The sequence below is a fragment of the Haliotis rubra genome, unplaced genomic scaffold (assembly GCF_003918875.1).
Source record: "Haliotis rubra isolate DU_JTF1 unplaced genomic scaffold, ASM391887v1 Scf275, whole genome shotgun sequence".
NCBI lineage: Eukaryota > Metazoa > Mollusca > Gastropoda > Lepetellida > Haliotidae > Haliotis > Haliotis rubra.
In genome coordinates, this window is record NW_025766836.1 from 418,621 (window position 1) to 490,709 (window position 72,089).

The 72,089-nt window shown below is 42.1% G+C and overlaps 4 protein-coding genes and 1 long non-coding RNA gene across 6 annotated transcripts; 2 read left to right on the forward strand and 3 right to left on the reverse strand.

The window, feature by feature from the left end:
• Positions 1 to 9,944: 9,944 nt before the first annotated feature.
• LOC124280871 lies at positions 9,945 to 10,568 on the reverse strand. Its single transcript, XM_046716861.1, has one exon. The coding sequence runs from the start codon at positions 10,566 to 10,568 to the stop codon at positions 9,945 to 9,947; it is 624 nt and encodes a 207-aa protein (XP_046572817.1).
• Positions 10,569 to 14,554: 3,986 nt separating this feature from the next.
• On the reverse strand, positions 14,555 to 15,412 carry LOC124280872 (proline-rich extensin-like protein EPR1). Its single transcript, XM_046716862.1, has one exon. It carries the CDS (start codon positions 15,410 to 15,412, stop codon positions 14,555 to 14,557), a length of 858 nt encoding a protein of 285 aa, XP_046572818.1.
• A 20,643-nt stretch (positions 15,413 to 36,055) lies between these two features.
• Positions 36,056 to 48,860, forward strand: LOC124280834. The gene is made up of 5 exons (XM_046716817.1): positions 36,056 to 36,170; positions 37,077 to 37,103; positions 43,184 to 43,246; positions 44,478 to 44,603; positions 48,761 to 48,860. The coding sequence occupies exons 1-5, from the start codon at positions 36,113 to 36,115 to the stop codon at positions 48,808 to 48,810; spliced, it is 324 nt and encodes a 107-aa protein (XP_046572773.1). The 5' UTR covers positions 36,056 to 36,112; the 3' UTR covers positions 48,811 to 48,860.
• Positions 44,912 to 45,659, reverse strand: LOC124280835. 2 transcript variants are annotated; one of them, XR_006899783.1, is made up of 4 exons: positions 45,607 to 45,659; positions 45,528 to 45,551; positions 45,306 to 45,439; positions 44,912 to 45,086 (listed from the first exon to the last, which is right to left on the reverse strand). It is a non-coding gene; the product is annotated as an uncharacterized LOC124280835 (long non-coding RNA). The 2 variants fall into 2 exon arrangements; XR_006899782.1 differs by lacking the exon at positions 44,912 to 45,086 and having other exon boundaries at positions 45,217 to 45,439.
• Positions 48,861 to 59,242: 10,382 nt separating the features above from the next.
• Positions 59,243 to 60,441, forward strand: LOC124280874 (hepatitis A virus cellular receptor 1-like). Its single transcript, XM_046716863.1, has 2 exons — positions 59,243 to 59,261; positions 59,375 to 60,441. The coding sequence occupies exons 1-2, from the start codon at positions 59,243 to 59,245 to the stop codon at positions 60,439 to 60,441; spliced, it is 1,086 nt and encodes a 361-aa protein (XP_046572819.1).
• Positions 60,442 to 72,089: the final 11,648 nt, after the last annotated feature.

Sequence of the window (72,089 nt, forward strand, 5' to 3'; positions counted from 1 at the left end):
GTTGTCGTTATATCGATTCTACGATTACGTTAACACCGACGTGCCGTCTTCCATGCCGCTCGGACCTGGCCAATTCCTCTGTAGTGTGGGTATTGTCCACACAAAACGCCAGCAACAAATCTCCTTCATGGAGGCATAAGAACCCATATCTGACTGCAAAATGTTCACTTAAGAACATTATCATTATTGGAGTCTGAGAGGTCACCATGGTAACAGTCCCGGCATGTACCTCGAAGAAGCTAAACATCCCCTTCAGCCAAGACAGCGCCACCTATTGACGAAATGAGAACCTGAAATGAATACTGTACGTTCCAACTATGCTGGTAGAATGGCTTGGTGATGCAAATCGCCAGCATGGGTGTTGTTAATTGAAAACTTTACTGTCTTTTGGTGTTGATTGTGATGAAACAGCTTTCCCCCGAGAGAGACGCTCGTTTAACTTCTAGTCGATACGTGTGTTTGATATTGTTTTGTAAATGTGTTATGAAGTAGTATGGCATGGATTTGTCTACTGACGTCTACTGAGTGAATAAATGAGTAATTATGGATTTGCTCCGCTTTTAGCAATATTCCAGCAATGTCACGGCGGGAGACACCAGAAATGTGCTTCACACATTGTACCTATGTGGGGAGTTGAACCCGGTCTTCGGCGTGACGACCGAACGCTTTAACCACAGGGCTACCCCATGGCCCGTGTTGTCTACTGGGATACTAAAGCATAGCGTGGAGTCCGGCGAGCTCGTGGGTTGAGAGGCCGTGAGTTTAGTTTTACGCCGCTTTTAGCAATATTCCAGCAATGTCACGGAGGGGCACACCAGAAATAGGCTTCACACATTGTACCCATGTGGGGAATCGAACCCGGGTCTTCGGCATGACGAGCGAACGCTTTAACCACTAGGCCCGACGTGGGCAGAGAGGGTGTTGGGATGTAGGATGTTGCAGTGAGGATGTTACTGCGTTTGCTCAATAAAAGGGTGTGGATACTCCATTAGTTAGTACGTTCAGCCATGGCATGCCCAAAATGTAAAAATCTAGTTGTTTCGGAGATGCTATAGTGGTTGTTCCGTTTGCTCAGCAAATGAAGAAACTACAAACGGTCCGGAGCACTGCTGCCAGGGTGGTTAACAAAACCAGGAAGTGTGACCATACAACACAGGTCCTGCAACATCTCCATTGGTTACCAGTGAAGTACCGTATTCAGTATAGGATACTGGTACTGGTGTTCAAGTGTTTGGAATCTGGTTTTATTCACAGATTCGAGCCACGTCGCTCACTCAGACCCAAAGAGGGGCTTCAACTACAAGTAGCAAGATCACGCACAAAGACCCTTGGCGAAAGAGCCTCTGAATATGCCGGACCATGCTTGTGAAATGAACTGCCAATCCATATCAAATCTCAGACCACTCTCACCGGATTCAAATCAAAACTTAAGAGATACACTTTTTTCACTTAGCTCTTGATCAGTGAAATTCTTTTTCTCATACACAATAACGCTTTTGAGCAGCATTTTCCTGGATATCAGCGCTTTACAAGTTTTAGTATAGATAGATAGTTTGCTCTGTCACTTAGGATACGTACGTTCAACCCCGGACATGAACCAGTTTATACCAGCTTCCTTGTTTAGCTGTTGTTTGTCTTGCTTGTTGATTTACAACATACAAATGTAGAAAAAGATGTTAAATATATATTTTATATTTTTAAAACAACTCAGTCAGATGTCCCTGTTACACTGTTAAACTCATTAAATATATATTATGTCTACAGTTGCGACTTTTCATATCCCCTTATTATATTTTTAATAGTATGGTTCCAACAGAAGCATGTTTTCAGGTAGTGGTGTAACTACCAAGCAGGCAACAAGCCTTTTTCTAGATTCAAATACCAAAGATAGTCTTTCTGGGAAATGGATCAGAACGCGGAGTTATTGGCCTTTCAGGGGAAGCTATTCCTGTCTGTTTGGCATCGTTGCTGGTCATGGTGTGTGTGCGTACGTGCGTGCGTGTGCGTGTGTCTGTGCGTGTGTGCGTGCATGAATATACATCAGCAGAATTATTGGGGTATAAATAAACGCAGGATGTATTTGCGACAAGGGCGATACTTTATATCATTGATTTCATGGATTAATATAATAATTAAGTCCTTTTTATATGGCGTTAAACTAATCTGGGGCGTGCTCATACCGCGTACAAGAGTAAAAGAAAAGTAAAAACTTGGTGACAGTACAAGGTCAGTTTAAAAGTACAAACGGAACAGATGAGTCTTTAAGAGACACTTGAACTGTTCCAGCAACTGGGCGTCCTTGAGAGAGTCTGGCAGTGAGTTCCATTTAATTGCAGCTAAAGGACTTGTAACCAAAGGACTTTTTTTCTTCCACGGTGGTACTATGAGTCTCTGATGATTCTCAGACCTGAGAGAACGTGATGGAATGTACATACATACAAGGACTCACATGTATGATGGGGCCAGATTGTGAACGCACTGATATGCCAGTGTAAGGATTTCAAAATCGACCCTGGCAGCTACTGGGAACCAATGTAACGCCTTCAGTACCGGTGGTATGTGCATTCTTGAGGGAAATCTGGTGAAATCTGGTGACTATCCTCGCCGCTTGATTTTGAACTTTTTTAATCTTAGAGGAGATAACAGTATCACAAAGAGATTAAAAATGTAGCCATGTTACGTCCATAAATTCGTGATAATCATCAATACGGTGAAGGTGGGAGCGGGGATGGGGAACAAAGAGCTTCCATTTACTAGCCCACATGTACTCCCATAAGAACGTAAACCTTGCAGGCTGGTTTCAGCCTGATGGAATCGGAATAATCAACAGCGGTTGCGTTCCCTGGTTCACGTTTTATATTCAGTCATTGATTTATTTACCTAACAGAAGCTCGATTATGTTGTTAAAATGTCGATATCTGTCCTTAATAAGAAGAAAAACGCAACAAAACATAAATAAGAACCTGACATGCACCCTCCCCATGCTCCCCCTCTTCAAAACAATTCTGCTTCTTCTTCCTCAACCTTTGTCCTTCACGTAAGTCTTATACGTCTATCATTATCCCCCAGCAGATCAAACCCCATGTCATCACCTTTCACAGGAACTTCTACTTGTCCATGATGATTGCAAAAACGTCAAACATGGTGGTGCCGGTTTAGCGGTGTTGCTCAAGACTACACACGTTGTGTCAATGTCCGGAGATAGAAATCTTTATGAAGATTTGCAAAGCAACAATTTTCCGTTTGATTGGTTCGATTGTTCAAACGAATGGGTCAGGGCGAAGTGAGGGGTCGTGTTAGGACTGAACAGAGCGAGGGGAGAGTAGCATGTATTCTGTCTTGATTTCTTTGGTTAAGAAATTACAGTTCATTTGAACGATAGAGTTGCAAAGGACCAATTTCCTCCACCCTGTAGATTAGACGTTGGTGCATTGATTAGACGGTGGTGCTTTTCATTAGACATTAGGCTTAGATTAAACGTTAATGGGTTGATTAGATGATGGTTCATCGATTAGACTTCGTGCAATGATTAGACGGTGTCACGTTGATTATAGGCTGACGCTTCCCTTAGACATTGACGCAAACATGAGAAGTTCATGAAGATTAAACATAATTAGACAAAGATACAATGGTCAGACATTGGCGTATTGATAAAACATTGTTGGATTGATACAAAGTTTGATTGGGCATAATTAGACAAAGGTATAATGATTAGATATTGAGGCATTGAAAATACATTGATAAACTGATTAGACGTCGGTACATTGGAAAGACATCGATACATTGGTTAGAAACTGATGCGTCGGCAGGACACTGCGTCGATTCCATGCATATACTGAAAATCAATTAGATAGAGATGCAGTGAATTGTTATTGCATTGATCAGGTAATGCACGAATAGACGGTCGATACACTGATTCATTGATTAGACACTGACTCATTAATTAGACACTGACGCATTGATTAGACACTGACTCATTGAATAGACACTGACGCATTGGTTAGACACTGAAGCATTGATTAGACGTGGGCACATTGATTGGGCGTTGATGCAGTGATTAGACACTGACTGAGTGATTAGACACTAACGCATTGATTAGACACTGACGCATTGATTAGACGTTGACGCAGTGATTAGACATTGTCGCAGTGATTAGACACTGACTCAGTGATTAGACACAGGCGCATTGGTTAGACACTGATGTATTGATTAGACACAGACACTTCCGTATATGTACCCTATATATGTATATAACATGCATGGCACCTTAATTACTGTATAACATGGTACCCTATATGTATATCATATCTTGGTTGTATACTGGTACCACGGTAACATATCATATGTATGGTACCCTACCATATACCCATATGTATATCATATGCTTGGTCCCGTAACTACTGCATACCACGGTACCATATATGTGCATATCATATGTATGGTACCGTAACTACTATATACCATGGTACCATATATGTATATCATATGCTTGATCCCGTAACTACTGCATACCATGGTACCATATGTGCATATCATATGTATGGTACCGTAACTACTGCATACCACGGTACCATATGTGCATATCATATGTATGGAACCGTAACTACTATATACCACGGTACCATATATGTATATCATATGCTTGATCCCGTAACTACTGCATACCACGGTACCATATGTGCATATCATATGTATGGTACCGTAACTACTGTATACCATGGTACCATATGTGCATATCATATGTATGGTACCGTTAACTACCATATATATACCATGGTACACATATATGTATATCATATGCTTGGTCCCGTAACTACTGCATACCATGGTACCATATATGCATATCATATGCTTGGTCCCGTAACTACTATATACCACGGTACCATATGTGCATATCATATGTATGGTACCGTAACTACTATATACCATGGTACCATATATGTATATCATATGCTTGATCCCGTAACTACTGCATACCACGGTACCATATATGTATATCATATGCTTGGTCCCGTAACTACTATATACCATGGTACCATATATGTATATCATATGCTTGGTCCCGTAACTACTGCATACCACGGTACCATATATGTATATCATATGTATGGTACCGTAACTACTATATACCATGGTACCATATATGTATATCATATGCTTGGTCCCGTAACTACTGCATACCACGGTACCATATGTGCATATCATTTGCTTGGTCCCGTAACTACTGCATACCATGGTACCATATGTGCATATCATATGTATGGTACCGTAACTACTATATACCATGGTACCATATATGTATATCATATGCTTGGTCCGTAACTAATGCATACCATGGTACCATATATGTATATCATATGTATGGTACCGTAACTACTATATACCATGGTACCATATATGTATATCATATGCTTGATCCCGTAACTACTGCATACCACGGTACCATATGTACATATCATTTGCTTGGTCCCGTAACTACTGCATACCACGGTACCATATGTGCATATCATATGTATGGTACCGTAACTACTATATACCATGGTACCATATGTGTATATCATATGCTTGGTCCCGTAACTACTGCATACCACGGTACCATATGTGTATATCATATGCTTGGTCCCGTAACTACTGCATACCATGGTACCATATATGTATATCATATGCTTGGTCCCGTAACTACTATATACCATGGTGCCATATATGTATATCATACGTATGGTACCGTAACTACTATAGACCATGGTACCATATATGTATATCATATGCTTGGTCCCGTAACTACTGTATACCATGGTGACATATATGTATACCATGGTTTCATACCTGTGTACCATATTCCCTGACTGGTATCGCAAGATCTCTTATCTACATCAGATGGTCCAGATCATTGACATGTATACTATGGTTTCATACCTGTGTGTCACAGTTGTACAGTTGGATGTTTCCATTATTATATACAACAATCTCACACATGTATACTCTGCTCCAATTCCTCAATACTGTTGTCTCATACATGTAAACCATGGTTTTGTACCTATATACTGTATATTTGTTACCAAGGTTTCTTGTGCTGAAATAGAATGCGACAATACGACTTCAATTTTCAGCTATAAGTGTAAGATCATGTATAATGTCGGTACATTGTTTGTGTCGACATTTGCAATGGCTACACGTATTCATTTTCTCCAAGTTCCAATTGGAGTAAAAATCCTAGTTACACTGACAACAATGCCATTATCAGAAATTGGTATAAGTGGGAAAATGTATCAAGCAATCATATGTTTGTATAAAAGTGTGAAGTGCTCTATAAGGGTCAATGGAAGCCTTACAGAATGGTTCAATGTGCGATGCGGTCTAAAACAAGGATGTCTGCTCTCTCCACTGTTGTTTAATATATACATAAATGACCTAATTGTCACTCTAAATGGACTGGATATGGGTGTGACTTTGAATGATGAGAAAATATGTATTTTAGCCTATGCGGATGACCTTGAAGCGGACCTTAAAGTTCTCCTCGACTGCCTACAAAATTGGTGTGACGTCAACAAAATGACTGAATAATGACAAGTCGAAGGTTCTCCACTGTAGAAGCGTATCAATCCCGAGGACAACTTTTTTTGAATGTGGAAATGTGATTCTTGACATTGCGGACAGTTATTGCTACCTCGGACTTCTAATCACAGAACATTTGGACTATACCCGCATGGAGAAAGCAGTTGCCAGCTCTGCAACCCGGGCACTTGGACTGCTTATATCCAAACTCAAGTCACTTGGAGGCATGGGTATTAAAACATATACCAAAATGTACAACTCCATGGTTTGGTCAACCATTGAATATGGATCCGCTATATGGGGAAGTAAGACGCTAACCGCAATCAAAACTGTACAAAATAGGGCCATGAAGTTTTATGGGACTTAAGAAAACCGCACCGAACGCGGCCGTTGAGGGTGACATGGGCTGACACCTGCATGTGTGAAGACCTGGGGAGTGTGATGAGAGTATACACCAGAACCAACAGTCTACACAGAGATCGACTCACCTACAAAATCTTCCAGTGGAGGAGATCACTAGCACTGAAGAACAAGATTAACTGGATTAAAAGAGTTCGCCTTAAACTTACATCTCTAACCTTGCATGAATTATTTGATGTCACCAATGGACTTCACACCAAGCAAGTAGTACACAGGGTCAAAGATGCGATGTTTAAAGGAACAACACATAAAGGAATGGAAGCAGATATTCTAACCTGTACTCACAGCTCACAGTCTGTCAGGGAGGTAACAAACTGAGACGGTACGCTACTTTCAAGACGGAATATGGGCGTGAACAATACATCAACAAGACGATGACCAGAAAACAAAGAAGGGCTCTCTCTATGTTCAGATGTGGAGTAGCCCTCTTACACGTAGAGACAGGCCGTCTCAACAATGTCCCGCTAGAGGAAAGAGCTTGTTTTAACTGTAACAACGTTATAGAGGATGAGGTGCACGTGCTTTTTAACTGTCCCTTAAATACAAATATCACTAGGAACATGCTAAGTTTATGTTCAGTTATAAAAGACGATTTTAATTTTATGTCACCTGTTGATCAGTTAGCTTTTATAAAATCAAACCCAGATATTTTAAAATCTAGTGCCAAAACCTGCATGGATGTCTTAGAGGAGAGAACATCTCTTTTATATCACAAGTAAGGTTGACTTTTTGTTACATTATAGTGAGCATGTTTTAACTATTGTATGTATTTGTATTCTTAAAATGGTCTCTCGTAATCCAATAAGGGATAGCTCATCAAATGTATATTTTATACGTGTAAATATTTATATATGTTATACTTGTATGAGGTGAGACTTAAATAAAATATAACATCTGTCTGCCATTATCACGACACCGTCATTGCTGCTCTGACAATTGTTTGGGGGTAACTTTGTGTTGTATACAGCAATCATGTTTTCGTTGAGACAAACATGTACACACATTGTACCAAACCGCTAGGAGCTGGCTACATACATATGTTTAGTTTGTGTCATACATGAGGAGAGCACATTGGTTGTGAAGACACAGCCACATGTCATCATGTAATCATGTTGATTCATCCGTCCGACTAAAGTCACTGACGCGGGTTTACATATATTTATAGGCCGCTTCTTTCAGTGGCTTCGGTGATGGCGGTCAGTTTCCTATGCGTAAATTATGCACAAACAAGGGCTTGTAACGCAAAAAACAATGTTAAAACCCAGTCAGTGACAGCATATATTTCTTTGCCAGATTTTGGCTCTAAAAGCCACTGTGAATGTACGAGCGGTGTTTTGTTTGCTCCACAAGCCACTGTGAATGTACGAGCGGTCTTTTGTTTGCTCTACAAGCCCCTGTGAATGTACGAGCGGTCTTTTGTTTAGCTCTACAAGCCCCTGTGAATGTACGAGAGGTCTTTTGTTTGCTCTACAAGCCCCTGTGAATGTACGAGAGGTCTTTTGTTTGCTCTACAAGCCTACAAGCCCCTGTGAATGTACGAGAGGTCTTTTGTTTGCTCTACAAGCCACTGTGAATGTACGAGCGGTCTTTTGTTTGCTCTACAAGCCCCTGTGAATGTACGAGGTCTTTTGTTAGCTCTACAAGCCCCTGTGAATGTACGAGAGCGGTCTTTTGTTTGCTCCTACAAGCCCCTGTGAATGTACGAGAGGTCTTTTGTTTGCTCTACAAGCCCCTGTGAATGTACGAGAGGTCTTTTGTTGGCTTCTACAAGCCACCTGTGAATGTACGAGAGGTCTTTTTTGCTCTACAACCCACTGTGAATGTACGAGAGGTCTTTTGTTTTTACAAGCCCCTGTGAATGTACGAGAGGTCTTTTGTTGGCTCTACAAGCCCCTGTGAATGTACGAGAGGTCTTTTGTTTGCTCTACAAGCCACAAGAGGTCCCTGTGAATGTACTACAAGCCACTGTGAATGTACGAGAGGTCTTTGTTTGCTCTACAAGCCCCTGTGAATGTAATGAGAGGTCTTTTTTTGCTCTACAAGCCACTGTGAATGTATGAGAGGTCTTTTTGTTTGCTCTACAAGCCCCTGTGAATGTACGAGAGGTCTTTTGTTTGCTCTACAAGCCCCTGTGAATGTACGAGAGGTCTTTTGTTTGCTCTACAAGCCACCTGTGAGATGTACTAAGCCCCTGTGAATGTATGAGAGCGGTCTTTTGTTTGCTCTACAAGCCCCTGTGGATGTACGAGAGGTCTTTTGTTTGCTCTACAAGCCCCTGTGGATGTACGAGAGGTCTTTTGTTGCTCTACAAGCCCCTACAAGCCCTGTGAATGTACGAGAGGTCTTTTGCTTGCTCTACAAGCCCCTGTGAATGTACGAGCGGTCTTTTGTTAGCTCTACATGCGCCTGTGAATGTACGAATGGTCTTTTGTTTGCTCTTCAAGCCCCTGTGAATGTACGAGAGGTCTTTTGTTTGCTCTACAAGCCCCTGTGAATGTACGAGCGGTCAAGATGCACACCGACGAAGCAGTGATAGGCTTTTCCTTCAACGTGAATCAGTCCAAACTACACTAAGAGTGAGTAAGTGAGTGAGTATGGTTTTATGCTGCTTTCAGCAATATTTCGGCAATATCACAGCGGGGGACACCAGAAATGGGCTTCATACATTGTACCCATACACCAAGAATCTCGACGCCCACTGACAAAGAAAGATTGCCTGAAACATTTCTAAAACCAAATGCAACGTACATTGAGCTTATGTTGATTGATGGTGTGAACACGAGAGGTGATGGGAAACAATTCACGGCATGAAGCATGAGCTCCTGCCAGCATTCCTTGTAGTGTACCTCTGTAGGAATGCAAGTAATTTCTGCCTCTGTAGGAATGCAGGTCATTTCTACCTCTGCAGGAATGCAGTTCATTTCTACCTCGTAGGAATGAAGTTCATTTCCATCCTGTAGGAATGCAGGTCATTTCTCCTTTGTAGGAATGAAGGCCATTTCTACCTCTGCAGGAATACAGTTCATTTCTACCTCTGTAGGAATGCAGGTCATTTCTACCTCTGCAGGAATACAGTTCATTTCTACCTCTGTAGGAATGCAGGTCATTTCTATCTCTGCAGGAATGCAGGCCATTTCTACCTCTGTAGGAATACAGTTCATTTCTACCTCTGCAGGAATGCAGGTCATTTCTATCTCTGCAGGAATGCAGGTCATTTCTACCTCTGCAGGAATGCAGGCCATTTCTACCTCTGTAGGAATGCAGGTCATTTCTACCTCTGTAGGAATGCAGGCCATTTCTACCTCTGCAGGAATGCAGGTCATTTCTACCTCTGCAGGAATGCAGGTCATTTCTACCTCTGCAGGAATGCAGGTCATTTCTACCTCTGTAGGAATGCAGGCCATTTCTACCTCTGTAGGAATGCAGTTCATTTCTACCTCTGCAGGAATGCAGGTCATTTCTACCTCTGCAGGAATGCAGGTCATTTCTACCTCTGCAGGAATGCAGGCCATTTCTACCTCTGTAGGAATACAGTTCATTTCTACCTCTGTAGGAATGCAGGTCATTTCTATCTCTGCAGGAATGCAGGTCATTTCTATCTACCTCTGTAGGAATGCAGGTCATTTCTGTCTCTGTAGGAATGCAGGCCATTTCTACCTCTGCAGGAATGCAGGTCACCTCTGCAGGAATGCAGGTCATTTCTACCTCTGCAGGAATGCAGGGTCATTTCTACCTCTCTGTTGGAATGCAGGCCATTTCTAAGGAATGCAGGTCATTTCTACCTCTGCAGGAATGCAGCCCATTTCTCTGTAGGAACCTCCTGCAGGTCATTTCTACCTCTGTAGGAATGCCCATTTCTACCTCTGTAGGAATGCAGGTCATTCTCTGTACCTATCTCTGTAGGAATGCAGGCCATTTCTACCTCTGTAGGAATGCAGGTCATTTCTATCCACCTGCACCTCTGTAGGAATGCAGGTCATTTCTATCTCTGTAGGAATGCAGGCCATTTCTACCTCTGTAGGAATGCAGGCCATTTCTACCTCTGTAGGAATGCAGGTCATTTCTATCTCTGTAGGAATGCAGGCCATTTCTACCTCTGTAGGAATGCAGGCCATTTCTACCTCTGTAGGAATGCAGGCCATTTCTACCTCTGTAGGAATGCAGGTCATTTCTATCTCTGTAGGAATACAGTTCATTTCTACCCCTGCAGGAATGCAGGTCATTTCTACCTCTGTAGGAATGCAGGTCATTTCTACCTCTGTAGGAATGCAGGTCATTTCTACCTCTGTAGGAATACAGGTCATTTCTACCTCTGTAGAAATGCAGGTCATTCTGTCTCTGTAGGAATGCAGGTCATTTCTACCTCTGTAGGAATGCAGGTCATTCTACCTCTGTATGAATGCAGGCCATTTCTACCTCTGTAGGAATACAGGTCATTTCTACCTCTGTAGGAATACAGGTCATTTCTACCTCTGTAGGAATGCAGGTCATTTCTACCTCTGTAGGAATGCAGGTCATTTCTACCTCTGTAGGAATACAGGTCATTTCTACCTCTGTAGGAATACAGTTCATTTCTACCTCTGTAGGAATACAGGTCATTTCTACCTCTGTAGGAATACAGGTCATTTCTACCTCTGTAGGAACACAGTTCATTTCTACCTCTGTAGGAATGCAGGCCATTTCTACCTCTGTAAGAATACAGTTCATTTCTACCTCTGTAGGAATGCAGGCCATTTCTACCTCTGTAGGAATGCAAGCCATTTCTACCTCTGTAGGAATACAGTTCATTTCTACCTCTGTAGGAATACAGTTCATTTCTACCTCTGTAGGAATGCAGTTCATTTCTACCTCTGTAGGAATGCAGTTCATTTCTACCTCTGCAGGAATGCAGGTCATTTCTACCTCTGTAGGAATACAGGTCATTTCTACCTCTGTAGGAATACAGTTCATTTCTACCTCTGTAGGAATACAGTTCATTTCTACCTCAGTAGGAATGCAGGTCATTTCTACCTCTGTAGGAATGCAGGTCATTTCTACCTCTGCAAGAATGCAGGTCATTTCTACCTCTGTAGGAATACAGTTCATTTCTACCTCTGTAGGATTACAGTTCATTTCTACCTCTGTAGGAATGCAGTTCATTTCTACCTCTGCAGGAATGCAGTTCAGTTCACATTGCTATCACTCAAACTTCAAATTACGAATTTAAAAGAATTCAATTTCACACTGTGGTAATTCACTTGGGGATAAAGGCATTCTCCGGCGTTTGCGCCATATAAACTTGCAGGGTTCAAGATTTCCTTCTCCAGAAAACCACCACAATGTGAAATTCATTTCTTAAATATACATTGTCTTGTGTGTATTGGTAGGTGAGGTGAAATGGGGTTTAACGTAGCACTTAAGAATATTTCGCTCATATGACGTTCATAATACTTAAAGGTCACATGCAACCAAAAATCAAACATAATTAAAACACAATTATCACTTCTCCATGACATATAATATGCATTGCTGATTATGAAAATACAAATAAACAAAATTATAAGCGTATAATCGCAAATCAAAAGTGCAATATTTTGTACTTGGGTTTTACCTCCCTCGAAACAAGCAGCCGGGATACCGAACCCAGTCAGAGCGGGTGGGTGTGCACTCAAGTGTAACGGCTGGTTCATTAGCAGATGCCGCCTTCACGGCTCATTGTGTGTGTATATATAGAGATGTTGGGTTTTGTAAATACATGCTCATTTTTGTGTATAACATTTTGCAATCAACAGACATCATAACATGTCATGTGTTCAAGTATCACACCTGCCTGTCTGTGTAATTACATAATGTGACAGAGACCGAACTCGGGCCATAAATCAATGCGTTTTGTTTATGGTGTATAGCCTGATTGGTGTTAAGTTCAAATTGCATGTGGTCAGTGATGGCAGTTGTGTATTGAATATTGTCATTAGCAGACAGGCAGGCAGACACACAGGTGGCAATAAAACAAGACATTGAGTTTTGTCTGTGACAGCGACATATCTATATCACAGCAAGAAATTGTGTCAACGCTAAATAATGACATTGCTTTTAAGTATCGAACTGAGAAAGTGACTCGGTAAGAAGAACGTGTGTGGTGAAATAGACAAATGAAATTATATAAACAGTTTATTTACTGTCATAACATATAAAAGCTCGCGCCTGTGAGACATCAACAAAACATTATGAAAATAGCTCACACCAAAGCCTTCACCGAGTATTCACCAGACAGCCCGCTTCCAAGTTGCGCGAACCTATTTCACTGCGCACATGCTATGAGCGCAGCCCAGCTGTTGAAACCCGTATTCCCAGAAAGTCTGGGGAAAATTAGTGAAACGTTTGAACTCCGATTTCGCGCGGTTTTTTCATCGTTATTATTTTTCAACTTTATAAGTTGAATTTGCATTTTGACGCTTTGTTTCGGTAAGTCCATACCGAAAGGTATCAGAATCTGCAAAGTTGTGTTTTACGTTGCATGTGACCTTTAAGCTGGTTTTATAGTTCGGAATTAGTCTTGTACATTGGTAGCACGTGATCTGATATATACAGGCGGGATCTGGTCTTATTCAAACTGAGAGGAATTGGTTTTAAGCAATTCTGTTGGACCTGTCCTGAAGCATAATCATTGGCAAAATATGATGCGATGGGTTTTTTTGTGTTGTTGTTGCTTTTTGCTTGCTTTTTTGTTGTTTAACACCGCGCTCGGCAATAATACATATATAAATAATCGAGTCTGGACCAGACAATCCAGTGATCAACAGCATAAGCAGCCATCTACGCAATTGGGAACCGATGGCACGTGGCAACCAAGTCAGCAAGCCTGACCACCCGATCCCGTTAGTCACCACTTAGATGCAATATATATTTGTATGTTGGTAGGTTGCAGACTGAGCCAAAATACGAACTAAATGAAAACAGTACATTGCATGATACTGTTATATACATACATTGTTTTTATTACAACATCCAATGATGCGCAAATTGCCCGTGGAAAAGATATTTGCCTCACAACGGTTTTTGTCTAACATTGAATCTTTTGACCAGTTTACAGGCTCAGATCAGCAACTGATATTCTGATCAATTAGTTGTTCTGTTGGCAGCCGGTTAATACCACCACTGCTTCAGTTCATGAAATTTTCATTTGTTTCACAAAACCATGCAGACGGAGGTAATCAACGCAACCCTCTACCTTGGGTGTGATTCCCGTTCTCATTTGGCAATAAACCAATAAATAATATTTGTTTCATGAACCTGTCCCTGATCCTTCACGTTTGTATCCCAACAAACCATGGCCTTATTTGTAATGTTTTATCTAAATAACATTGACCCTCACCCTGTTCACGATATCCACATATGTCACGTATTTTAAGTCCCATACTAACCTTATTGGTGCCCTTGGGAGTACATTTGTATATGACCTTGAACTATTCGCGAATCCAGTGTTATGTTATGACTCTTAACATATAAAACTAACGAGTGAATATAATGCTAATGACCTTGACCGTAACCCTGCATTTGACCTTGACCGTGACCTTTCCTTGACCTTGTACCAGTTCAGTCACACAAGAACCTCCATGATCAGTTTCTGACTTTCACCCTCTGAAGCAGGCCTTCTCTGTTCCCCCTTCCCTGGGGATGCCTCCCGTTTCCGGAACACACTGTCAGCAGACTGAGACCGGCGTGTCCTCGGGGGCAGGGGCGGTGGGTTGGCACTCTCTCTGGGCACAGCCATGACCCATGACTTTGGTGGTCTTTCTGGTGGTTTGTCAGTCGGTTGTCTGGGTGGTCTACCCCTTGGAGGGAGAGCTGGCGGCTCATCACTACATTCAGCAGGTTGCGCGTCATTCGTGGGGGATTTTCCTTCGGGGGAAATATTATGACTGGTCGATTGAAGCTTTAGGGGTTTTGGTGGACGTGGCGGTGGTTTGTCTGGGGAGACCTTTGGAGGAGGTTTCGGGGGACGGCTGCAGAGTGGGGTTGAAGAGGTTTCGGGATGGAATGATTGTTCATACGTGGATTTACTTATTGTCAAATGCGATGGGCGTGATGGTGCTGATAGAGAAGATGTGCGAGGACGACGCTCCCACAGAGTACCCTCCGATTCATTCTTGATGCTGGCAATAGGTTCCGCTGGACAAGGGTGTGCTCTGATTGGAGAAGACGTACGCTGAAAGGGTAATCTCTTCGTTGGCGATGTGTTAGGCATTGCTGACTGTTCTTCCTTGTGACCAGGTTCTTGGCAAACGGCCAGCCCCGTTGGATCAGGCGGTGCTAAACGAGAGGGCGTTTGATGAGGACTGTGCGCAGGTGTGTTTGTCTCCCAGCTGTAGTCACGTGACGCTGTATTAGTGGAGAGTTCCGTTACACGTGATGTTGCAGCTGGAGAAGATGTACGTTGATGAGAATGTTCTTTCATCGTTCCTCCTAATGAACATACAGAATTGGGATGTTTGGCGACAGTTTGCCATTGTAGTGATCTATTGGGAGGTCCTGACTCCTTTGGGAAATGTTCACGTACTGTTCGAGTAAGGTTCGATGATCGTTCTGATGTAAAGTCTGATTCGCGTGGAGGTTTCGACCACCATTGGCTACCTTCACTTGCGTAATTACGTGACTGTTCTAAACCCGTATCATTTGGTCCATCCTGATTGTCAACGGCGATTCTAAAGGAAACACCTCGTTGAATATGCGATTGTTTCTTGACGGGATCGCATTCATTCGGACGTCTGCGACTCCTAGATCGTTCTTCGGGAATGTAGCTTGGCAATAATTCTATGGGAATATCAGTGTCATTAGCATGTCTTGTTTCATTAACAAACTGATCGTGTGTCCAACTCGGGGAGTGAGCAAGTGATTCCTGCACACCATGCCTATATCCAGACGTTGAGGTAGACCCAGGAACACCCTCCGGAGGGTGTTGAAGGTCAAGGTGTTGTTGGATCAGACCACAGGGTCTGCTTTCTTTCTGCACAACGTGCGGCATGACATCGGCGACGGTGAGAGAGGAGGTGTCTTGTTGACGATGCCCATGGCTCGTGTTTGTCCTTTGACGTCGTTGTGAGGACGTTTGTGGTGCTGGAGGTGGTCGGCCTGTATGACGTATCTGTTGTCGCCCTCGACACCGTCGATCTCCGTCACTGACGACATCTGTAGCAGAATAAGAAAGCCTTAAGTGAGTGATCGTTGATGAAATAATATCACTACCTGGCAACATGGACTTGAAAGATTTGTTTGTTTGTTTCAATTTGTTTGATGCCGCACTCAGCAATATCACAGCTATATGGCGGTGGTATGTAAATAATCGAGTCTGGGACAGACAATCCTGTGATCAGCCTCATGCGCATCGATCTACGCAATTGGGATACGATGACATGTGTCAACCAAGTAAGTGAGCCTGACCACCCGATCCTGTTAGTCGCCTCTTACAAGCATTGGAGCCCGGAGAGCGTCATATACTAAATGATGTTAAAAGATGGAAATTATTGTTACTCTGCCTGGCCTTGGTACTAACAGGATAAAACAAGGTATTGACGGCTCGATGATAGTATAATGTGTCTAAGTGAGGTATCCATGTTTAAAGTATATTGCGGCGAAGTCATTAAGTAGACTGAACACACAGACACACACACGCACGCACGCACATATTTACGCTCAAACGGTGAAATGTGATTAATGCACGATATTTTGAACAGGTAAGTGACATAAAAATCAGTATATCGCCCGTTTGAGGCTTCGCAGCCGAGGTTGATAGATTAACCCTCCAATCGTCTATGATAGGGCATTATACGTCAAGCAAATACTGAAGACATTAATATTTAGCAACAGATTCTGTTTCTCTTACAAGAATGAGTGAGTGAGTTTAGTTTTACTCCGCACTCAGCAATATTCCAGCTATATGGCAGTGGTCTGTAGATAATCGTGTCTAGACCAGGCAATCCAGTGATCAACAGCATGAGCATCGATCTTCGCAATTGGGAACCGATGACATGTGGGTAAACCAAGTCAGCGAACCTGACCACCCGATTCCGTTAGTCGCATCTTACGACAAGCATGGGCTACTGAAGATCAATTCTAACCCGGATCTTAACGGGTCTTGATGCACAAAGATGGAAAGCACTACAAGAATGAACTGGACCTGGAGCGTGAATTTGACGCGGAAGTTTATAATATAAGTGTGTCCAGCACAATAGAATGAACACTAACTTTTCTATTATTTGAGAAGCTAGAAACTATTACTTAGATTAAAAAATGACATCACATTTTGTTTTAAAAAGTAATGCGCTCTGAATGCGGGACAAAGGGCATGCTAAAGGTCGATGTTTGAATTTTCAGCGTGTGTGCATCAGGCGACCTAGTGGTTGACGTCATGAGCACCGATCTACGCATTTAGAACACAATTGTATGTATAAACCAAGTCAGAGAGCCTTGCCTCACAGTCCCGTCAGTCGTGTGGAGCTACAGTCCGTTTGGCTCAAAAGCGGACCGATGAATTGCAATCTAACTCGAAAACCAATAACATAAAATACTCAATGAAACGCTGATCATAATCAAAACATCATACCCACTCTGTGAGGTTTTTGCAGAATTTTTGTCCTACAAATAAAAAAGTTGTTTAACAATCTATCATTAAAATATTGACACAGTTCACTATTTGTTACGAGGGGGAGTGCAGAGAAAGGGACAGCCAGGTGTTCGAGAACGGATGGAGACGGCACAGCACAGGTTAATGAATAAATATCTTTGTCTGTGAACGTGCTTCTCGAACACCTGGCTGTCCCTTTCTCTGCACTCCTCCCTCGTAACAAACAGTGAACTGTGTCAATATTTTAATGATAGTTTGTTAAACAACTTTTTTGTTTTTAGGACAAACATTCTGCTAAAACCTCACAGAGTGGGTATGATGTTTTGATTATGATCAGCGTTTCATTGAGTATGTTATGTTTATTAGTTTTCGAGTTAGATTGCAATTCATCGGTCCGCTTTTGAGCCAAACGGACTGTAGTCATCATGCATTGCCTGACTCTGTCACAGAATAAATATCTACATACAAAGTTAATGCATACCTTACCTTCATATCTAGGTAGTGTGCGCGGCTGTCTCCGTGCTAAAAACTCAGTGTCGGATACTGTTTGTCCGGGTTTTACCACTGCTTGAAATTGGTCTCTATTTCTACTACTCGGATCACAGGATCCGGACCGTCGTGGAATAGTTTTAGTCTCACACCCATTCGGTATTCTTGGGTTTCTTCTTTCCTCGGGTGTGTCGTCATCATCGACATCATCCGAAAACGACACCTTCGCCTTCTTCAACAATCCGCAACATCTACAATGTATGTACTCCGGTCTCCCAGGGTGCTGTCGGGTGTCACACGAACTGCTTCTGAATCGATCACGTGATTTAGGAATAAACATCCGATCTGTCGAACTCTTCCCATCACTCGAGGAGCTCTCATGCCGTCGGCGATGCTCGGCGATAATCGGGGAACGTAGTTTCGACATGACAACATCGTCGAACTCCGATTCGGAATCCGACAGCAAGTTTCGGTGAAGGGTTTGCAAAGTTGAACACAAGTTCGTCATTATGATATAAATAAAACACACGACACAAAACAATATACTTAAACCTGAAAGAACAAACAACTTGTAGCACTACTTCCAAAATAGTTCAAATCCTGAATCGGTCAACACACAAATCATGTCTCAGATACACACATCCAATGGGCGTAGATTGGTTCCGATCCATTCCATAACAGTGTCCCGCAACCAAACAACAACACTTCATGATCCGACAATGATAGGCAAATTCCTTGAACTCAACACCCATCATTTGACAAATACACGTCCATTACAAAACAGCACGTCCTTCTTTCCTTCGCAGGTGAGGTCAGAGATGTATTTCGTTTGCCAAGTCAACCACAAATCTTAACAACGGGCTGAGTGATCGGCTTGGCTCCCATCAACCGTGTACCCTATTTCAATCAAAGGTGATTAGGCCGATCGCGTTTAAATGGTAGGAATAGGTATCGGAAGCGATTTGGAATAAATCAGACTGGATTAGTTCGGATTAGCAATAAGCGCTGTATTCAGGGCACCGTATGTATGAATGCCCTGATGCTTGGCTCGAATTACTGTTAAGCCGATTTGAAATGTTGTTTGTAACGTCTATTATGAGGTGGAATAGAACTTCTGTTGTCAAATGGCACTCAGTCTGCCTCGGCGTTCGTCGTTACATTCGGAACAGCTTGCCATCCGTTCCTGGACTCTTTGTATGAAGCTCGCATGACACTGTTTAATATATTAATGAGTTGGCCTGGCGGTCAGGTATACTGTCGTACCTAGTGGTAGTAGTAGTAGTAGTAGTAGTAGTAGTAGTTGTGACAGTGGTAGTAGTAGTAGCAGTAGTAGAAGTAGTAGTAGTAGTTGTGACAGTGCGAGTGGTAGTGGTAGTAGTAGTAGTAGTAGATAGAAGAAGTAGTAGTAGTAGTAGTAGTAGTTGTGACAGTGGTAGTAGTAGTAGTAGTGGTGGTGGTAGTAGTAGTGACAGTAGTAATAGTAGTGACAGTAGTAGTAGTGACAGTAGTAGTAGTAGTGACAGTAGTAGTAGCGACAGTAGTAGTAGTAGTGACAGTAGTAGTAGTGACAGCAGTAGTAGTAGTGACAGTAGTAGTAGCGACAGTAGCAGTAGTGACAGTAGTAGTAGTAGTGACAGTAGTAGTAGTGACAGTAGTAGTAGTAGTGACAGTAGTAGTAGTGACAGTAGTAGTAGTGACAGTAGTAGTAGTGACAGTGGTAGTAGTAGTAGTGACAGCAGTAGTAGTGACAGTAGTAGTAGTAGTAGTGACAGTAGTAGTAGCGACAGTAGTAGTAGTAGTGACAGTAGTAGTAGTAGTGACAGTAGTAGTAGTAGTGACAGTAGTAGTAGTGACAGTAGTAGTAGTAGTAGTAGTGACAGTAGTAGTAGCGACAGTAGTAGTAGTAGTGACAGTAGTAGCAGTAGTGACAGTAGTAGTAGTGACAGCAGTAGTAGTAGTGACAGCAGTAGTAGCGACAGTAGTAGTAGTGACAGTAGTAGTAGTGACAGTAGTAGTAGCAACAGTAGCAGTAGTGACAGTAGTAGTAGTAGTGACAGTAGTAGTGACTGTAGTAGTGAGTAGTGATTGTAGTAGTAGTAGTGATAGTGCAGTAGTAGTAGTGAGTAGTGGTAGTAGTGACAGTAGTAGTAGTAGTGACAGTGGTAGTAGTGACAGTAGTAGTAGTGGACAGTAGTAGTAGTGAGTAGTGATGAGTAGTAGTAGCAAGTAGTGATTAGCAGTAGTAGTTGCAGTAGTAGTAGTAGTGACAGTAGTAGTGACAGTAGTAGTAGTGACAGTAGTAGTAGTGACAGTGCAGTAGTAGTGCTGTAGTAGTAGTGAGTAGTAGTAGTAGTGACAGTAGTAGTAGTGATAGTAGTAGTAGTGACAGTAGTAGTAGTGGAGTGGTAGTAGTGACAGTAGTAGTAGTAGTGATGGTAGTAGTAGTAGTAGTGGTAGTAGTTGCTGCTGTAGTAGTAGTGATAGTGGTAGTAGTTGCTGTAGTAGTAGTGATAGTGGTAGCAGTAGTAGTAGTGATAGTGGTAGTTGACGGTGTAGTAGTAGTAGTAGTAGCTGTAGTAGTAGTGACAGTGGTGGTAGTAGTGCTGTAAGTAGTAGTGATAGTGGTAGTAGTAGTAGTAGTAGTAGTAGTGTAGTAGTAGTAGTGACAGTAGTAGTAGTGATAGTAGTAGTAGTGACGGTAGTAGTAGTGAGTAGTAGTGATAGTAGTAGTGACTGCTGTAGTAGTAGTGATAGTGGTAGTAGCTGCTGTAGTAGTAGTAGTGAGTAGTAGTAGTTGCTGTAGTAGTAGTGATAGTGGTAGTAGCTGGTGTAGTAGTAGTGATAGTGGTAGTAGTTGCTGTAGTAGTAGTGATAGTGGTAGTAGTTGCTGTAGTAGTAGTGATAGTGGTAGTTGTTGCTGTAGTAGTAGTGATAGTGGTAGTAGCTGCTGTAGTAGTAGTGATAGTGGTAGTAGTAGTAGCGGTAGTAGTGAGTAGTGACAGTAGTTGTTGCTGTAGTAGTAGTGATAGTGGTAGTAGTTGCTGTAGTAGTAGTGATAGTGGTAGTAGCTGCTGTAGTGTAGTGATAGTGGTAGTAGTTGCTGTAGTAGTAGTGATAGTGGTAGTTGTTGCTGTAGTAGTGATAGTGGTAGTAGCTGCTGTAGGAGTAGTGATAGTGGTAGTAGTTGCTGTAGTAGTAGTGATAGTGGTAGTAGTAGTGAGTGTAGTAGTAGTAGCTGGTGTAGTAGTAGTGACAGTGGTAGTAGTGGTGACTGTAGTAGTAGTGATAGTGGTAGTAGCTGCTGTACCAGTAGTGTAGTGGTAGTTGACTGCTGTAGTAGTGATAGTGGTAGTAGTTGCTGTAGTAGTAGTGATAGTGGTAGTAGCTGCTGTAGTAGTAGTGACAGTGGTAGTTAGTGGTAGTAGTAGTAGTAGTAGTAGTGGTAGTTGTTGCTGTAGTAGTAGTGATAGTGGTAGTAGTTGCTGTAGTAGTAGTAGTGGTAGTAGTGGTGCTGTAGTAGTAGTGATAGTGGTAGTAGTTGCTGCTGTGAGTAGTAGTGATAGTGGTAGTAGACTGTAGTAGTAGTGACAGTAGTAGTAGCTGCTATGTGTAGTAGTAGTGACAGTGGTAGTAGTTGCTGTGAGTGATAGTAGTAGTAGTGACAGTGGTAGTAGCTGCTGTAGTAGTGAGTGAGTAGTAGTAGTAATTGCTGTAGTAGTAGTGATAGTGGTAGTAGTTGCTGACAGTAGTAGTGGTGAGTGGTAGTTAGCTGTAGTAGTGAGTGAGTAGTAGTAGTAGTTGCTGTAGTAGTAGTGATAGTGGTAGTAGTTGCTGTAGTGAGTGATAGTGGTAGTAGTGTAGTGTAGTAGTAGTAGGAGTAGTGTAGTAGTAGTGCTGCTAGTAGTAGTGATAGTGTAGTAGTAGTTGCAGTAGTAGTAGTGATAGTGGTAGTAGTAGCTGAGTAGTAGTAGTAGTGATAGTGGTAGTAGTGACAGTAGTAGTAGTGGTAGTAGTTGCTGTAGTAGTAGCAGTGACAGTAGTAGTAGTGATGTGTAGTAGTGAGTAGTGGTAGTAGTAGTAGTGATAGTAGTAGTAGTGGTAGTAGTGACAGTAGTGTTGCAGTAGTGACAAGTAGTAGTGACAGTAGTAGTAGTGAGTGTAGTAGTAGTAGTGACAGTGGTAGTAGTTGCTGTAGTAGTAGTGACAGTAGTAGTAGTGACAGCAGTAGTAGTAGTGACAGTGGTAGTAGTGACAGTAGTAGTAGTGACAGTAGTAGTAGTGACAGTAGTAGTAGTGACAGTAGTAGTAGTGACAGTAGTAGTAGTGACAGTGGTAGTAGTGACAGTAGTAGTAGTGACAGTGTAGTGACAGTAGACAGTAGTAGTAGTGACAGTAGTAGTGACAGTAGTAGTAGCAGTGACAGTAGTAGTAGTGACAGTAGTAGTGTAGTAGTAGTAGTGACAGTAGTAGTAGTGACAGTAGTAGTAGTGACAGCAGTAGTAGTGACAGTAGTAGTAGTGACAGTAGTAGTAGTGACAGTAGTAGTGACAGTAGTAGTAGTGACAGTGAGTAGTGACAGCAGTAGTAGTGACAGTAGTAGTAGTGACAGTGGTAGTAGTGACAGTAGTAGTAGTGACAGTAGCGGTAGTGACAGTAGCAGTAGTGACAGTAGCAGTAGTGACAGTAGTAGTAGTGACAGTAGTTGTAGTAGTGACAGTAGTAGTAGTGACAGCAGTAGTAGTGACAGTAGTAGTAGTGACAGTAGTAGTAGTGACAGCAGTAGTGACAGTAGCAGTAGTGACAGTAGCAGTAGCGACAGTAGCAGTAGCGACAGTAGCAGTAGCGACATTAGTAGTAGTGACAATAGTAGTAGTGGCAGTAGTAGTAGTAGTGACAGTAGTAGTGACAGTAGTGAGTGGGTGAGTGAGTGAGTTAAAATGTTACATCGCATCGGCAATATTACAGCCATATAGTGATGAGAACGAGATAATCAATTTAAAATATCTGTCGACAAAGGACAGTAAAACCAACTAGATTATTATCATAGATATATATTTAAAACTAGTAATCAAATCTAAAATGCTTTAACGATAGAGGACGATACAATATAAAAAAAACAGGCTACAGATCGCTAACAACTGAAGGTAGATCTCCATACAAGGGACCATGGGGACTTACAGTACCTTTGCTACCTGCATAGACCCTAGCTGGATTTACACCATCCCTTCAGCCGCTCGCGATTGTAGGAAATATTTAGCTTTTAACTTTAAAAGAACAAAATACTACGTTTTAAAAATATGGTAAGTTAAATTTAGCTTTGAAAGTTTTGGGACTTACAGACAGTAGTAGTAGTAGTAGTAGTAGTAGTAGTAGTAGTAGTAGTAGTAGTAGTAGTAGTAGTAGTTGTGACAGTAGTAGTAGTAGTGACAGTGGTAGTGACAGTAGTAGTAGTAGTAGTAGTAGTCGTTGTGGTAGTGGTAGTAGTAGTGACAATAGTGGTAGTGACAGTAGTACCAGTAGTGACAGTAGTAGTAGTAGTAGTAGTAGTAGTAGTAGTAGCAGTAGTAGTAGTAGAAGTAGTAGTAGTAGTAGTAGTAGTAGTAGTAGTAGTAGTAGTAGACGACTAATGTACATCATCAACATTTTAGCGTCGTATATGTAAGTATATTCACGACACAGTCACCGGACTTTCCTTGTCTAATCCCCTTCACGGTAAGCTCCAGGCAACGTAACAAGTTCCTCGGTCTAACTTGGTATGACAGGGGCTCAAACCACCGACATTTTCCTTTCCGGGGATACATTCTACCCTCTGTACCAAGGAGGCCATTGCTTGTCTTAAGAGGTGTTAGCAGGGTCAGGCTCGGAGATATGATTGACTGAGTATCACGTAAGTTCGACGGCGTGGGCTGTTATTCATAAGAGCAATCATAAAACATCATCAATATTTTATCAATCAATTATTTACAGGCATATTCTTCAATAATGCTGAGTGGTGTTAAAGGTGTTTTCGACAATATTTTTGTCTATACTATATATATTGGGGCATATGTACTCACTTTAGCTTCCTGTTGATACAATAAAAGACTTATTATCCCTTACGACTTGCCTGAAATCGATAATTGAAACTTCGAGGCGAACAGCTTCCAAACAGATAACATTTGCCATATATGGAATGTAAACGATTGCTCCGTACATCGAAAACTGTCGCACGCGGCGTTGTCGGTGTTTGTCTAACCGGCCTCAATCACAAGTTGCGTAGGATATTCTAAAAGAGCGTTCCAAGAGACATAACTCTATGGGCTTCGCTTGAAATAAAGTTCGGTCGGTAGAGGGCGCGAAAGTCAATTTAATGCAACGTTGTATTAATTCATTCGAACTTTTTATTTTCATATTGTAATCTTAATACGTATTTGTTTCGGAATGACTTATATGGTAGCTTCGCTGGGGGCTGATACTTAGTCTAGTATTAATGAGAGAAATGCAATATTGATTTTTAGAGAAGGGTGGCGTGATAGTGTGTCTTTAAACAAAACCGAACGTAAAAGCTAGAAACGTATACACATTAATTCCCTTATTTTCCCTACTTTGTAATATTTTAACCACAGGCATCCACATACGAGCAATCTGTATATATATTTCTAGGCGTATCGTATGGAATGTTGTTAATGAGAGAAATACAATATTGATTTTTAGAGAAGTGTGGCGTGGAATGTTGGAAGGCACATTCTTACTAAGCGCTTTAGTGTTGTCCTTGACATTAAACATTCTAAATATTCAAAAGAATGCACCATCGCGTGATTCTCTGATTTTAATCATGTTTAAATGCCACAAGCTTGCGTTCTTGACGTTTGACAAAATACAACTTAAAAGAATAAAGAATGTGTGATCGCGTGAATACCATATCTCGTGTTCACGCGATGTCGCGTTTTGTACATATAGCTCGACAATGTCCCTAACCCTTACCATAGTATCAGTTAATGTCAGCGTATAGCATTGTTTTGGGCCTTCGGGGTCTTCAGTGAGATGTCAGTACACTACCCCTAATGGATTTCATCGCATCTGTATACGTATAAGACCTGCATCTGTATATACGGGCTTTATTCTCAGATCAGGCTAATGGGCCTTGATAAAATTGAAATCTTATTTAAAATACGTTAAACCTTCCTTGTCTTAGGTTAAATCGAAGAAACCACTACCACGAGAAAGGAAGTGGAGAATAATAACAGTCAATATGTCTATTGTGCCGTTTGTGTGTTTTCAGACAGGATCCGGGTTAGAATTGGTCCTCAGCAACCCATGCTTGTCATAAGAGGTGACCAACGGTATCGGGTGGTCAGGCTCGCTGACTTGGTTGACATATGTAATCGTATACCAATTGCGTAGATCTATGCTCATATTGTTGATAACTGGATTGTCTGGTCCAGACTCAGTTGTTTACAGACCACCGACATATAGCTGGAATATTGCTGAGTGCGGCGTAAAACAACAAACAGGGAAACAAACAAATATTCAAACAATGTTCCCGTGGGCGACATCTTAAATCGTCTCTCTGTACCCATTTTGGGAATCAAATCCGGCCTTCGGGGTGTGCCGCAATAATCATAGGTCTACCATACCGCACGTCAATCCCTTCCAGTCGCCTTGGGGGAGGTGGGGTAGCCTAGTGGTTAAATTGTTCGCTCTTCACGCCGAAGACCCGGGTTCGATTCCCCTCATGGGTACATTGAGTGAAGCCCATTTCTGGTGTCCCCCGCCGTGATATTGCTGGAATATCGTAAAACTCACTCCAGTTGCCTGGAATCATATATAATCGAGGCTGTTACCAATAGTGTAAACATAACAGAGCAAACTTAACACATTGCAGCCATATTGCCAGGTTTACAATAAATGACATTACACCTAGTCTACGCAGAAATCAAGGACAGACTGAAACTCCTATCCCACCGCGTGAATCTATTGTCAACACATGTCGACTCTCATTGGGATTGGCGAGTTATAGCATGACCTCGATTCAGCAATCCTATGCAAAGGTTTAGACGCTCATTAGTGTATAGATACACGTTGAACACGAAGGATGAAACTGCTGTTGCTTGCCGTCTGCGTCGGTGTTGTGGTCTGTGTACAGGGTAAGACGTTGATGCCGTTGCCGGACTGACTGACTGACTGAGTTTGGTTTTACGCCGCTGTTAGCAATATTCCAGCAACATCACGGCGGGGGGACACCAGAAATGGGCGTCACACATTGTACACATGTGGGGATTCGAACCCGGGTCTTCGGCGTGACGAGCCAACGCTTTAACCACTAGGCTACCCCACCGCCCCTTTGTCGGAGACTCTCGATGCTGTTTTAGCCCGATTTTTTGTCATTGCTCATACGTGTTTGACTTTCTGTTGAACGGTTACTGTCGCATTCAACAATAGGGGACTGAGTGAGTGAGTGACTTGGGTTTAACGCCGATTTGAACAATATTTCAGTTATACCACGGCCTGTCAGCTAAATGTAGGAGAAAGTGTTGAAGTGCTGAAGTGCTGAAGGCCTCAGAGGTTTGTGTTACTTTGAGTAGTGTTGGTAGTGGGGAGAAAATCCCGTGAAGGTGCTGCCTATGTTAAATCAATGGGGAAAAGGCTTGTGGTATACTTTCGTCCACGTTTCTATGCACTCTGAACCACGTTCCGGTGTCATTCTTCTCCTCCACACATAGAAGTATTGAAAAGTCTGTCTACTCCTTAAAAAAAAAAAAATCCTATAGAAAGTTAACAGAGCCTTAAAATCTGTAGGGCACCGGTGAGTTTCGGCAAACAAAATAGAGAGAAATACAAACAAATGCGAAAACAATACAAAATCAAATGGAAGGAACAAAGAAGTAGCGTTCCTGTCCCGATTTCTTTTCTGATACTTGCTAAAAGCGGCGTAAAACCAAACTCAGTCAGTCAGTCAGTCTTTTCTGATACTATTTTGCCCCGTTTCCTCTACAAATTTGGAATTCCTACCAGGATTGCCCAGAAAAGGAAGACGATCGAGAAATCGAGTTGCTGTTCCCCAGAGACCAAGCGGGTATAGCTTCTGTCTAGTCCAAAAAAACAGAAACATACACGCAAACATACATCCATATTATTTTCTAGTCCATGTAGAAGGGGTGCCCGAGGTGGACCGTGCAAACGGGTTCGGTTGTTTCTGTCTTCTTACCGGCCTGTGTGCTGGCCGGTGTGCAGTGTTGCCAGGTCGTCCACACGACCTTCCAGACAAGAACGGCAGCTAGCGAAAGGTAGGTCCACTTTTGGGCCGATTCCAGCATCTGCCCCACCTTTTGGATATCCAGTCGGGTCTCTTCTTGCTCCTTCTCTACGCTTTCTATATCCTGGTGGAGGTCGTCGGCGTCCAGCCTAGACAAGATGTCGACCAACACAGTCGTTGTTTGCTCTGCGCGAGACAACAACATAGTCGTGGTTTGCTCCGCACGGACCTCGATCCTCCCAAGGCGGTCGTTGAAGTCCTGGATGGTGGAGCGACGTCGGATTTTGAGCTATCTCGCTGGCAGGCAAGAGGGTGTTGGTCGATGGCTCAGCAGCAGGCAATACGGTTGAGTTGGAGTGCTCTCGCCATAGTTCGTATAGCCTTTGGGACCGGATACCAAATCGATTATTGGCCTGTGTCCTACATATTTTAAAACTCTCTTAACTTTCTACAGTTTTTTCGAGGAGTAGACAGACTTTTCGATGCTTCTATGTGTGGAGGAGAAAAATGATATCGGAAAGTGGTTCAAAGTACATAGAAACGTGGGCGAAGTGCACCACAAGCTTTCCCCCATTGATTTAACATAGGCTGCACCTCCACATGGTTTTCTCCTTACTACCTATAATATTCTTTGGAAGAACCTACGAGCACGTATATGGGACTTACCTCATCGGGAAGGAACGGGATTTGAACTTCCCAATCATACGTTTCTGAACCAAAGAAGATCCGGGTTAGAATTGGTCTGCCGCACCCCATGCTTGTCGTCAGAGGCGACTAACGGGATCGGGTGGTCAGGCTCGCTGAGTTAGTTGACACATGTCATCGTATCCCAGCTGCGTAGGTCGACGCTCATCAGGTTATTCACTGGATTGTCTGGTCCAGACAACCATCATATAGCTGGAATATATATTGCTGAGTGCGGTGTTAAAAAACAAACAAAAAGCAGCAACTTACAATCATATGTTTATGGTGATCCAGAGGCTCAAAGGATCTCACTTCTCCACAGCTAATTGAGGCACCTTAGACGACTGGGCCCCTGGAAAAAAAATTTCAGATCTTCAATAATTTTATTTGTTTTGTTCGTGTATTCCTTTACAGATTTGAGTCCTGTCTGTTTAACATGCTGTGGCGCTCCCCCCTGCTGTAACTACTGCGGCATGAATCCAGGTACGTTGTATCATGGGTACCAGTCAGTACTGTAGGGTCTTTATGCGACGACCCCCCCTGCTGTAACTACTGCGGCATGGATCCAGGTACGTTGTATCATGGGTACCAGTCAGTACTGTAGGGTCTTTATGCGGCGACCCCCTTGTTGTAACTACTGCGGCATGGATCCAGGTACGTTGTATCATGGGTACCAGTCAGTACTGTAGGGTCTTTATGCGACGATCCCCCTGCTGTAACTACTGCGGCATGGATCCAGGTACGTTGCATCGTGGGTACCAGTCAGTACTGTAGGGTCTTTAAGAACGGTCCTCCTTGTTGTAACTACTGCGGCATGGATCCAGGTACGTTGTATCACGTATAAATTGCCGGCTTGAATGTCAGTCGCTCACTTGTTTCCTGAACACAGCAGCTATGGCTGCTCCAATATTACGATGTTTCTTTTGCCATTCAGTATATGCAAAGTAACATTTTCCCAACAATAGAAGGAAACATGTGTTTTGACGTCAATGACGCAATAAGGAGCGACGTTGGTCTGAGATGACGCAATGTATGACTTGACATGGAAGTTGAAGCGGAGTTGAACCCAACTAACTCACTCATTGCATAAAGGAAATCTTTCGGTTTTTTTTGTCAGATCTGTTCAAGCAGGTGGGCGCAGTCCGCCGTGACGTCACCAACCCACTCCTCGGGAAAGGTGTCGTGACGTTCTGTCCGGAATGCTGCGGGCCACCTCCCTGCTGCAGTACCTGCGGTATAGACTTCAGCAAGCTTAAAGGTGAGTTCATCTGTCCCAAAGTCCTTCACAAGATTGAGTGAATATGGTTTGACGCACTTTTAGCAATCTTCCAGCAATTTTACGGCGTCGGACATAAGAAATGGGTTTAAAACATTTTATTCATGTGGTGAGGTGAGGTGAAATTGGGTTTAACGTCGTGCTGGAGAATATTTCGCTCATATGTCGACGTGCATGCGTGTGCATGCGTGTGTATGTGTATGTACGGCTGCTTGTACTAGCCCAGACTTTAACGTCTTTTGGTATGACGCGGTCGGGGATCGAACCCGCGACCTTCCGCTCTCCGGGCGGACGCTCTAACCACTACACCACGGAGGCGGCCTTACTCATGTGGGGACTCGAACCCTGGTCTTCGACGTGATGAGCGAACGCCTTATCCACTAGGCTATCACATCTCCGTCCTTCACAAGACGGAGCAGTACTCGTGCTGTCCGTGTAGGTCGTGAGAGCCGAAATACTCGGGCGGTTCAAGCGCTGTGTCACCATGACGATGACGTGGAGAGTTGCTCATTCTGTCGACCACCAGTTTTCATAATGACGATTCATTTATCTAGGCCGGTTGAAAACAGCATGCTTATTTCTTATGTATTTTTAAAGGTTGTTATTTTTTTTAACCTAATACACCTTTTCTCTAGTGAGTTACGAAAAAAGGAAAAATTCCTTAGAACGACTATCCGGGTTAGAATTGGTCTTCAGCAATCCATGCTCGTCGTAAAAGGCGACTAACGGAATCGGGTGGTCAGGCTTGCTGACATGGTTGACACATGTCATCGTATCCCAATTGCGCAGTTGATCACTGGATTGTCTGGCACAGACTCAATAATTTACAGACCGCCGCCATATAGCAGGAATATTGCCGAGTGTGGCGTTAAACCAAGCCAAACCTAAGAATGACAGGGGCTGTTCAGAAAGTCGAAATAAATTTGATGTGAAAATGTCGCTGGAGCTTTTAGGGTCTGGCTTAATTAAGGTACAGGCGCTTCTTAGGAAGCAACGAATTCAACTAAGCTCGCGATTAAGCACAACATTCACTTACTGTGCACTTAGAATATACATACTTAATATATATTTGAGACATAATATACTCATGCCAATAATGGTTGTCACCCCTTCAATTATTTTATTGGAGAGGGGGTGTGGGGTGGGGTGGGGGTTGGGGTGGGGAGGGTGACAACCATTATTGGCATGAGTATATTAATTGAAATTGATTGACTTTTTGCATCTGGGGCAGTTCCAGGCACTGCAGAAGAATGGCCGTTTTCATTAACATGACGCGACACCTTTCTTTCAATAGTGGGGCGGTGCGGTAGCCTAATAGGTAAGGTGTCCGCTCGTCACGCCGAAGACCCGGGTTCGATTCCCTACATGGGTACAATGTGTGAATTAATTTGACGTCGTTTATTTTCTTCTATCTGTCTGATTTCTTTCCAGATTTCCTCGGAACCGCACCGGATTCATAAAGCGATATGTGAAAATAAAAACGACTAACAGACTTGGATGTTTTATGTGATGAATAGAGACGTTAGTTTTTAGATGGATGTACAGAAAAATGCTTTGTGTATTTTGTTTGTACTGTTAGGATCCACCAATCACGCGTGTGTGTTTTGGGATGGTTAATATTCTGTATCAGAAAAAAACAGTGTATATACAGAGCCTTTATCATACAATGTCATTCTTATTTTACAATTTTAAAAAGACGCGATTTCAGTGTTGCCACAAATCATGAAACTTCACTTCGTGGAATGTACACAGATATCTATGACGTCACAAAAATGTACGTACTAATACGTTACGTCACAAACTCGGTGCCTCAATTCACTGCTTTAGGTGATCTAGTTAGAAGATAAAGCTACTCTGTTTTCAATTTGCGGTCCTTTATCGTTGATTTAAGACCGCTAAATGTAATTTAAAAACCGAACGCGTTAGCGTGACGTTTTAAATTAAACATTTAGCGGTCTTAAATCAACTATAAAGGACCGCAAAATTGAAAACAGAGTAGCTTTATCTTCATTCTAGCACGACTGATAAGCGTTTTAAAACCGAACTGTTTGGCGCGCAAGAACACAAGGCGCAAAGGGGCCTTTTTCCGGGAAATCGCTTCGAGTCGTCCCGTTGAGGGACAGGTTGTGTAATGAACAAATTAAGACATTTCTATCAACATAAATGCTATATTTCAGGAACCAGTATGCTTGTTTCTGTAACAAGTAGCATGCATTAATATAAAAAAAAAAAGTTTATACTGTGAGCAAGTAAAATTATTTAATTTTTCTCAAGCGAATTATTGATCTCCCCTACTGTGTGACAATCGACTCACCCAAATGCAAGCCGTGAAGTCGGTAAGTTTAGTCGCCGTTAACTTTATTCACGGAAATAATTGTTGATAATCACCCAACTATTCCCAATTTGGAAAAGACCTGACATGCCACGTTTTATGTGGGATACATGGACAGTGGAAGTGGAAGGACTGGGCATTACGGCCGGGACGGAAGCGGTCAGGGTAGGACGTGTGGGCCGACGTGTGTTGTCGACGTCAACACACGTAAATCTGGACCCGCTTTGAATATACTGCCGCTTTTGCGCTGCTGACGGATTTTCCAGCTTCGTAGTTTCTTCACTGGGATTAGGGTCAAGAAATTCTTTTTCAAACCATTCGCTTTTTACTTCAAAAACACCAAAGATGCTGCCGAGATAGAAATTGCCGATGTCTGACATGTTTGTTTACAAACAATAGGGTCAACGAGTTCGTTGTATTCATACGCGGTGAATCGGTCACTTTAATTAGCGGTCCTTAAACTGTCATTTAAGTACGGTTTTGATGAGCTCTCAGCCAATCAGAATCGAGTATCACACATTGTCGTGCTAGAATTCTCAGTAAGTGTTTATGTTAAAGCACGTATTCTTGTCAACAAATGTTAGCTTACGTTTGAAAAATAATAGCAAACTCGTGTGGAACTTCAGAAACCTTTACTCAACCTTTTGAACAACAAATACACTTTAATGTTCGCGTGACATTTGTTTACACTGTGAAAGTAGTCCCTAAAATTTGCATATGACCTCCTTAATTTGCATCAATATCCGTATATGACCCCAACGGTTACCGAAAATATCCGTTGGCTTCACCCTGCCGAGAGAGCGTATTCTCGGGACGTGGACAGTCTGTCTCGTGTAAAAACAGTCCAGAAAAAAGTGTCCACTTCGTGTTAATTGGTTACTGAGCTAATTAACGCCAGACAATAGACAGAGTGTGTGATTGCAAGACTTCGGGCAATACTAGATTGTGAAATTATAAGGAAACGAAACAAGTTGTGTCGGCAAACACAATGACGCTGATGTCCCTACGGTTCAATCTGTTCCTGGTGGCCTCGTATCTGTCTTGGAGGTTGGAGCATCTCGCCTTCGTGGGAGGAAGACGATGGCAAAAGGTTGCATTCACTCTTCACTTGCTCCTACAATGACAATGCATTATGTAACCTCTGAAACAGTCGCGAATGTTCATACCAAACAGGGAGAGCGTGCAATTTTAATAGCTGAGAGCTGATGACACAACCTTGTAGGATTCCATACAAAAGAAATCCCAGTCTAGAAGCATAGATCTATCCACGGTGGCGGGTGGGGTACTGTCAGGCCATGGAACATTCAGCCTCAAGGACGAGTGGTTTAAACATATTTTTATTTCGTCAAAGCAGAAACCTGGATAGGCTAACACGCCTAGTGGCACACTGTTCAAATAGCTGGATACATAATTGAAATATTTTGACAGACAGACAGACAAAAGTTTATTTCAGTCTCTCTACTTTTACATCTTTTCATGAAAGGAATATACACGCATAAAACAGCACCACTCCTCTAAGGAGTTATGGGAGACTATAAAACGGTTTAAAATGCAGTAAAAAGATAAAAAGTTTATACATATAGCGTCTGACGACGCTTCAATAGAATTCCTTGTCAGGTTTTGGCTGCAACGAAATAAATATCACTGAAGTGAAGAAAGGTGGTCAGTTTATCTATATCTGGCATATTAATAAAACCAGGACATTTACCATTACACATATTCAGGAGGTAAGATCTGATATCATTATATATAGGACAGTGAAGAATGACGTGTGCCTCGTCTTCAACAACATCATTACAGTACGGTTTTCACGTGGAATCTTCTCATATCTCCCGGTTTCAATCCTGATAAGAGCAACGCCACAGCGAAACTTGGATAGTGCAGATCTATAAGATTTAGGCATTTGTCTCAGTAGGTATGTTTCAGCAGTATACACTGACTTGAACTTGTTATAGAGCCTTAGCTTGCTACTCCCTTGACGTCGCCGTTCTGACGTGTTATCAACTTTCCACTGACTGATACAATCATTAATAAGACGTTCCTGGACCATAGAACAGAGGCTACGTTTCTGTATATGACTGTTACATAGCAATACCTCTTGAAAACCCAGGGAAGTTAATTTCTTAGATACTCATCGGTTCAAGTTGTTTGCAGATTGCGCATTTTGTTCGGCCCAAACAAAATTATACTATTCAGCCTATTTTGCATATTGTTAAGTCTACACCATTGTCTAGTAACACTCGTCCATTGTCTCACTATGGACGGAATCCAACCTGTGTCCCCATTAACGGCAACATTTGATGCATATTTACCCAGTCCGAGAGAGAATCTTTGAGCTCGATGATGAACGGCAGCAACAGCTGATACGTGATGTGTCCCCCATATCGGACTACCATAATCAAGTGTTGACCACACCATACTATCATAAAGTTTGCTGTAGGTCTTGAAAGGCATACCTCCCATAGATTTCGATTTCGCTATGAGGAGACCCAGTGCTCTGCTGGCGGATTTCGCTGCATTCTTAGCCATTGCGTTATAGTCCATGTGCTCTGTCACCAGGAGGCCGAGGTACATGTAGCCTGAGACGACTTCAAGTGGTCCACTGGACAGGGAGAATTAAGGTAGCTGTTGTACGTGGGATAGAGTTAGGACGGAAGTGAACTACCTTGGATTTGTGCAGGTTTATACTCAGTCTGTTTGACATGCACCATCCATCTAGTAAATATAACAGTTGGTTCAGCCTTTCTTCAGTCTCCGCGATCCGACATAAGTCGTCACCGTAAGCTAGGCATGGCACGGTGTAGTCATCAGCTGTCACGCCGTATCCACTTTTACCAAGGAGAACAATCAGATCATTAATAAATAGATTAAATAAAATGGGAGAGAGTAAACAGCCCTGTTTTAGTCCTCTTGAGACTGGGAACCATGGTGAGTGTAATCCATTGATGCGTACTTAGATTATTCCACAGTATATGCCTGTCTATGTGATCATAAGCTTTTTTTAAAGTCAATGAACGCGACATAAGTTGATTTTCTTCTTGACTTACGTGTCTCTATAATATACGTTAATGACTGCATATGATCTCTTCCTCCGAAATCCGTTCTGAGCGTCGTGGAGAATGTCGTCAGTCTCTGCCCACTATTGCAGCCTGTTATTCAGCACCCCGCAGTAAAGCTTGTACATAGCAGTGGTTAGGGTGATACCTCTGTATGATGTCGGGTCCCGGGGATCTAGAGTGGAACTTTTAGGTATTGGTTGAATAATGTCCTTTGTCCATAGAGGTGGGATTTTACCGCTTGAAAAACAGCAATTAAATAGAGTATGCAGACACTTCCTTAAACTGTCTGATTTCAAGAGTTCAACTGGAATATCGTCCACTCCAGCTGCTTGACCAGTATTTGCCTTATGAATAGCTGTAATAATCTCAAACAGGGAGATCTGATCCTCAAAGAGTGGAATATAATCTGTAGTCGGCTCTACTGAGGCTACATGAGAGTCTTGATTGTCACCATTAAGAAGTTTTGAGAAATCCTCCGACCATTTGCATAGTACATCATTTTCTTCATACGATGCCACCCCCTCTGAGTTCACTACCTCAAAAGGAATCGACTTCTGTCGCTCATTACTCACTCCAGAACGCCCTATTTCTTTCCGGGGCGGTGGGGGTAGCCTAGTGGGTAAAGCGCTCGCTCGTCACTCCGAAGGCCCGGGTTCGATTCCCCACATGGGTACAATATGTGAAGCCCATTTCTGGTGTCCCCCGCCGTGATATTGCTGGAATATTGCTAAAAGCGGCGCAAAATCAAACTCACTCACTCACTCCCTATTTCTTTCCAAAAATCTTTCTTATTTAGTTCACACATACGTTCCAAGTTGGACAAGGAGTTTCTTAAATGACAACAAAAGAATACTACTGAAACAAAATAACAGATAAATGATTGAATAATGCATATGTTCGTTATGGTGTAGGTTATGCCTAGCAACGAAATGAGCTGCCGCAGAAAATCAAGTTATATAAAACTTGTCTTACATTGAATATATATGTCGAGGTTATAATCACTGGAAGCGGTTACTTTTAGAAATGAATTGGTGTACTGAGTTGAGAATGTCACTATTTGTAGAGTTATCCAATGCGCCGTTACCGTATAAAGTAGTCTCGACATCGTATCCTTGAACATATAAATACACAGTTGTTCTTAAAATTTGATAGTTACGACATGTAAAAAGGTAGTGAATAACGTCTTCGTTATAATGACAACATGAACACCTGGATGTTTCCGGTGTATGTCGATTATATCTGTCTGCGTTTAGATCACTACAGCGAGCTTGAGGCGACAATTTGACAAAATCTAGGACGAGTTCACTGGTCCTGCATCATGTCATGCACATCTGTAACGGTGTAAACACTCTAAGTTGTCATGCGATATGATCATCAGTAACCATGTGCTGCCTCTGACGAATCGTCCCGGACATGACCAGTGATAAATAGTCAGCGACATCGTCGATGATTACAGAACATGATGAAGTCGTCTACGTTGTTGATGCTGCTGTTCGCCTGCATTGTTCCTATAACAGGTTAGTAGAGGTTCCACAACATCGCAGGGTGCTTACTTCCATAATCGTTGTGCTGTTGAATTTATTTTTAAAAAGGATTACATAGCAAAGTACAAAGTGAGTGAGTTTAGTTTTACGCCGCACTCAGCAATATTCCAGCCATATTGCGGCGGTCACTAAATGATCGAGTCTGGACCAGACAATCAAGTGATCAACAGCATCGTTCTACATGTGTCAACCAAGTCAGCGAGCCTGACAACCCGATCCCGTTAGTCGCCTTTTACGACAAGCATGGGTTACTGAAGATCAATTCTAACCCGGATTTTCACGGGTTGTAAAGTACAAAGGTTCCTTATAGTGAACTGTCATGACTTTTTAAAGTTTTATTGCAAATGTATATATTATTCCTCAATTATATGATGCTGGTGATGTATAGACCTGTATAACTGTATTTTATAAACCCATATGCATTTACAAATCTGAATTATGCCTACAATGTTTAGCCGTTGTTGTGTTTTATCCTTTTCTTTTTGGACAGTATTGTTTCATTTATCTTAAAAAATTGAAATCAAGTCCACATTATAAAATTTTCACGGTTGAATGTACGTTTTTAAACAAAATAAACAAAACAATAGAACTCCGCGATCGCGGAGTCACAAACAATCGCACTTAATTACTACACTACACTACAAATTTATAAGAAACAACAAAATATGTCAATAAGTTTAAAAAATTTATTAAAAGGTGAATTGATGTTATGAAAAATATCCGTCATTGGTACAACTTTGAAATAGTTTTCCATTGTGATGGAAAAATGAACATCACAAGTGCTGACGATGCTTGAGGGGGAGATCTTCAGATGTCGTTGACCGTGGTTGAGAACTCCCTGCCAAGTTTTATAATATCTTTTATGTTTCTTGTTTTCAGGACTGTTACCAATCAAGAGCAAACCAAGTGAGTATATGTATATATTTAGGGAGCATTCTGAACGTTCTGGACTCTACTCCACTCAAGCAGCATTTAATATTCACCCATTCATTTTTAAACTGGTTTCGTCCATGTAAAAACATCCGTCATGTTTACACGAGGGAAGGACATTCCTATTTTGGAAGAAACTTTATCGAAACTTTGTCAATACAAATACCGATCGAAGATTGTTTAATGTTATCACAAGAAACATCCTCCTTTGCCAAAGAAAATTTCGCGCTTTGGCCAACGATGCACTGGTTGCTAAGGCATTGCACCTATAATCAGATGTCAAATTACAGCGGACAGCGATATGTATTCAGTGTGCGAAATAGCCACTGGCCCGCTAGCCCGTGGCTATACTAGTAAAAATCCAGTCGGGACAGTAAATCTCCACAGTCACTGGCCCGACTGCGTAGTGAATTTTCATAGGGCCATTTTGGAAAATCTATCACTCTCTCCGACTTGTGAAGTTGTAAAACGCTTTTAAATCATGCAAGTTTGTGGCCTGATAAAAATGTCCATCATATTAGCAGCTTAATGATGAAACCTGTGTCATGCCGACAATATCTTATTCTCATCTATTTTTGTAATCCTTTGCTTTGTTTCTACATTCAAATTTTGTGGGCTAGTAACTTTCAGGCATAGCTAGCCCGACGCGCTAGCAAAATTTGGACACTATTTCGCACACTGTATGTATTGCAATATATTGTGAACTTAAGTGTTTGACAGTAGGTGACACCAGGGAGGCTATAAGACTCTATGTTGTAGATTATCCCTAGTGACACTAATTGTACATGTCGATCCTATTTCTACATCATAAGTCCCTAAAATATATGTTATGGTTCTTATAACAGCAATCTCAAACTAAGTTGGATACTCAGGGATTCTATTTTATTGTAAATTTATAGTTTACAGTATGTCGTTTTTTCATTTAATAACGAAGTGAAACATCCTGTTGTGAATGAAAGTCTGTGTAGATTTTAATTAAACCATAAAGATAATAAAAAAAACCTCATATACGTACTTTACCCAATGTACTGGTTGTGGAAAAACAAAATTGGAATATGTATTGTTTGAAATGCGTATTAATGCCATGCAATTATATATGTACACACAGACAGACAGACACACACACAGAGACACAACACACACACGCGCGCGCACGCGCACGCGTGTGCGTGTGCGTGGAATGTTTCTGGGAGCGGAGGCATCTCCAGCTGTGTTAAAAAGGGGAGATTATCTGATTAGTTTCCTTGATACTGGTATTTAGCCTTTCCATATACATTGTATTCCCGTCTGGGCCGCAGAATATATTTACGAATCAGATGAGGTGAAATGGGGTTTAACGTCGTACTTGAGAATATTTCGCTCATATGATGACGTACATGCGTGTGTATATATGGCTGCTTGTACTAGCCCAGACTTCAGCTGGTTTTATAGTGCTAGCCCACTGAGATACCATGCCACAGTGAAGCATGAATACCCGACTCAGACACATTATACGGACTCCGAGCCGACCAGCCCTTGTTGTACCCATTAATGCCGAGCGCCAAGCAGGGAACAACAAGTCCCATATTTTAACGTCTTTTGGTATGACGCGGTCGGGGATTGAACCCGCGACCTTCCGCTCTCCGGGCGGACGCCCATACCACGACACCACGGAGGCGGACCCCATGAATTAAACATACTGCATGAGCATTTCTAGGAGGGGCAATAAATCCTTAACCCTGCCAGGAAGGAAAAGCTGCATTTTTGTTTACAAAACAACGAAAGTCAAGCGAAACCTCACAGGATAATCTCAGCTTATTTCAACAGCTGCTTTCTATAAATTTACAACTGATTATTATTTTTTTCTAAATGGCAGATAAAAACGTGTCGGCAAGGTAAATATATATAGAATGGGATTTTATGTGTTTAACGCTAGGTTTTTATACCACTCACAGTCCTATCCAAGGTATAAACACTGTACAAAGCCACACATACCCGTCTTGACACTGTTACAACTAATAATGTATGTGGTTTCTTCATGATAACTATTAAGTGTCACTGATTCTACAAAACGTGTCCTTCGTGCATCTGTTCTGATTGTTTCTCAATTGCTGATTAAACATTTCTGTTATGTAAATATTTGATGTTTTAAGATTTTTTAAATTCAATTATTTTGCGTCCTATCATTTTTCCATGGTACATTTTCCGTTAAATGAATTCTGCGATTGACAGTGTGTTCGAGAAATCCCAGTTAATCAAACAGCGCGCTTACAAAACGTCCGAAGTTTGAATACACTGCGTTTCAGTAAACAACAAAAATATCATTTTAACCTCTTGAACTAATCTACCGTTAACGCGGGTACATAATTCAAGACAGTTTTGTAAGTGTTAAATGAATGCTAAATGTTGTATGATCCCCAGGGAGTTGAGATTGACGATACGATGTGCCGTTTGAGATTGACATCTAGCGATCGAGGGGAAAAGCAAAGCGCCTTTGACCTGCTGAGCTCGATATTTGCGATATACAAATATTAGCATCATGATCATCAAAATCGGGAACTTTAATTTAAAAAACGATCTTTTAGGGTAGATGAAAGAAGAACCTAACGGTATCCATACAATCAACCAATCAGAAGCCTGCAGGGCACTCGGTAGCCAATTAATACACGCATGGAGTATGCAACTGCTGTGAAAACTGCATTGGATGCTAAACAACAAAGGCCCATTTCTGGTGTCCCCCGTCATGATATTGCTGGAACATTGCTAAAAGCGGCGTAAAACCACACTCACTCACTCACCCGCTCACTAATCAACAAATAAACTTTTATTCGCAATAAACTGTTGCCAAAGAGTGGGGCGGTAGGGTAGCCCAGTGCTTAAAGCGTTTGCTCGTTACGCCGAAGAACAAGGTTTGATTCCCCACAAACGAGGAGCCCATGTCTGATGTCCTCCGCCGAGATATTGTTGGAATATTGCTAAAACATTCACTCACACGCTCACTGTTGTCAGAGTGATCCCTCGGGCTGATTTATGTCCCGCTGGTAGGATTTCTCGCCGATTGCCGCGTGATACTACGAGGTGTTGAGCTGTGCAAGGGTGTTAACACGAGGTTGTCGACAGATGGCACGATTTTGTTATGAACAAAATTCTACGTGACACAAATGTCAAACGAAAAAAACCACTTAAACCAGGTCCAGTATGGGCGATATAAATCGACGAGAGCTTTTATCAGGCAATCAAAACTTGGCACATAATAAGTAAGATGTTTATGATAACTAGACAACTGTGACTGACTGACTGACTGAGTTTGGTTTTACGCCGCCTTTAGCATTATTCAAGCAACATCACGGCGGGGGACACCAGAAATGGGCTTCACACATTGTACCCATGTGGGAATTCGAACCCGGGTTTTCGGCGTGACGAGCCAACGCTTTAAACACTAAGCTACCCCACCGCCCCATGACAACTGTGAAGACTTGATGGCCACTTCAGTTGGTATGTGAACAGTGTGCGAAATAGTCACTGGCCCGCTAGCCCGTAGCTAGTAAAAATCCAATCGGGTGGTAAATGTCTGGATCGACGGGCTACTGAATATTCGTTGGGTCATTTTGTAAATGTATCACTCTCAGCTTAATGATGAAACCCGTGTCTACATTCAAATTTTCGGGCTATTGAATTATGTTCCTGGCTAGTAACTTCCAGGCATAGCTAGCCTGAGTGGCGATGAAAACATTGGAAACGATTTTTCACACTGCATGTGTATGGTGTTGACCTTTATGTATCTCATATGAGAGGCCATGAGAACGTGTTCATGCTATCGATAACTGGGTTCCACGCCTTGGCTTCATGTGAAGAATAGAAGACGATCTTTGCCGATTCTGACCAATAATCTCCACTAATGTAGTAGCGGAAGACATGTTTAAACTAAAATTAATTGTTTCTTTATTTAATAGTGTGACTATCATGTCCATTTCTATTCAACAAAGAGTAACACAGATGGTTCAGTCGGTTCAGGGGCTTCAACCGGTATAAGCAATAGACATTCAGTCGCGTATGATTCATGAACAACACCATCTGCAGCACTGAATCTGGTGCTTGACCAGTGTTGGGCAAATGTTGGACCACTGTTGGGTCAATCTTGATTCAGTGTTGGGCCAGTGTCGGATCACTTTTAAACCAATCTTTTGTCAGTGTTGGGCCAGTATCGGCCGGACCACTGTTGGGCCAATCTTGAGTCAGTGTGGGGCCAGTGTCGAACCACTGTTGGGCCAATCTTGAGTCAGTGTTGGGCCAGGGTAGGACCACTATTGGGCCAATCTTGAGTCACTGTTGGGCCATGATAGGACCACTGTTGGGCCAATCTTGAGTCAGTGTTGGGCCAGTGTCGAACTTCTGTTGGGCCAATCTTGAGTCAGTGTTGGGCAAGTGTCGAACCACCGTTGGGCCAATCTTGAGTCAGTGTAGGGCCAGGGTAGGAGCACTGTTGGGCCAATCTTGAGTTAGTGTAGGGCCAGGGTAGGACCACTGTTGGGCCAATCTTGAGTCACTGTTGGGCCAGTGTAGAACCACTGTTGAACCAATCTTGAGTCAGTGTTGGGCCAGGGTAGGAGCACTGTTGAACCAATCTTTAGTCAGTTTTGGGCCAGGGTAGGACCACTGTTGAACCAATCTTAAGTCAGTGTAGGGCCAGGGTAGGACCACTGTTGGGCCAATCTTGAGTCAGTGTTGGGCCAGGGTAGGACCACTGTTGGGCCAATCTTGAGTCAGTGTTGGGCCAGGGTAGGACCACTGTTGAACCAATCTTGAGTCAGTGTTGGGCCAGGGTAGGACCACTTTTGAACCAATCTTGAGTCAGTGTTGGGCCAGGGTAGGACCACTTTTGAACCAATCTTGAGTCAGTGTAGGGCCAGGCTAGGACCACTGTTGAACCAATCTTGAGTCAGTGTTGGGCCAGGTTAGGACCACTGTTGGGCCAATCTTGAGTCAGTGTTGGGCCATGGTAGAAACACTGTTGAACCAATCTTAAGTCAGTGTTGGGCCAGGATAGAAACACTGTTGAACCATTGTTGAGTCAGTGTAGGGCCAGGGTAGGACCACTGTTGGGCCAATCTTGAGTCAGTGTTGGGCCAGGGTAGGAGCACTGTTGGGCAAATCTTGAGTCAGTGTTGGGCCAGGCTAGGACCACTGTTGGACCAATCTTGACTCAGTGTTGGTCCAGGGTAGAACCACTGTTGAACCAATCTTAAGTCAGTGTTGGGCCAGGGTAGAAACACTGTTGAACCATTGTTGAGTCAGTGTTGGGCCAGGGTAGGACCACTGTTGAACCAATTTTGAGTCAGTGTTGGGCCAGGGTAGGGCCACTGTTGAACCAATCTTGAGTCAGTGTTGGGCCAGGGTAGGACCACTGTTGAACCAATCTTGAGTCAGTGTAGGGCCAGGGTAGGACCACTGTTGAACCAATCTTGAGTCAGTGTAGGGCCAGGGTAGGACCACTGTTGAACCAATCTTGAGTCAGTGTAGGGTCAGGGTAGGACCACTGTTGGGCCAATCTTGAGTCAGTGTTGGGCCAGGGTAGGACCACTGTTGAACCAATCTTAAGTCAGTGTTGGGCCAGGGTAGAAACACTGTTGAACCATTGTCGAGTCAGTGTTGGGCCAGGATAGGACCACTGTTGAACCAATCTTAAGTCAGTGTTGGGCCAGGGTAGAAACACTGTTGAACCATTGTCGAGTCAGTGTTGGGCCAGGATAGGACCACTGTTGAACCAATTTTGAGTCAGTGTTGGTCCAGGGTAGGACCACTGTTGAACCAATCTTGAGTCAGTGTTGGGCCAGGTAAGGACCACTGTTGGGCCAATCTCGATTCACTGTTGGACCAATCTTGAGTCACTGTTGGACCCACTCATAAGGGTTTTTTTTCTTTTTTTTTGCGAAAGCAGATGACACCTCATAAGGTAAACAGCTCATTCAACCAATCTCCAATTTATTTTCAACATTCAAAACAGCAGGTGCATGTCCAACGTTAGTCAACCGTGTCCTTTCGCTGCCCCATATTGAAATTAGTCATTATTTTCCCAGGTCGCTTCTGTCCGATGTGCTGCGGTCCCCCGCCATGCTGTAACTACTGTGGGTTTTATAAAGGTGAGAACCATTTACACAATACATGTATTTGAAGTTGGGCTGGCTATCACTGCTAGCATGGTGTGTGGCACATAGCACATGCAGCTTTTATATCACCTGAGTGCACAGACTGCAGAAGCAGCATGTGCCAGAGCCTAAGATGTACCTGCTGGCAGCCAGCTCAACTGTATGGCAAGCTGTTAGGGACAAAATTGTGAATTTGTGAAATGTGCTGGGGGTGCTGTGCTACAATTCAACCTGTGACATATAGATCATATAGATTGGTTATCGTTCACTAAATATCGATCGATTATCGATAAATATCGAAAACGTTATTCTGAGCAAAAATGGCAAGAATGTCTGAAAGAAATTAATATGTTTCACACCACAGGTGAGTTGTGACATGTTTTTGCATGGATTGCTAACAAGACAGCGTCCTGAACATAATTTAGAAGCACACCGTGAATAACGTCCTGTACTTGTGTGTTGTGTGAGAAGATAAAAACGTTTTTTTCCATCACAGAAATTAACGTACGATAATACGATGACACACTTTGAATATTGATAATCATAATTAATTTTTCCTGCTTATATATTTCATTTTAACCTGCCAAATTTGAAGACTATACATGGATGACTTCACATTGCCCTAGATCCGAAAAAAATTGCTTTCTGTCGCCAATTGTATCCAAGATAATTGTTCACCAGATGTCTTAAAGAATATCAGGGGCGGTTGGGTAGCCAAGTGGTCAAAGCGTTCGCTCGTCACGCTGAAGACACGGGTTCGATTCCCCTACATGGGTACAATGTGTGAAGCCCGTTTCTGGTGTCTCCCGTCGTGATATTGAGGGAATATTGCTAAAAGCGGCCTAAAACTAAACTCACTCACTGAAAAATATCAGAGAAAACGAACGTTATGTCAAAAATGAAACATACAACTTTATGGATGACAACTTCTATGCTCTATGCAATAAACAAGAAGTTGTCATTCATAAAGACGTACGTTTCATTTTTGACTCACCAAGTTTAGAATGCTGATCAAACGATTGTAATGTCTTGAAGCAAAGTCCGAATAGATATTGTCTTTCACAAACAATCCAACCAAACTGAATACATGTAGTAAGAATACAAAACACACCAGGTCTTGGCTGAGGATTGCTGTTTTAGAATATGTTGTTTATTTTGGTTTTACCTACATCTTTAGGGCAACACTTCACCGTTAAATGTTCTTGTTCTACTGTTTCCCCAACAGGGTTAACTGAGAAGAGGGATTCCCAGAAGCTTAGGGCAGTCCGACCTGGACGGGGTGACAAGTTCATTGGCCGTCCTTGCTACAACTGTTATGTGTGTGGGCCAAAGCCATGCTGCATTCAATGCCGTACGTGTCTCCCTGGTGGAAGCTAACGCACACGTTACACAGAGCGCCTATGCGATTTTGTTATTTCATTCACAAACCCCTTCCTTACAGGTTCTTTTCTGAACTTTCGGACGGTCGAACACCTCCTTCCATCAACGCTTAAAAACCTCATCCATCTCCCTACATCAACCAACTCCCGCCCATCAACCTATATCTACCCCCATCGACATCTGCTCATCTACCTACATCTACCCTCTACCACATCCGCCCATCTACCTACATCTACCCACTACCACTTCTGTGCATCTACCCACTACCACATCCGCCCATCTATCTACATCTACCCACTACCACATTCGCCCATCTACCTACATCTACCCACTACCACATCCGCCCATCTGCCTACACCTACCCACTACCACATCCGCCCATCTATCTACATGTGCCCACTACCACATCCGCCCATCTCTCTACATCTACACACTACCACATCCGTCCATCTGCCTTCTCCACCCTCTACATCTACCCACTCTACCACATCCGCCCATCTATCTACATCTACCCACTACCACATCTCGCCCATCTACCTACATCTACCCACTACCACATCCGCCCATCTGCCTACACCTACCCACTACCACATCCGCCCATCTATCTACATGTGCCCACTACCACATCCGCCCATCTCTCTACATCTACACACTACCACATCCGTCCATCTACCTACATCTCAAACTACAACATCCGCCCATCTACCCACTTCCACAAACGCCCATCTATCTACATCTACCCACTACCACATCCGTCCATCTACCTACTTCTACCCACTACCATAATGCACATCTACCTACATCTACCTCTCATACCATCTGCCTACATCTATACTACCACATCCGCCCATCTACCTACATCCACTACCACATCCGCCCATCTACCCACATCTACCCACTACCACATCCGCCCATCTACCTTCATCTACCTACATCTACCCACTCACCATATCCGCCCATCTACCTTCATCTACCCACTACCACATCCGCCCATCTACCTACATCTTCCCACTACCACATCCGCCCATTTGCCTACACCTACCCACTACCACATCCGCCATCTGCCTACATCTACCCACTACCATATCCGCCCATCTACCTTCATCTACCCACTACCACAAACGCCCATCTATCTACATCTTCCCACTACCACATCCGCCCATCTACCTTCATCTACCCACTACCACAAACGCCCATCTACCTTCATCTACCCACTGCCACACACGCCCATCTATCTACATCTTCCCACTACCACATCCGCCCATCTACCTCCATCTACCCACTACCACAAACGCCCATCTATCTACATCTTCCCAATACCACATATGCCCATCTACCTTCATCTACCCACTACCACAAACGCCCATCTATCTACATCTTCCCACTACCACATCCGCCCATCTACCTACATCTACCCACTACAACATTCTCCCTGCCTACCCTTTGTCTCTAGTTCATTGTTAGTTGTGTGCCATCATTCTACCCGTCCTCGATAATCTCCAGGGTATATGTTCTGATAAATCTCCACTAGTAGCCAGGACCCGGTTGTATCAACACGTACTTATGTAATCATCAATTAAACACTAATCATTGATTAAATTCTTAATGTTTGATTAGTTAATGAAGTGTTTAAATACGGTTGTATAAACCCTTATTTAAACACCCATTAACTAAGTATGCCTCTAATAAAGGTCCCGTCATTAAACCATGATTAACTTAGGGGAATCCCCTAATTATTATCCATGATGCATTGCAGGTAAACACTCATCTATAGTCTGCATAATGGCTGCCGTCAGAAATCGCAGTAAAAACTTTGAAAGTTGTGAAATACAGGCCTAGTTGAAGATTATATCAGTGTGTTAAACAGCAAACTCCATTACTAATGACAAAAAGAAGCAGATATGGGACAAAATAATGTCTGAGCTCAATAGCATTGGGGTAAGCAATAGAACGTCCAAAGAAATCAATACAAAATGGAACAACATGTTTCAAAATGCAAATAAAAAGTGTTTTCAGACAGAATATGGTCTACTACACTAAATGTTTCAATTTCTTATGTAAATATTATTCAAACAATCAAAAACTTTCAAAAAACATGGAATGTATACCCTATATCCACGTATGATATGATATTGAACAAAACTAAATGTAGATACTGAAGTCAGTTTCATGAAAAAGTATCTGAACTATACGCAAAATACCCATCATAATACTGACAGTGTAATCGGAAAGATAGGGTGATTGTGTTTACTCTTGTTCAGCCGACCTTCACCTCAAAGAAATTGCCTAATATGTGCAACAAGGTTGAGGTATGACATCACTACCGCTGACCGATTTCTTACAAAATGGCGACAAGGGTACACAGGATTTGGCGAGGACTCTTCCCTTGATTCAGGGATCATTTGTACATAAATATGTGATGTAAGTAATCAGAATTATTCTGACCTCTGTGTATTGTTATATGTTTTTATAGTTTTCATTGGATAAATAAGAGAAGAAGCCAGAAATGCTGATAATTACCGTTGTCGTTCTGCGTTATTTTGCATCAGTCATGGCGTCACGCTGCACGGAAACCTTGATAAATTCTTATGAATTATCAAATCATTGCATTGTATCTGTTTTAATTTCCTGTTTCTTGGCACGATACTCTTTCCATGCATATTCTAAAGATATTGAGCCATTGCAAGCAAAGAATGGACGGCTGGGTGTCGGACAATTCCAGAAAATGCTACGCAGTGTAAAATCGGATTTTTTCTTTGTTTACAAGTGCAATCTTTCGAGTACAATGTTCGTTTTCACCCCAATATCTTTCGTTTCATTTCATCTAGACAGTTGGTATTGGTGACAAAGACCATTTGTAATTTGATTCCAAAATGTATAGGGAATTCAGTGATGTATTTCTCGCAGCTGAATATGAAATATACGTGATGTATAGTAATTGGTGTCTCAATACCGGCCTTCGCGAAACGTGATTTTGTAAACAGTATCCAATATGGCGGAAAACGCACTTCGGCGTTTGTGTAAGTGTATTTTCGAAAACATCCCAACGATTCTAGGTTCATCGGCAACGTTTCAGAATTATCATTAGTGATTTTATGAAAAACTGATATCAGTGATCATTACTATGCTATTTTTGAAATTCTATATTCCCAGTAATTGTCAAATTTTCACATTTCAAAACTTACAGCAAATAACTCTGTGAATCGCGATTACATATTGTGTCAAAAATGGCGACACGACGAAGTCTATTTTGAAAGGTTATTTTAAGCACTTTAGTTTTGTCTGATTTAATAGTGGATGGTATCAAGAAACAGGGAATTTCCCCGCAGAATTCAAAACTGTGAAGTATATTTGTATATAAATATGTGATATATTTAGAATTTTATTGAACTTCAAAGTGAGTGTTAAAGAGGAAGGACATATATATCCCTGTGGCACCCGGTGGGGGTTAATTAATCCGTTCACGAAAATGTTTCTCTTTTCTCCGACGTCGAAGTTGATGGTACATTATGTTGTCTGCCATGTTGATACAGCTAATGATGAGTTAATGATACCCCCAAGCCTTCATTAGCTTAATGATGGATTAATGAAGGGATTCCTTTATTAAGGATTTCATGCAACTGAAGATAATCAGTGATTAACTAATCATAGTTTAATTAACGATTAAAGCTTTATTAAAGTTTGATACAACCGGGTCCAGTCGGATAAGCCGTTATAACCGAGCTTGTCAGTTTCAACAATGATAGCGGCCGCGAAAGTTTGCTCGCTGTGCGACTCAGATTTAGGGGGAAAATCATACAGACAAATTGACAGGTCTGAAACCATCATGAAATATATGCAAGAAACCCTTCTACCTCTGCAAAAATTGTGTTGCCAATCGGTTAGATAAAAGAAGGGAAAGTGAGTTATGATGGAAGCTTTGTGACTGGTACGCTCAACTTCCCAGCGTAGACACCTGATTGGATAAAAAGCCAGCAAAGGGAGGTAATGCAATTATCGGGCCGAGCCGTAGATGCATCCAGTGTCCCAGTGGAGATTTATCCTAACGTATATCCTGGAGATTATCGAGGATGCGTTCTACCTGCATTATCAATACAAATAACAATTGAAACATTCTTCTTGTTTCAGCTGATGGTGTTTTGTCTTCAGCAGGAGGAAGACAGTTCCCAGGCGCTTGAGTGCGTATGTACCCAAGATCATCAGATGAAATAAACATGATTAGTGTGAACCTCCTGATATGTGTCTTATTTATTTAGCACTTAGTGAATGAGTGACCTCCACTGATTGTTCTTTCCCCTCCCCTTGATGTAAAGAAAGTACACATTTGGTGCTTTGGATCATTTAAAAAACCTGTGTAAACAACCCTTCATAAATAGTTCGAAAAGTGTTTTGACTGTGACTTGTAATGATGTGTATTGCCAAACACCTCCGACATCATCACGACATCACCAGCACATCACGACATCATCACGACATCACCAGCACATCACGTTCCTCGGACGAAGTAAACCATATAGTCGATGTTGACGAGGTAAGGATACGCCCCAAAATGGTTCATGTGCCAGCCGACATTACCTGGTCGTCTCATTTCTGACTAACTCGGATTTTTCCGGGACAAGCCGAATAGCGACTCGTGCCCCCACTGAAAGAATAATAATATTCTTCTCTATTCATGAACATAGAAGTACTTCAGCCAAGAACGAAAACTCTATTTCGGTTTAATTCCAACCATTCGTGACATACTCGTGATATTCCGGATCAAGTCGAATAGCGACTCGTGCCCGTCTAGAATTATTTCATATTGGCGTGTGAATATCAGAACTACTTCAAACAAGAGCAATAACTTCCGTTGCGGAAAGGGACGAATGGGGCACGAGTCGGTATTCGGTGTGTCCCGGAAGAACACGAGTGGGTCACGAATGTATGAAATCCTTCCAGAAGGGGACGAGTCGGTATTCGGTGTGTCCCGGAAGAACACGAGTGGGTCACGAATGTATGAAATCCTTCCAGAAGGGCACGTGGTGTCACGAATGTATGAAATCCTTCCAGAAGGGCACGAGTCGGTATTCGGTATGTCCCGGAAGAACACGGTGGGTGTCCTTCCAGAAGAAGTCGGTAGTCGGGTCCCGGAAGAACACGAGTGGGTCACGAATGTATGAAATCCTTCCAGAAGGGCACGAGTCGGTATTCGGTGTGTCCCGGAAGAACACGAGTGGGTCACGAATGTATGAAATCCTTCCAGAAGGGCACGAGTCGGTATTCGGCTAGTCCCGAAATAAAATGAGCGGGTCATGAATGAGTAATTGACATTGCTGAAGCTCTCCAGAATAGCTGTTTTTACAAGAATTTTGTAAAATAATGATGATTTATTGAAAACATATTCTTAATTACAACCAACTGCTCACCTTGTATTTCCAAATGTGTATTTCTAAATAAGGTTGAAGAATCGCAAATGGGAATGTTTTCTTTAATAGGCAATAAATAGAATATTTTTTCAAGTTGTTATAAGTTCCAAAATAAAGGTACACAGGAATTACTTAAAAATATATGTCTCAAACTGAAAAAATTCTTGGAGAGCCCTATCATGATTTAATCAACGCGGCGTTTGGCAGTTGTCTAAATTTGCATGCAACCTTGCTACCATACCCCTGGTGGAGTTTTTTAACATAAATACACACCAAACTCTTTCAGAGGCAAACACAAAATCGATCGTTAGACCGTGTACGAAATATACGTCATGTGGAAAAGCGCACGTAAAATCTCCAAAGAACGCCCACAAGATCGTCATAGAAAACACTCAATGGGAATGCCGTTATGTGAGGTGAGGTGAAATGGGGTTGTGGTCGTACGTGAGGGAATATTTCGCTCATATGACGACGTGCATGCGTGTGTATGTGTATGTGCGGCTGCTTGTACTTAGCCCAGACTGAAGCTGGTTTTATAGTGCTAGCTCGGTTATCTCCCATTTGACAGACACCCATTTGACAGGCACCCAATTGACAGACACTGAACTAGAAGGTTAAGTAGGGTAACACCTACGGGTATAATGGAACAGTCCACTTTCTAGTGATTAGAGCAGGGTGAGCCTGAAACAGGTTCGTTACTGAGAAGTTTGTTTGCGGGTAAGTAGAACTTTGTAGTCATTAAATGATAAATGATTTCTCTTCTCAAAATTGATTTTACTATCAATTACTAACAGGTTTGTCACTGACAGTTTTGAATGTGTTTATTGATAGAAAAGTCCCCTCCCAATAATAGCATATGTACAACAGAAGTTAACTGAGAAAACGTTTTGTTGGAGAGATATAGATATGTACATATTTGAAAACATTCTGATTTGCAGTAAATGAGACACCTGCATTGCCATGTAAGATACGATTAATACCAATCAGTGTTCTAATTTCAACAATACTTTCTAAAGATTGTAACAGTTTATGTCTTTGAGTAGTATACAATGGACATTCAAGGAAGTAATGAAAAACATTCTCACATCCATGGCCACATTGACACGATGCGTCATATTTTAAATATTTATTCTAAATAAATCGTAATTAAGTGCACTCGTCATATATCTTAATATTGTGTGCAAAACATATAACTTCTATATTCCATATAAAAAATATTTAGGTTCACATTTGTATTTATTTGATTCATATGATACAACAGTGTCGCAATTTCTAATAGCTAAGCTAATGTTTTCAATATGATGATGCCGACTCCCGTTAGACTAGAAGGTTAAACCTAAATGTTTATGAAAATAAACTGTTTTATATCGCAGCAAAAAAAATTCAAACTACTGTCTTTTCGTCCATCTTTCAAATAATAATATAGCTTCAGTTTGTTCCTGTGTTTTTATTTGGACTATTCCATTATACTGTGTAGGTAACAGGTAGTAGATAATCTGTTCACTGGACCGTAAATGTTGTTGTTTTAAGGTGTCTGCGAACTGGCTGTCTGCGTTATGGGAGGACACCGCTAGCTCAGACACATTATACTAACTCCGAGCCGATCAGTCCTTCTTGTACCCATTAATGCCAAGCGCCAGACAGGGACCAACAAGTACCATATTTTAACGTCTTTTGGTATGACGGGGCCAAGGATCGAACACGCTCTAACCACTACACCACGGAGGCGGTCCGGAGCCGTTACGAAACAAAGGCACTTGCGTGTATTTAAATCCCTTACACATTACCCTATCTTTATTAAAACTTTAAATTACTCAACACATTTCTGTTAGTCAGTTGTAATGTCAAAATGACGATAAATATTTGTCATGATTTTTTAGACAACCACAAGCTGCTATAACCGATTTAAATACTAGAAGTTATATTTATCAAAATATCCCAATCCTTATTGTTTTGTCTTAATTTTGCACATAACCGTGCAACTGTTCTCTACTTTTACTGGCACTCCAAACAGTTTGTTGTGTTTCCCAAAAGGGAAATAGCGAATTTGAATTTTCACTGTTTTCTCATTTTACCCGACCTATATTTTATAAAAAAAACAGCAACTTATAATCCCTACATATTTTCAGGGACCAGTGATTTCTTAGAAAAAATCTGTAATCCAAAACATTCTGAACTTTGTGTTGTGTGGTTAGTTATGTGAAGACATATGGTAACAATAACTTGTATCGGGCACCTGTTTGCAAAAACGTAGATCGATGCGCATGATGTAGATTACTGGATTGTCTGGTCCAGACTCGATTGTTTGCAGACCGCCACCATGTAGCTGGAATATTGCTGAGTGCGGCATCAAACAACAACCAACCAGCCAACCAACTGGAGGCACAAGAATTGGTGTGAAACCAACAAAAAGACATTTTATACAATGGGGAACATTCCTGGAGTTACGCCCCCTTGCCCGCTGTAGTGTAAAATTAACTAATTTTACAAATCAATGAAAAGTATAACAAAGTAACAATTATGGCAGTACACAATATTTCAGCTTTATGGCGGCGGTCTGTAAATAATCGAGTCTGGACCAGACAATCCAGTGATCAACAGCATGAGCATCGATCTACAATTTGGATACGATAGCATGTGTCAACCAAGTCAGCGAGCCTGACCACCCGATCCCGTTAGTCGCCTCTTACGACAAGCATGGGCTGCTGAATTCTTATCTGCATCTTCGCGGTATTTATTGACGACTGATGGGTCTGGTGATCTGGAACACTGATATCTTTGACCAATGTGTGGAAGCGGGATTTAAAACTTTTTAATTTTGTAACAGCTGCGTGAAATAATATAAAACTGAGCCGCAAGGCTTTAATGTGAGCCACAAGGCTTTGATGCTAGGACTGGATGACTGATCATAAAGCTTGAACACTCCATCTGTCACTGAGTAATAAAATCTGTGTTCTCATGCAACAAAATCATACACAATATACTTATGACGAATCGACCGGGAGGGGGAATCTGTGATTAGCTGAGAAACAAGATGAGGACAGCTCTGTTGTTGATGCTGTTATTTTCCTCAATTATTCCTATAACAGGCAAGTAAAATTTCATCTTCCACGTGTAGCAAGATTCTATCTTTCTTAAGACTTACACTGCTAAATTAACTCCAAGTAAACATCTGTTCCGAACTTTTAGGGTGCTTCAGTATAGCCCTGTATAATTTTACTAAAACCAATTTTAGTTTTGCAAGGGGCGAAGGTAGCCTAGTGGTTAAAGCGTTCGCTCGTCACGCCGAAGCCCCGGGTTCGATTCCCCACATGGGTACAAGGTGTGAAGCCCTTTTTTATTTCCCCCGCCGTGATTTTGCTGGAATATTGGTAAAAGCGGCGTAAAACCATACTCTCTCACTCACTTAATTTTACAAATTTGAGTTATATGTTCAAAATTCACTAATGATTTGCAATTTAGTGCAGTTTGCTATTTGAAGATACATTTCTTTCATCTTACATTCTAAAATGAGGTTCAAAATGACAAACAACATTGTTCCTTCAGAAAATACACAATATAATGTGTATTCATTTATGAAACAAAATTAAATGATAGTACAAGTACTTTATACAATATGGTTGTGGTTGGACAGATTTTTTTATTCTGTCAGTCAGACTCGGCCATTTGTTTGAAATCTAATCGTTGTAACCGAAACTGAATACAAGTCAACTGTGTGGCCAACATCATCGACCAGTGACCAGAAACATTGATCCATTGTCGTGACAAATAGCGATCCTCCTCGGTTGTGAATTAACTTAAATTGTCAATGTTTTCAGGACGAATCCAATCTGCTAAGCCAGAACCAAGTAAGTATACATTTTGAAACTAGTTTCGCTCACGTGTCCGTGACGTGACAATTCTAGCAGTCATAAGTTTTGTGTAATCAATTGTATAACCAAATCAGTTTTTAGTGTACCTTCACAAATAGCACATCTATCGCACGATGAATGTTGGGCAATAGGCGTACCTGCGTAAATTACGCACGTATTTATGTCAAAACTCAATTTCTATTAAGTCTATTGCGTACAAGTACGCTTGAAATTTTGTAAATACTCAATAAATGTGATCTTACATGCGTCCACAAAAAAGATATAATAACAAAGGTATATTGAGAGGTTATATTTCAGCACATGCAGTGCTTGTGATCGTTTCTAATTTTACAGATCAAATATAAATGACAAACACTTAAACAAACATTTAAACTTTATTATAATAATACCATTAATAGAAAATGGCAAAATACCCAATTGAGTTTGAGTGAGGTTAGTACAATTTATTTGGTTACTCAAAGAAAGATAGGATACCCACTTGAGATGACCACAAGCGAGTACACAACTCAAAGACCCCAAAACCTATCTGTAGCTGTGCAGTTAACACGGTTATAAAAATCAAACGGGTTTAGTAAATGGTCTTTGAAGGCAGGAGACAGTGCTGCAATGGCATTGCATCACCATTCTTTGCAGACCATAGTGATGACATCGGGTACAATCATACTCCAACATGATGCAACATCAGCTACAGATTTAATCGGATGCCACTGAAATTAGTCCATGACGTTCTAAGGGTGTACCAAGTATCTAATCTGGTAAATCAGCTTGAATGTCCCTTATCCAAGGAACTCTCATGCTTCCTCACAGAGCCATGTCTTTGTCCAGGAGTTCCAGCTGGTGGGGGCGGTGGGGTAGCCTAGTGGTTAAAGCGTTTGCTCGTCAGGCCGAAGACCCGGGTTTGATTCCCCACATGGGTACAATGTGTGAAGCTCATTTTTGGGTGTCCCCCGCCGTGATATTGCTGAAATATTGCTATAAGTGGCGTAAAACTATACTCACTCACTCACTCCAGCTTGTGGAAGTGTGATATGTTTTGTCAATCCGTCATATTATCAAGTGAGGCGACAACCTTGGCACGTCTTGGGGGTTGCATGGAGACAGATAACCTCACATCACACTTGGAACAATGTGAAGCTGTTGAAACTCTGAATTACTTCAAATCCATGAGCTGGCACAATAACTCGCAGAGTATCAAGATGTGTTTACGAAAGATGACTTGCGAACAAGGAACAAGAACCCCATACTTGTTGAATTACTTGACAGTTACAGAGGTACAGATAAGCTGCGTATCTGCGTACATTACGCACGTATTTATGTAAAAACTCAATTCCTATTAAGTCTATTGCGTATAAGTACGCTTGGAATTGATAACTGCAACAACCAAATTGCTTACCTTATGATGGCAAGAGTTCTATGTAACATGGACGGTAGCGAAGGTCAAGATCACTCATCAAGCTGTCACGAGCTTATCCCGACAGATCTGCAGTACCCTTGATATTTCATAAACGTCTTCCTCAGAGGTTAGACTATGTACAAATAATCATCAGAACTAAGGTAACAATATATACTACAATTCGGCAACCGTTATTAAATTCTATAACGAAAAATGAGTACAATAATGCCGTACAGGACATATTCCGATTGCCCTGTCGCTTAAGCACCGTAATTTCGAGTTGAGAAGTGTTAAAAAAATGTTGTCCTCTGAATGTTCTGAAAAAGAGGTCAGAGGAGACCATCGCATGCTGTGATGTATGGCTCCCTTTACACTGAGCCGCGACCGTTCCGAAAATGACCGGGACGCTCAACGGTTGGCAAACTTCAAGAAAACATAACATGTTTCTGTGTAACTGCCCCGGCGATCATTCTGCCTTCCTTGTACGACCAAAATGCACGTTTCCGGCATTTTCGTGGCGATCTGCGAACATCCTGTGCGTCCTTAAAGCGACACTTCTGCCTTCCTTCTGCCTTCCTTCTTCCTCCCCTGTACGACCATACGCAACCAACGGCAACCAACTGCGACCATTCAGCAATGCTTCTGCCTTCTTGCTGACCCTTGAACATTCTTTCAGAAATCTTTGGCGTTCCTTGTGCATTCTTTCAGTGATCTGTGGGGTCTGTCCAGCATCCCGTATATCCTGGGTATATAAATACGTGGCTTTGTCATTTTATCATCAATTTTATTCAAGCAGACAAAGCGAAACCATCTCATTGCGACACAATTAGGCATGAACAATGAACTGCTTATGTATACAGCTTTTTCGTATTCGTAGGTACAGTTTCAGACATCTCTGAATCAGTGTTTGATTCATGTACAATTTCATGACCAACATTAGAGGGCCGCTCATCAGAAGTTGTAGCCTCTCCATCATTATGATCAGCAGAAACATTTTCCTGTTGATCACTGTTTTCAGTAGTTTTAGAGGCACCTTTGCGGGTTTTGGCCCTTCGTCTAGTTGAGTACTTCTTTGGCTGCATGGTGAGACGGCAGTTCGCAAACTCTATGAAAATCAGCAGTACCAGGCCTCTTTATAGGTAGTCTGAAAACATAATGCAGTCAGCCCAACATTAACAGAAAGGAAGGCAGAGAGAAAGCAGGATGAAGGAAGAGAGAAGGCAGAAGGAACGCAGAGAGAAGGCACAGCCATTGCCACGGGCGCTCAAGGGATGCCGCTGTCACCGGATGAAGGCCAAAGATCGCACAAGGAAGGCGCAAAGAAGGCAGAGGCATCACTCCGGTTGACGGAGCTATTACATGGCGTCCTTTCACCTCGGCGACCGCTCTGCGTTTGTTTTGAACAACTTCAATATAGTCCCATGTATATAGTTCCATGGCGTTCTGTGTCGTCCATGGCGATGCCTGTACCTTCTTTGTACGACCTCTGTATGACCTACGCAATCATTCTGCCCTCTCCATGCCTTCTTCGAGCATTCAGAGGCTTTCTAAATATTTTAGAAAACACAAAGAAGGTAGAACGATCGCCGTCCTGTGTAAAGTGGGTATAAGGACCCTATAAATATTCTGTTTGAAGAATATACGTACATTTAGCACTTTTTCTTTGGTGATAGGGGGCGCCGGGGTAGCCTAGTGGTCAAAGCGTTCTATCTTCACGCCGAAGACCCGGGTTCGATTCCCCACATGGGTACAATGTGTGAAGCCCATTTCTGGTGTTCCCCGCCGTGATATTGCTGGAATATAACTAAAAGCGGCGTAAACCTCACTCACTCACTCTTTGGTGATATGGGCCCTTTGATATCAAATATGTCACATTAACATGTCCAAGGCAGCATTTGTACAGTACAAGGTTCTAGTTCTATCTGTTTCTTCCTTCTATAGAGACATATACGATAGAAAGGAGCAGCTCCAGCGCAGGGGAGGTTCTTCTGAAGCAGAGATCATTCTGGATGAGTTCAGCTAGAAGGTGCCTAAGATGTTTTGTGTGTGGGCGAAGGCCTTGCTGCCCATGCGGACGGAGGCACCGTAAGTGTCATCCAGCTGGAACATCCGTTAAAGACTTCAGTGAATACATAGGCAGTTATTGCCTATGGAAATCCTCCCCAAAACGACCTTTTCTAAATTGCCCACAATGATTATCACACTTTAAGACTCAACACTTCCTTATCACCATGGGTAATATGTTTTGGATAGGTAAATTAAGGGGACTGTGGTAATGTATATAATGTACGTTGACAGATGGATGTGTTAGTTGATGTATGATGTGTGGTAGTGGGTAGAGATGGCCAGATAAGCACGGGAGGGAGCTTGTCACAGCAGGTAGATGTAGGTAGATGATGAGGTTGTGATGGTGGGTAGAAGTAGGTAGATGGGGAAGTTGTAGTGGTGGGTAGACGTAGGTAGATGGGGGAGTTGTGGTGGTGGGTAGACGTAGGTAGGGGGACAATTTGCAGTGGTGGGTAGATGTAGGTAGAGGGCCAAGTTGTGGTGATGGGTAGATGTAGGTAGAGGCGAAAGTTGTGGTGGTGGGTAGATGTAAGTAGAGGCGAAAGTTGTGGTGGTGGGTAGATGTAGGTAGAGGGAAAGTTGTAGTGGTGGTGGGTAGATGTAGGTAGAGGCGAAAGTTGTGGTGGTGGGTAGATGTAGGTAGAGGGGCAAGTTGTGGTGGTGGGTAGATGTAGGTAGAGGGGCAAGTTGTGGTGGTGGGTAGATGTAGGTAGAGGGAGCAACTTGTAGTGGTGGGTAGATGTAGGTAGAGGGGAAAGTTGTGGTGGTGGGTAGATGTAGGTAGATGGGGAAAGTTGTGGTGGTGGGTAGATGTAGGTAGAGGGACAGTTGTGCTGTGGTGGGTAGATGTAGGTAGAGGCGAAAGTTGTGGTGGTGAGTAGATGTAGGTAGAGGACAAGTTGTGGTGGTGGATGTAGGTAGAGGCGAAAGTTGTGGTGGTGGGTAGATGTAGGTAGATGGGGAAGTTGTGGTGGTGGGTAGATGTAGGTAGATGGGGAAGTTGTGGTGGTGGGTAGATGTAGGTAGATGGGGAAGTTGTGGTGGTGGGTAGATGTAGGTTGAGGAGCAACTTGTAGTGACGGGTAGATGTAGGTAGATTGGCAAGTGTGTGGTGGTGGGTGGATGTAGGTAGAGGGGCAAGTTGTGGTGGTGGGTAGATGTAGGTAGAGGGGCAAGTTGTGGTGGTGGGTAGATGTAGGTAGAGGAGCAACTTGTAGTGGTCTGTAGATGTAGGTAGAGGGGCAAGTTGTGGTGGTGGGTAGATGTAGGTAGAGGGGCAAGTTGTGGTGGTGGGTAGATGTAGGTAGAGGGACAACTTGTAGTGGTGGGTAGATGTAGGTAGAGGGGCAAGTTGTGGTGGTGGGTAGATGTAGGTAGAGGGGCAAGTTGTGGTGGTGGGTAAATGTAGGTAGAGGGACAACTTGTAGTAGTGGGTAGATGTAGGTAGATGGGAAAGTTGTAGTGGTCGGTAGATGTAGGTAGAGGGGGAAGTTGTAATGGTGGGTAGATGTAGGTTGAGGAGAAAGTTGTAGTGGTGGGTAGATGTAGGTAGATGGGAGGTGGTGGTGGGCAGTCGAGGGAGATGGTGATGGCTATGATTGGATGTAATTGGATATTAGTGGCTTTTTTAATTGATAGTTGTGTTTAATTAAAGTTTTCCACGTTCATGAACATTTCCTCAATGATTACCTCTTAATATTTGTGAAGACTTTTTTTGCTTTCAGACTGAGATCTGCAAGAAACATCCGCTAAATATTCGCTGCCCAGAGGGGTCCACTGTATCTGTACAAAACATCATCAGATGAAATAAACATGGTCAGCGTATACCACATGGAGTTGCCATTTTCTTAAAGTACTAGTGAGTACATATGTGATGCAACATACGACTTGGGGCTAGACTGATTGCCCTGCCCTTGGGCACTTACACTCCTCATTTATTTACATCTAACAAACACAACATCTGCAACATCTATCGACAACAACCACTCCATCTACCCACCCCCAGCAACCTCCTCATCTACCTACCTCCAAAACCTCCTCATCTACCTACATCTACCTACCTCCACAACCTCCTCATCTACCTACATCTACCTACCTCCACACTCTACCTACCTCCACAACCTCCTCATCTACCTACATCTACCTACCTCCACAACCTTCTTATCTACCTACATCTACTACCTACCTCCACAACCTCCTCATCTACCTACATCTACCACCTGCCTCCACAACCTCACCACACCTCCTGCACTACCTAACCATCTACCTACCTCCACAACATCTACCTCATCTACCTCCCTCACCACATACCTACATCTACCTACTACCTACCTTCCAACCTACATCTACTCTACCTCATACAACCTCATATACCTACCTACATCTACCTACCTCCACAACCTCACCCTACTCTCCCTCATCTACCTCTCCACAACCTCACCTACCACCAACCTACTTCATCCTACCTACATCTACCTCCTACCTACCTACAACCTCACCACATCTACTCTACCTCCACAACCTCCCTATCTACCTACATCTACCTCCACAACCTCCACAACCTCCTACTTCCACATCTACCTCCACTACCTACATCTACCTACCTCCACAACCTCCTCATCTACCTACATCTACCTACCTCCACAACCTCACCACATCTACCTACATCTACCTACCTCCACAACCTCCTCATCTACCTACATCTACCTACCTCCACAACCTCACCACCTACCTACACTACCTTCCTCCACAACCTCACCACTACCTACATCTACCACACCTCCACCTCCTCACCACCTACCTACATCTACCTACCTCCACAACCTCACCACCTACCTACATCTACCTACCTCCACAACCTCACCATCTACCTACATCTACCTACCTCCACAACCTCACCACCTACCTACATCTACCTACCTCCACAACCTCACCATCTACCTACATCTACCTACCTCCACAACCTCCTCATCTACCTACATCTACCTACCTCCACAACCTCACCACCTACCTACATCTACTACCCACCTCCACAACCTCCCATCATCCCCAAAATGTTCAAAGTCAATTTAAACTTGCCAGGATTTTCAAACGTAGCATTCTTGTCATTTCAATTTTGGCTAACATTTCTTACAATCGCCAGCAGCTGAAGGGATGGTGTAAATCCAACTAGGGTCCATGCAGGTAGCCAAGGTACTGTAAGTCCCCATGGTCCCTAAGTATGGTGATCTACCTTCTGGTGTTGGCCTGTTTTTATATTGTATTGTCCAAATAGTGCTATTAGTTTTAACTCTCCACACTAGTTTTAGTTGTAATTGTGATATTCTAGTTGTTTTACTGTCCTTCGTCGACAGGTTTTTATAATGTACATATATTCCATTTCAATGTCAAATGTTCTCATTTCACTTTTTATTGTATAAATTGTTTTCGTCACGATATGGCTGAAATATTGCCGATGTGACGTTAAATAATAACTCACTCACTCACTATAATGTATTTTTAGTGTAAAGATTACAAAAATATTGTTTTGAGATGATCCTGACTCGAAATGCTTCACAGCACAATAAATCATGAAAAGGCCGGACGCTTCGGTGTACCTCACCGGTCTGCTCTGCCGATCGCTACGCAACCATCGCATGCAATCGATTAAAATTTAATGTAAACATAATCATAGATGATTGGCCTATCGATCACCACTCATGACACCTACCAATTCTTTATTGTTATTTCTGCAAGTCGATTGAAGACCGATTTTGACCCTCAACTAAACGATCTGGTCACAAAGGCTCACTCCCACTTACCCAACTCACTGGGGGGATTAAAAGAGATTAACAGTTACGGGTCAGTGATTGTGCAGGGTGAATTTGTTACCCCTGCTTTGGCTGTGACATAAGTTATCCCAGCACTCCAATCAGGGCCGATCAGAGCAACCTCATGACCACCGGTGAACATATTTCACAAGAAAAACTGATAATATAAACAAATATATTTGATCTTCGTGAACTATATTCATATCATTTGCTACAAACTGAATTTAAATGGAGGGAACTATGCCAACGACAAGTATTATAAAGTATGGAGATTTGCTCGTTTCTCCATTGCACTATGGCAAACATTCAAGTAAACACTCTTGGCGACAACATCGATCTCTTCAAGGTCTATGTGACTACGTACTGGGTGGAGGATGATCATGGCCGTGAAATGTGGAACCATTTCAGAACCGAAGGTCCAAAAACAACAAATCATGTAGAGGGGTGGCATCGTAAAGTGGCATCGTGTTGGGTCGAAAGCCACCCCAACATTTATAAGGCCATTGACTGGTAGAGGCATTTGTTCTTCAGCAACGAAACGGTGCCAGACCACCACCTAGGAAGAGAAGATACCTTGAATTGAACCATCAATGGGTAGGTACAAAGGAAAATTAACAACAGTTACTTGTGCCAGAACTAATGTCATACATTGACACTGTATCAGACCCGTGAAGGTCCGGGTTAGAATATTGTCCCTCAGTTACCCATGCTTGTAAGAGGCGACTAACGGGATCGGGTGGTCAGACTTGGTAGACACATGTTATCGGTTCCCAATTGCGCAGATCGATGCACATGCTGTTGATTACTGGATTGTCTGGTCCAGACTCGATTATTTGCAGATCACCGCCACCATATAGCTGGAAAATTGCTGAGTGCGGCGTAAAACGCAACTCACTCACTCACTCACTCACTGTATCACGCTCAACTATTTTGACCCTGAACTAAACGATCTGGTCAAAAAAGGATGACGATAGGTCCGCACAAAACGGGGTGTGGTCGAAGCAAGCCCTCTGATTTTTAATGCTTGGAAATCTGCACATTTTTTATAAATTCGCGGGAATTGTGACTTTCATCGACTGCTTAACTTGGAAATTAAGATTTTTTTCTAGCAATGGCTTCTCAAAAGAAAGCATCAGCTGTAAATGTCTCGTTAACAAGCGGCCGCACCTCCGTCTTGTGCGGGCCAACGTCATCAATTAGTTGATGTTTCTCACAAGTTTTTCTCACAATTTCACACCAAATCACCTGCCAACTGTGCCAGACTCAAAACATGTTTTCGACAGGAAATTGGAAAAACAATCGATGAAAAACCTTCCATTCATTATCAGCGGGTGCATCTGCCTCCACTTCCTCATCTAGGTGATGGCGCTGCCTGATGGTTAAAGCATCTTCTCGTCACGCTGAAGACCCGGGTTCAATTCCACACATGGGTACAATGTGTGAAGCCCATTTCTGGTGTCCCCCGCCGTGATGTTGCTGGAATATTGCTAAAAGCAGCGTGAAACCGTACTCAATCACTCTATTTCCTCATCAAAAAGCTATCCTTGAAATGATAACAGACTGGAACTGTGTCAGCGTCTACAAGAGAGTGTCCAATCGGCAAGAACACTGACAACTGGGTCCCTGTAACTGAACCAGTCGCCTCTACCCAGAACTGGTTCCTCAACAGCCAAATTGTCAGAATTTTGAGTACTTTCTCTCGAAACGTTAGACAGGCCAGGAGAACGAAGTTACAGCCAGCTTATGGCTGAAATCATCCTCAGAAGAAATGTGCTAGATTGGCACGAGTAACAACCCTGGGAGGAAAGATAAGTAGAATGTCTTTTTCAATATATTCAGTACTTTCTAAAATGCTAGGCTCATGATAAACAACAGAACCAGGCAGTCATTTTCCCTAGTCACATCAGTACCAATAAGCAAGTCAGAACCTTTGATAAGGAGGAGGTTCTTCAATCCCCACTTTAGCCAAACCGTTTAAACTCTCTGGCCTGTGGCAGAGGTACTATGCTGGCCACATGGAACTCTGGGTGGGAGAGTGCAGTTGTGGAGCAGTATCGTAATCAGAACAGTGTTAATGTGTTACCCTGCCCCGGAAGATCCCCTGATTTGGATGGAGTGGAGCGACGTGTAGTACATCATCCGGATCTTCCAAATACGCAGCAAGAACTCAGCCAGTTCCTTCCTCAGATATTGAGCTCTCTCATCGACACATGAGGTGCCAGTGGTCTACATGAGGTGTCAGACATGCATGAGTGCCAGTGGTCTACATGAGGTGTCAGACATGCATGAGTGCACAGGATGACACCCTGAAACCAACCCCCCACGCCCACCTCCACCCTCACCCCCGGCTCTGCCAATGCAAAACTTTACCTTCAATGTGGTCTTTAGTCATTTTCAAAAAGGGGTTCGAACCCCCTCAAACACACACACACACACAACCCACACACAACCACCTGAATCCGCCAATGACACACCCGATAAGTACTGACCATGTGAACACTACCAACGACCGCTCATCGAAAAATTGATAAGAGTCATTTTTCAGATTTTCCTATTCAGGTTGTCCTCGCAGATAAGCATAACATGGTTGTCTGTTTTTTTGTTGTTGTTCTTTTGTTGTTGTTGTGTTTTGTTTATTTGTTGTTTTTTCTTTTGTTTTGGTTTTTTTTTAGTTAGAAACTTGGTTGACACATGTCATATCCAATGTAAAATGATGCAACTTGCTACTTTATGGTGATGACTAATATATCATGAACATAAGCTTCATGGAGTCTTCAAGAATTATTCAGTCATGACTTTTCAGTAAGTGAAGTGATATGTATAAGAGTTAAACACCTTTCCGGGCCCTGACATCTTCTATGATATGGTGACGTGGGGATGGGTTGGGTTGGGTTGGGGTCGTTTGGGGTTAGGGTTAGGGTTAGTGTAAGTACGCATCCGAGCGGATACGAACTCACTAATGCTAAAAAAACGGGGGTTACGGGCGGAAATCTTTCCGCCATTGGGGAGTGCGGCGATGGACTTTTATTGCGTATGCAATAGAAAAACGAGCCTGGTTGGTATGACCTGAGCTACTGCATTCACATGTCTACGTCATCTGCAGGATGTCTACATCATCTTAGGGACCGTTCATAATTTATGACTGTGTGTGTGATGATTTTAAATGGGGGTGGGGTGGGGGTGTCACCCATTTTGTTCTGGGGGAGGTAGAAACACCATGCTTAGAAACACCGTCCAGATCACCTTGATCTCGATCCCAATGAATATGAAAAACCATTACATGTGCGACGACAACCACGTATGATACTGACCAAAGGACAAGATGAAATTAACCTTTTAAATACCTTAATACCTTATGCTACGCTTGGATGAACACAGAAAATTGAACCTCCACACTAGCCTAACCAAGGGACACGCTTTGGGGGAGATTGCAGTAAGAAAAGTATGCAGTGTAAATTAGTACTGCTGAAATAGATTACTCTTAAGATTCGATCGATGTTTTGATGGCTGATATTGAGTGTTGAGTGTTGAGTATAGAACAATTGATAAAATGGTTAGATATAGTGTATTTATTGAAATTGTATATCTCATCAAAATATGACAACCAACTTTAAAAAGATTCACATGTTTATTCACAATACTATATATACAACACAAAGTTGAATCTGCCACACATATAGTTTTTAGGAATATAGTGTTAGATTTATTATTTCAAGTTGTTTTGTGTTCATTAGTTGTTACATTAGGTGTATGTGCTTGGATTAATTTTCCAAGCAGTTGATCTTCAGAAACCCATGCTTGTCGTAAGAGGCGACAAACTTGATCGGGTGGTCAGGCTCGCTGACTTGGTTGACACATGTCATCAGTTCCCAATTGCGTAGATCGATGCACATTCTGTTGATCACTGGATTGTCTGGTCCAGACTCGATTGTTTACAGACCGTCGCCATATAACTGGAATATTGGTGAGTGCGGCGTAAAACTAAACTCACTCACTCATTGATCACAATGGATTAAAAGCGTTTTAGTGACTTTACTTTGTTTGTTTAGTTAACATATGATGGGCGGTTTCTTTATTATCGTTGAAGTTTTTTAGCTACCATATGATAACATTAATCTGTTTATGTTTATTTTGTTCTTTAATTTGCATTCTCTGCTTTTATTGTAGATTATCTTAATTCCTATACATAGAATCTGTTCTGAGATAAAATTATACATGCTAGTGGGTCATTCTATGGAAAAGGGCAATTATAGCTTTTGCTCTTAAGAAATTTTATTTGTATTTTTTTATGTCTTCATGTCAACTACTTTGGTTTGTATGATTGGTATATTGCATCAGCAGAGAACTTTGAACAAGAATTTTCCATAAAATGTATTGTTACGTTTCAACTTTAAATCAAAATGTCATTACCGCAACGGCGGCAAAAATACAAATTTTGGAAAATGTAGTCATAAACCTTGCTTAAAAACAGCTACTAAATGGAGAGTGTTGTTAGGCATCTCATATGTGGTTGTTTAAAAGTATATTTGTGTAGTGGTCATTCTTCTAAATTGTGTTTTTTGAGTTTTTAGAATGAATGTAAACACAATAACTACGGCAACAATTATAGCTCTTATCTCAAACAGTTATCAGAAAAGGATAAAACCTTGAATTCCTTTGACCCTCCCATAAGTTAAAATGCTTCAAAGAAATAATTGGTTGTATAATCATAAATAATTCGTAAAAGGTGTTTGAGTACCTACGTGAGGCGGCTAGCTTGCGTGATCAGAACCTTTCTCCAGGAACAATTCAACTGGATTTCTTGATTTTACATGATGAATATTTCAATGTTTGATAACCATATTACTTACGGTAACATTGATTAGCTAATAGCGCATTGCCGGGAGAGCCACATTCTTACGATCACTCAACCATGCTCATTGCCAGTTGAGCCACACCATTTTCAAGTCTGTTTTTCTTAAATGTGGCTTTCCCGGGCTGTAACCGTATAAATGATTTATTCTTCCTTGCAAAGATTATAACCCTCTTGGGCTGTGTATGAACGTGCACCGAGGTATACATGCTAATTTGTTCAAGGTTACGTGAACCAATCAGAGACTGACATTCTTATATGAGGTAGGATAATGTATATTAGACTTAGACTTCTTATTTTTATTTCAGGGTGATTGATTTTTGTACTTGTAAAGTTGTATTTGTAGAGTTTTAGTTGTATTTGTAGTTGTATTTGTAGTTGTATTTGTAGTTGTATTTGTTGTTGTATTTGTAGTTGTATTTGTTGTTGTATTTGTTGTTGTACTTGTAGAGTTGTAGTTTTGTAGTTGTGTAGTTGTAGTTGTATTTGTAGTTGTATTTGTACTTGTAGAGTTGTAGTTGTAGTTGTAGAGTTGTAGCTGTATTTGTATTTGTCTTTGTAGTTGTGTTTGTGTTTGTACTTGTACTTGTAGAGTTGTAGTTGTAGTACCTGTAACAAGTAGCATACATATATAAAAAAAAGTACAGTTTATACTGCAAAAACATCAAAGATGCTGCCGATGTCCGACATGTTTGTTTACAACAAAAGGGTCAACGAGTTCATTGTATTCATACGCAGTGAATCGGTCACTTTAATTAGCGGTCTTAAACTGCCATTTAAGTACGGTTTTGACGAGCTCTCAGCCAATCAGAATCGAGTATCACACAATGTCGTGCTAGAATTGTAGTTGCATTTGTAGTTGTACTTGTACTTGTACTTGCAGTTGTATTTGGAGCTGCAGTTGTAGTCGCCTCTTACGACAAGCGTGGGTTACTGAAGACCAGTTGAAACCCGGTTCATCGCCTGTGTCAGATTTTTCAATGGCTGTTTGTTTGTCACTATGTCCAGTAACACCCTATCTCTGTCCCATCCTGCTAATAAAATCAAGTTGTGAAAAACTTACACACAGTCGCCATGTTTGTGCTATTTTAAACATGAAGAGGGAGTGATTGTTACAGGACTTGTGAAAAACTTACACACAGTCGCCATGTTTGTGCTATTTTAAACATGAAGAGGGAGTGATTGTTACTAGGGCTCTGACGGATACTCGAGTACCCGGCAACGAAGTCAATAAACATTACTATTCTGATCAAAGTATTTCTGCACAAAACGTAACAAACTCATAATTAGTGTTAAAATATACCACTAACCACTAATATGAAAACATCTCGTTAGTCTATGGGATAGGTCTATTACGTCAGTGGGTAAAATAGGTTTGTAATCGCAGTCACGCCTGATTGATCCAAAGTTGTCTGATAATTGGCGTGTCTGACAAATGGGATGTCTAACTTATGAGAGCAAAAGCATACATGGAATAAATTTGCAGGTGTTTAATGCAGCGAACAGGCAATTGGAGATCCCCTTCTTCACCTCGGTTAAATATGTGTTTAGCAATAATAAATCCTAAATTAAAAAACCCAACTTGCTTATATATAAAGGATGTATAGGAGGACTGCAACAGTCACAATGGATTGACGTGAGAGTGACGATGAGAGCTATCGGGATAGGTTTGTATGTTGAGGTACAATATCTTCTTATAAGTTTTCATTACTATCAATGCATCCCACTAATATATGATAACATTCATGATAACAGCACTCCATGTCCTGCTCGTTAAACAACACAATAAAAATACAATTATTATAATAGACTCACTCAGCGGGCCCTCCCTAAAACCTCGGGCGAAGAAAAGCCGTGACGGGCAGACGGGAATTACAAAAAATTGATCACAACATATTAAAACGAAACGTGCGAACCTGGGTAGGTACACCTCTCAAGTGTGGGGTTGCCCACGATAGAATTTATTCAACTATGAATACTATGACGACATACCGAGTGTCACGTAGAATAAAAACACAGTTTTGATGCTTTTTTCCCCTTTGTTAGAAGGTTTGACAAGGCCCTTAGCTCCTGAGTGGTGACGTGTGGCGTCCTGGGCAGGAAGTGACAGTGTATTGACTTCTTTCCTTAATTACCCAGTTGGGGCTCCCTAATTAACCTTTATTTGTTCTGAAGCAGCATAGACTATTTATTTTATTTGGAAGTGGTTATTGGCGAATGTCAATATGATTGACAAGACATATACTAGCCACATAAAGAAACTGTGCATTGTCAAAATATTATCCCAGTTGATAAGTACGATAACAATGTCAAAGGTACATATAAACTTTAATGGAGGGATCATGAGACCATAACAAGTCGGGAGAATTTCAATTGAAAAGTCTATCACAATGACGTCACAATGAGTCCACAAGCGGGACAGGGGTCAAACGACCATGTCACAAGCTCAATAACGGGTATGTCCACCATCGGCATTGAGAACAGCAGTGCATCGACGACGCATAGAGCCTATCAAACGTGCAAGGAAGGCTTGTGGGATGTCACGCCAGATTCTCTCAAGTTCTGTTGCAAGGTCAAGGACGTTATCTGGTGGATGAGGAAGACGGCGTAGACGTCGATCCATCTGGTCCCAAACATGCTCTATCGGGGAGAGATCCGGTGAATATGCAGGCCAAGGCAGTAAGTCAACGTTGTGGTGTTGCAAGAAATCCATAGCAACCCTTGCCGTGTGAGGGCGGGCATTGTCCTGTTGGAATGTTAACCCAGGGCCATGACGTTGCAGAAAGGAATTGCCACAGGTCGAAGAATCTGATCCCTGTAGCCCACACCAGTTAAGTTGCCCTGAACAATCACCGAAGGAGTTCTTTGGCGTGCTGTTATTCCTACCCAAATCATCACGGAACCACCACCAAAGCGATTCCTCTCAAAGACACAGGCCTGTGCATAACGTTCTCCCACGAGTCTATAGGCACGTTGGCGTCCATCACTATGGGGAATGTTAAACCTGGACTCATCTGTAAAACAACATTTCTCCACCAAAACAAGGGTCTGCGGACATGATTTCGGCACCACATTCGGCGAGCTTGTCGATGACGTTGTGTCAGGATAGGCCGTATGGCGGGACGTCGTGGTCTGATCCCGTGATGACGTAAACGTTGTCGAACTGTGTTGGGATGGATACGGCGAAGTCCTGGGATGGTTCGGGCAGTCATCACTGCAGTCTGAAACCTGTGGCGAAGATGGGACACCCTTATCCATCTGTCCTGTCTTGGCGTTGTTACACGTAGACGTCCAGAACGTGGCCGATCGATGACGTCATTTGTGTTCTGGTAGCGTCTCACCAGTGCAGAAATTGTGTTCCGGTGGCAGTGGAAATGTGCAGCCACTTGTCGTTGAGACATTCCCCCACGGACCATCCCAATGGCCTCATGACGTTGTGCAGACGTGAGCCTTGTCATGCTATGCGTTTCAATAGCCGTTTAATTTTTTGAACGATCGCAAGGGCAGGGGTTGAGCTTTCCAAAGTGACAGTATTGTGTGGCATTCATTTGCTCTGTTTCTCTTTCCCGGAATGCACGTGCAACAACGTATTGCACGTCTCAAGGACGTACCCACTGACGTCACGGAACGTGACACATGCATGCATGTTGGATACATGTCACTAATCTCCGAGTTTAAATCCTTATGTGTCTACACAGGTTTGATAAATTTAGATTTTAAATTTTTGTAAGCACAGTTTCTTTATGTGCCTAGTATATTTCAATACAGTTAAAGCAATCACAATACTGTTTATGTTAAAAGAATTACAAATGAAAAGTAATATTTCATATTCAACAATTTCTTAATTTTGACTGTTCCGACGTGTATGTTTTGATATTATCTGTGCTTACACGCATACCATTGACGAGCCACATTTCCAATTGGACTGAGTTATTTCGCCTGTTGTACGTTAATAAATTAATAAATAAGCTACTGTACTGAGGCTTATCTTGCTGTGATTTCTGTTCTGTTTCATGAATCAATGTATCATTGAAGTAGTATGTCAAATACAGTTTCCAACACAAAGTAGTACATTTGTGTTGTTCTGTGAAGCCATATCACATAACAATGATAGAGCTCTGGATCATTCGCAGATTGTTGCGAAGCTGCATTTTTGACATGTTCAGTCATCACTCGATTCTGAACTGGGTCACCAGTGTTATGCCCTTGGTGGTAAAAACGATGCTTTTAGTGCTTCTGTATTCTCAAATCATCTACTATACAATATCACGTCATACTGTAGTTAGATAAGTTGTTTCAGAATTGTATAGCATAGCTTGGGAGCTTGCTTGTTTGGAAACAGTTAAGCTGTTTATAATTATGTAATGGGTAAAGAAAGAAAAAGGGGTTAAACTGGGGTGGGGTGAGGGGGAAGTATGGGAACATTGAAGGGGGCAAGGCAGGCTGAGCGAGTGTAGTAATTGAGAGGCAGTAGTAAGCTTGGTTGAGTGGCCTTGACGGAGGGGCTATGGGCGGCCTTGACCGTGGAGTTTGTTATGGTTGATGCTTGAGAGGTGGCCGGGGTCGGTGGTGGCTGGAGGCGCGCGGACCTCGGAGGAGACAAAAGTTGTTGGGAGGAAGAGTTGGTGTGAAATAATAAAGGAATAGAGAGGCGCGCGGACCTCTGAGTCCAGAATTAAATTGTGACGTGTTAATAGCTCTTATCTCAAACAGTTATCAGAAAAGGATAAAACCTTGAATTCCTTTGACCCTCCCATAAGTTAAAATGCTTCAAAGAAATAATTGTGTGTATAATCATGTATAATTCGTAAAAGGTGTTTGAGTACCTACCTGAGGCGGCTAGCTTGCGTGATCAGGACATTTCCCAGGAACAATTCAACTGGATTTCTTGAATATTTCAATGTTTGATAACCATTACTTACGGTAACATGGATTAGCTTATAGCGCATTGCCGGGAGAGCCACATTCTTACGATCACTCAACCATGCCCATTGCCAGTTGAGCAACACCATTTTCAAGTCTGTTTTTCTTAAATGTGGCTTTCCGGGCTGTAACCGTATAAATGATTTATTCTTCCTTGCAAAGATTATAACCCTCTTGGGCTGTGTATGAACGTGCACCGGGCATACATGCTAATTTGTTCAAGGTTACGTGAACCAATCAGAGACTGACATTCTAATATGAGGTAGGATAATGTATATTAGACTTTCTTATTTTTTTATTTCAGGGTGATTGATTGGTTGTTTAGTTGTATTTGTAGTTGATTTGTTGTCATTTGTAGTTGTAGAGTTGTATTTGTAGAGTTGTATTTATTTGTATTTGTGTGTTGTGTTTGTATTTGTATTTTGTATTTGTAGAGTTGTAGTTGTACTTGTACTTGTAGAGTTGTAGTTGTACCTGTAACAAGTAGCATACATAAATAAAAAAGTACAGTTTAACTTCAAAAACATCAAAGATGCTGCCGATGTAGAAATCGCCGGTGTCCGACATGTTTGTTTACAACAAAAGGGTCAACGAGTTCATTGTATTCATACGCGGTGAATCGGTCACTTTAATTAGCGGTCTTAAACTGCCATTTAAGTACGGGTTTGACGAGCTCTCAGCCAATCAGAATCGAGTATCACACAATGTCTTGCTAGAATTGTAGTTGCATTTGTAGTTGTACTTGTACTTGTACTTGCAGTTGTATTTGTATTTGGAGCTGCAGTTGTAGTCGCCTCTTACGACAAACCCGCTTCATCACCTGTGTCAGATTCTTCTATGGTTGTTTGTTGGTCACAATGTCCAGTAACACCCTATCTCTGTCCCATCCTGCTAATAAAATCAAGTTGTGAAAAACTTACACACAGTCGTCATGTTTGTGCTATTTTAAACATGAAGAGGGAGTGATTGTTACAGGACTTGTGAAAAACTTACACACAGTCGCCATGTTTGTGCTATTTTAAACATGAAGAGGGAGTGATTGTTACAAGGGCTCTGACGGATACTCGAGTACCCGGCAACGAAGTCAATAAACATTACTATTCTGATCAAAGTATTTCTGCACAAAAGTAACAAAC

Bases quoted from the DNA above. Each gene is read 5' to 3' on its own strand.
- LOC124280871 (XM_046716861.1), bottom strand. From the start codon at position 10,568: ATGACCTGCATTCCTGCAGAGATAGAAATGACCTGCATTCCTACAGAG.
- LOC124280872 (XM_046716862.1), bottom strand. From the start codon at position 15,412: ATGAAAGAACATTCTCATCAACGTACATCTTCTCCAGCTGCAACATCA.
- LOC124280834 (XM_046716817.1), top strand. From the start codon at position 36,113: ATGATGAAGTCGTCTACGTTGTTGATGCTGCTGTTCGCCTGCATTGTT. The intron at 43,247-44,477 runs GTGAGAACCATT...TTTCCCCAACAG, and splicing joins CTACTGTGGGTTTTATAAAG to GGTTAACTGAGAAGAGGGAT. The intron at 44,604-48,760 runs GTACGTGTCTCC...TTCTTGTTTCAG, and splicing joins GCCATGCTGCATTCAATGCC to CTGATGGTGTTTTGTCTTCA.